The sequence below is a fragment of the Cornus florida genome, unplaced genomic scaffold (assembly GCF_030987335.1).
Source record: "Cornus florida cultivar Cherokee Brave unplaced genomic scaffold, ASM3098733v1 CherokeeBrave_3.0.0_Hap2_Chr11, whole genome shotgun sequence".
Taxonomy (NCBI): domain Eukaryota; kingdom Viridiplantae; phylum Streptophyta; class Magnoliopsida; order Cornales; family Cornaceae; genus Cornus; species Cornus florida.
Window position 1 is genome coordinate 132616762 of NW_026775581.1, and position 70941 is coordinate 132687702.

The 70941-nt window shown below is 34.7% G+C and overlaps 6 protein-coding genes across 8 annotated transcripts; 4 read left to right on the forward strand and 2 right to left on the reverse strand.

The window, feature by feature from the left end:
• The first annotated feature begins 6847 nt into the window (after positions 1-6847).
• LOC132284667 (T-complex protein 1 subunit zeta 1) lies at positions 6848-14456 on the forward strand. Of its 2 annotated transcripts, none has more exons than XM_059786790.1 (16): positions 6848-7007; positions 7102-7243; positions 7335-7398; positions 8057-8192; positions 8620-8771; positions 8859-8906; positions 9107-9199; positions 9825-9931; positions 10503-10617; positions 10719-10805; positions 11690-11894; positions 12095-12189; positions 13213-13281; positions 13381-13488; positions 13586-13704; positions 14077-14456. In XM_059786790.1, the coding sequence occupies exons 2-16, from the start codon at positions 7110-7112 to the stop codon at positions 14150-14152; spliced, it is 1608 nt and encodes a 535-aa protein (XP_059642773.1). In that variant the 5' UTR covers positions 6848-7007; positions 7102-7109; the 3' UTR covers positions 14153-14456. The 2 variants fall into 2 exon arrangements, with proteins under 2 accessions (XP_059642773.1, XP_059642774.1); XM_059786791.1 differs by having other exon boundaries at positions 6865-7007; positions 7105-7243.
• Positions 14457-16154: 1698 nt separating this feature from the next.
• LOC132283217 (14-3-3-like protein A) lies at positions 16155-22307 on the forward strand. Its single transcript, XM_059785144.1, has 5 exons — positions 16155-16356; positions 17071-17590; positions 17688-17810; positions 21157-21273; positions 21973-22307. The coding sequence occupies exons 2-5, from the start codon at positions 17099-17101 to the stop codon at positions 22033-22035; spliced, it is 795 nt and encodes a 264-aa protein (XP_059641127.1). The 5' UTR covers positions 16155-16356; positions 17071-17098; the 3' UTR covers positions 22036-22307.
• Positions 22308-23288: 981 nt separating this feature from the next.
• Positions 23289-34571, forward strand: LOC132283216 (ultraviolet-B receptor UVR8-like). The gene is made up of 11 exons (XM_059785143.1): positions 23289-23444; positions 23531-23675; positions 23838-23948; positions 24035-24095; positions 24949-25067; positions 25415-25500; positions 25623-25824; positions 27008-27061; positions 32019-32129; positions 33700-33756; positions 34134-34571. The coding sequence occupies exons 1-11, from the start codon at positions 23416-23418 to the stop codon at positions 34341-34343; spliced, it is 1185 nt and encodes a 394-aa protein (XP_059641126.1). The 5' UTR covers positions 23289-23415; the 3' UTR covers positions 34344-34571.
• Positions 34572-35354: 783 nt separating this feature from the next.
• Positions 35355-40936, reverse strand: LOC132287130 (RHOMBOID-like protein 9, chloroplastic). Of its 2 annotated transcripts, XM_059789640.1 has the most exons (9): positions 40792-40936; positions 39030-39594; positions 38840-38954; positions 38340-38362; positions 37876-38047; positions 37592-37751; positions 36955-37125; positions 35883-36037; positions 35355-35711 (listed from the first exon to the last, which is right to left on the reverse strand). In XM_059789640.1, exons 2-9 carry the CDS (start codon positions 39586-39588, stop codon positions 35477-35479), a joined length of 1590 nt encoding a protein of 529 aa, XP_059645623.1. In that variant the 5' UTR covers positions 39589-39594; positions 40792-40936; the 3' UTR covers positions 35355-35476. The 2 variants fall into 2 exon arrangements, with proteins under 2 accessions (XP_059645623.1, XP_059645624.1); XM_059789641.1 differs by lacking the exons at positions 38340-38362; positions 38840-38954 and having other exon boundaries at positions 40792-40935.
• Positions 40937-43143: 2207 nt separating this feature from the next.
• On the forward strand, positions 43144-53056 carry LOC132284649 (uncharacterized). The gene is made up of 13 exons (XM_059786775.1): positions 43144-43934; positions 45012-45109; positions 45217-45303; positions 45394-45562; positions 45678-46544; positions 47084-47226; positions 47317-47514; positions 47600-47690; positions 47780-47948; positions 49760-49870; positions 49957-50053; positions 51189-51301; positions 52660-53056. Exons 1-12 carry the CDS (start codon positions 43728-43730, stop codon positions 51259-51261), a joined length of 2310 nt encoding a protein of 769 aa, XP_059642758.1. The 5' UTR covers positions 43144-43727; the 3' UTR covers positions 51262-51301; positions 52660-53056.
• Positions 53057-59656: 6600 nt separating this feature from the next.
• Positions 59657-60124, reverse strand: LOC132283701 (small polypeptide DEVIL 3-like). The gene has a single exon (XM_059785699.1). It carries the CDS (start codon positions 60023-60025, stop codon positions 59888-59890), a length of 138 nt encoding a protein of 45 aa, XP_059641682.1. The 5' UTR covers positions 60026-60124; the 3' UTR covers positions 59657-59887.
• Between the last annotated feature and the right edge of the window lie 10817 nt (positions 60125-70941).

Below are 70941 nucleotides of genomic sequence, written 5' to 3' on the forward strand. Positions count from 1 at the left end.
TCAGAGTAATAAACCTCAAACACTTCATTCATGTAAGATTTGTCCAAATCTCGAAAGAGAAAAGTGTAATTTACCCAATTTTAATTACTGAAAAAATAAAATTCTGACAAAAACTATATCTAAAGAGAAAAATTGTGACAAAAACTAAATCTAACGGTAAATAACAGCAAAGATACAAATAATATACTTTTTGTGTATATAACAGTAATTATTATCTTTATCAATTTTTTTATATGTGGTTGAAAATATAGTCAATAATCCACAAAATTAGAGAGAACAAATGTCATATTTTCGTAAATGCATTGTAACAAGATATATTACCGTCTCAACTCTCAATATATAATTTTGAACAATACTTAGGTCCTTATTAGTGAGGATCTACACCATCCTCATTAGTGATGTGGATCAATATAAATCATTATTTATGTGACTTGATAAGTGGGTATTTACTCACTATATTAAATTTAGTAATTATAAATAATATGTATATTTATTATTGATTCACTAGTGAGGACCTAAGCATTGCCCTATAATTTTATCAAATTTTAAAGGAAAATGATACATCATCAGGATGGGGTGATGTGTAAGTGGGGGTATGGTCTTATCACAATTCAAAGAATGAATTGTTATTCTTATCGGATTAACCAGGGACTTGGGTTCTTTAATGTATGAGTTATGAGTATGTTTTTTTGTTTTGTTTTAAACAACCAAGTACAATAAATTTATAAATTAAGGAAAATCACTCTGCGATGATAGTCAATTAGTCATGTACTTATACGTCGAGAGTTATGAAGCACAGACACATATACAAGATATGAGTATAATATAAAAAAAGGTATAGAGTCTACAGACATAACAATATAACAAATCTATAAATAAATAAAATTAAAATAAAAAAAAAAGGAAAAAAAAGATACAGGCACAGCAAAGATGCACTAAAAATAATACTAATAATAATATATTATTATAAAATATAACTTTTGTGTAAATTTTTCATAAAAATATACACATTCAGGGGGTGCTTCCACTTTTCTTTTAATTTTTTCCCCTTTATAGTATTCTATTTCTTCTCCTTTTTATTATTCTTCTTACTTTCTCTCTAATTGATCTGGCTTCTATTTGATATGAAAAAATAAAAACAAAGCTCTAGAAACATAAATAGATTTGTGCTAGCCACGCCCTTGCGTGTCGTGTCCTTAACTTATCTGAATCGAATCATATCTTGTCGTATTCATCTCAGAAAAATGATTTATAAATATAACTCACACACACAATCTCCTTCTTCACTCTCTACCACCCCTCAACGCAACCGAATTATCAACTCGCTCTCTCTTCCTTTAACTCTCTTGTTTTTCCACTCAATTATTGAAAATGACCCCTATATGTGCCCTAGTGCGATGTAAAGTCATTTGGGCCTGGCCCACTTCTCTCTAAAGAGATATAGACGGTTCATATACATAGGTGGACCAGGCCACTCTGGGACAGAAAGAGACTTCACGTGAAATGAAGGTGGCGTCACGTGCATTCAAGGTGGGTTTCTTTTGGGCTTTAGGGGAGTGCTCTGGCCCACAGTACTACTTGACGTTACCACACAGAGGGTACACTTTTGGAATTAACTTGCTCTCCGAGGCTGTGCTTACAACTTGTTTATATAATGTAAAATTGTAAAGGATATTTTTTTTCTTTTTTTTGATTATTTAATTTGATATGTAATTTATCTTTCATTTTTTTTTTAATTGATTAAATTTAGACTCCATTTGTTTTGATGAAAAATATTTTTTTTGAAATTTTTTTTATTTTCTTTTAATTTTACATTTTTATGTTTTGCAAAAATTTAGGTTTGATCGAGTCCAGACGAAGTGTATAAAATAACTTATAAAAATTTAAAAATGAATTATTTTAGTCTTTTAATATATTATTCGTTCGCAAATATTTTACAATAACCAAATACTAACATCCAAACAAACTTGTCTCACTTTAATTATTATTTTTTTAATCACTAAATTAATGAACCAAATAAAACCTAAATGAAACGAGGTAGGTCTCAAGGATAAATTTTAAAGCACCGACAACTTTTCGATTGAATTTGAAGTGTCGTGTCACATAGGACCACTCGTATAATTCTTGTGTGGACCGCAAAATCATGAGTTAACCAGACAACTTGTCTCTAATTTCCGAAAAAAAAAAATCCTGTTACAAATTATTAGCCTGATCTATGTGATTTACTCGTTAAAAAAAAAAAAAAAAAATTCTGGTGAATTTAAGTTTAAATTTTTTTCAACCCACCCGTCAAAAAATATATAAAAACAAAATGACCATTAATCAATCTAATCCAACCAAGTGGATCATTTGTAATACAATAAACGTCCGTGACTCTATCTAATTATATTATCTTTGTCCAATCAACTTGTCTTAGTTTTTATAATAACAATTGGTCCACTGTCACCCAAAGTTTTGTTTAGGAACAATACTTAAGTCATCACTGATAAAGATGATTTTAGAAGGTTGCGTTACATATGTGGTGAAGATGGTGTCGTAAGTGATTTATGGACAAATAAGATGTTGGAGTTGAGTCATCCCTGGAGGAGAAAATTTTCATTGTGCCCGCTGCCATCCGAGCCATTCGATCATGTATTATACGTTCATTAATTTATTGGAACGACCAATAGGTCAGGAATTCGAATTTAAGTGGAGACATGTGTGTGTGGTTATTAACTTTAAAAAATAATAATAATAATAAATAAGAAAATAAAAATTATTGGAACATACGGTACTTAAAAGAGAAATTTTGAGGCGGTATTGTATCAATATCCCCCATTCTCATGCGTGCGAGCTGCGTACACGTGTGTTTGTGTTGTGTAAACGTCTATATTTATTAAACCCCAATGGAAGGCCTAGGAAACAAAAGTTCTATCAGCTTCCCAACTCCTAAATATCTTCAAATGAGTAGCTCTGTCAGTACTGTGCTACAAATGACCATTAATGCTTCAAAAATAATGGAGGAAAAGAAGATGGACCAAGAAGAACAAGATGGCTTCAACATTTCAGTGCAGGACTCTGAAAACCAGGTAAACTCATTTACTCCGATAGATTATTCTCTAGAAAAATTATGTAAAAACATAGCCTTAAATGTAGATATCTGGAGTTATATATATATATCCATGGAACTAAAGCATTTTTTCCCATAACTTTCCATTTTTCACTGACAAAAGTAAAGATGTAGGTGAAAGAGTTGAACATGAAATGTATTTTATGAATAATCCACATGATAACTACATGACTATACTGTGTTCTTGCAGGAAAGGGATGTTATGAGCTTTGCTTAAAGCTTCACATGGAGCACTCATTTGAGCAAGATATTATGTGTAGCTTATGTTATACAATGGTGCCAAGGTTGGATGGTCTCCGAGCCTCGACCTCGGACCTTCACCACGGCTGGAAGGTGATCGGTTGCTTTTCATGGCCATGAAACACGAGGTAGAGACCCATTAAAATTGCTTACGCTGAAAGGTGATATGTTATCTATGGTAAAAAAAATCACTATATAAAATGAAAATAGTACTCATATATTAGGTAGTTTGAGACCATGTGGTCCCAACCAATCACAAAATGTCGAAATTTGTAAGATGTAAGCAAAAATAATATGTGTACTTGAAAAATATAAAAAAGCAATTGCTTTGTATATAGTTTTATCAATTGATTCTAAATTTAAGCATCCTCTTTCTGGCATCTCAAAAGTACAGCTTGAACAAAACATTCATGTCCATGGCAAGGCAAAGGTACAGCTTGAACAAAGCATTCATGTCCATGGCAAGAAAGCATATGCGCGCATACTATGACTCGCTTTTTGATGATGACAAATAGATTAATTCGATCTAGACGTGCACTCTTGCTCTTCCAATTAAAGAGTACGTAATTGTTTGGATATTTTAGTCCTTTTAATTATTTTTTGAGCCAAATTTGCTGGAACTCAACTCTTTTGATAACACTAGAAAATCATTCTTCGAATTGATTTTGGTGACATGAAACACGACTTTGCCCTTCATAAGGAAAGAAAAAGTAGAGCCTTTGATGCCCATTTGGTTCAAGAAATGGGGCTTAAATCAGAATATATATACAACATGCACCAAAATTGATATCAGAATATATATACATGTGCCACCAAGGGTTGGAACTGAATCTATGAACAAGGTGTTGGCCGTTTTTTTTTAGGGTACGCTTCACTCTAGCAATTATATGTACATATATGATTAGAGTTTGATGTATTAAATGAGTAAATAAAGCATTATTTAATTTTGTCAAAGTATAATTTTAATCAGTTTTACTAATATTTGCATAGCTTTATTTTGTAACAATAAGCAGTGTGAATTATGAGCTGCAGGTCGTGATTTACCAATCTATATGTACAAATATCTATAAATGTATTTTATAATCTTGATCTTGTGTGAGAAACAACGTCAAAAGAAAAAAGAAATAGGTCAACACAAGAGAATTTTAAGCACGTAAATTTTACTCATGTAGCTATTCAAAAGTTTTACTCATTTAGATATTCATTCAAAGGTTCTACATACATGCAAACTAGTTTAATTTCTTCTTTTTTTTTTTTTTTTTTAGGTAAAAGGGTAAGCTATTCTAACTCTTCATTGGAAAGAAGAATAATGCCTCTCTGACCCTCTCTCTCTCTCTCTCTATATATATATATATATATATATCAAGTTAGTGAGTGCAACATTTAGGATATTTATGTAGAGAGTAATAATTGTACTGGTTATGACGTATAATCCTATGTATTGATCACTTCAATGAATAATAAAATCTTTCTGAAAGTTGGGAATTCTCTATCTAAATAATTAATTTGCAACTTTCGGTGTGGTCAAAATTCAAAGTCAGATATTTTTAAATTTTTTTTTTTTAAATACTTGTTTTTAATTATTTAATTAATATGAGAAAAAGCTACAGAATATTTTGAACAAACTTGTTTAAAGGTAATATGAACAATTGAAAATTTTGAATTTTCAAATGTATATGAATTTGGCTTCCAAAACCCATTATTTGCAAAGTAAAATTTGAAAATTTCAATTATTGGTGTAGAAGAATGTTTTATTTATTTATTTTTTAAAAAAATTTATCATACAATTTGCATGAATTGTATAAATTACATTTAACCCAACTTAGTCCCAATAGTATACTTTAACACGAGTGTAAGGACATTTTTCTCACAAAGAATGACACAACAAAGTTGGGTGCCATTGAAGTAGTTTTTAAACTAACGTTTTATTAGTTCAGAGGGATTTCTTGAGCTAACAGGTTTTATATATGGCGGAAAATGAATAAGAAATTGTATAAATTTTATAAAAGGGGTTTATTGTCAAAGGTTGAGCAATTTTCTACGGCTTACTACGCAGAAATGAAATTTAATGAAGATGAGAATTAAAATGGAATGATCATTATTTTATTTGATTACAAATGAGAAATAATGATAGAATGAAATCACAATTATATGTGGCGGTGGCGGCAATGGAAGGAGGTGGCAATGGCGAAATGTGGTAGCGGTGATTGTGGTGATGGTGGCAAAATTTTTTATTCCATCTCTTTATAAGTGAAATTGATTTTCATTCCTTCAAAATGATCATTCTCATTTTAAATGTTATACCAAGCAAGAGAATATATAGTTAAATGAAATTCAGATTACATTCCTGCATATCAAACTATGCTTAAGAAGTTGCCGAGTAAAAATCTCCACCAATAATAGCTTGTCAACCACAGCATGCCACATGTCAAGGACAACAACTCACACTTGCTATGGGCTAAATTTACTCGAGGCCCAAGACAGATTTGGTCATCTCGAAGGAGAACCAATTCGGCTGATCATCTAGGCAAAGGGGCCCAAGAAATAAGACCAAGCAAGAGGAAAGGCCCACGTCCATGATGGCCCAACTTGTATCATAAATTTTCCTTTTTGGATATTGAGGAGAATTCTTGTACCTAAAAAAAAAAATGTTTGACGATCACGTTTAGAAACGCGTTATTACAGGCAAAAAGAAAATAATAAACTTTTAAGTGTGTTTATTATAAATTGATGAGTGAAATATAAAAAAAAAATTACTATAGCTGAATTTACAAATAATCTTCTAATACTCTTCGACGGTACATAATGCCTTCATGCCTGGGTTATCTTTTAATTAAATAACCATACCCTTTTATTAAATTACACAATCCATTTCTCTTATTAAAATAAATTATAAAAAAACTCATACTAATTTGTTGACATTTTTCATTAAATTTGCATAAATTTACTTTAATTTTTAAAATTAATTATTTAAACAAAAATCTTAAGTAGAAAAATTTATAACAATTTAAGTAATTTCTTAAATTTTTATAAATATATTGAATGAAAAAAAAAAGTATTTTAACCCCCAAAGAGTTGGTTCAAGTAGGTATTTGAGTATAACTAGGAAAAGCAAAAAAAGAAAGTGTTTTTTATTTAAGTAATTTATTAATTTTCATAAATAATTATATGAAAAAAGTATTTTTTTTTACACTAAAAAAGTTTAAACTGAGTATAATAATTTTTATTATAATTAATAATATTTTAATAATAAATTAATCATTTAAAAAAATGGTAGTTAAAACTCTATTTAAATATATATTTTTTAGGATACATTGATACTAATTATAAAATTAAAGTAAATGATAAATTAATATTTAGGTAAAAAAATAAAAAAAAAAGTAAAAGATTTGTCCATAAATTGTAGAAAATTAACTTTACGAATTATAATTTGTAGTGGAGGAAGTTATTTGCAATATTATTACTTTTATTTAATTGTCAACACAACGTCGCCGTTTCGTGTTCAAAGGTCTCTAGACACCATTCGAGAAAGCCCTAAAACCCACCACTTTCCAGTTTCACTCAAGAAAGTGCTCTCTCCGTCTCTCCCGCTCGCTCTTTTTTGGGACGCAGCAACTCTCCTCAACCCTTGATCTGTAGTTCAGTTGATTTCTTGCTGGTAATCTCTCTCTTTATAAATGGGCACATATGTATCTTATGCGTGTATATGCTTCTTATTATTTATTGATTCGCTGGATCTATTTACTCTGCAGCAGCAAAAATGTCTCTTCGAGTTTTGAACCCTAATGCGGAAGTACTCAACAAATCCGCTGCTCTTCATATGAACATCAATGCCGCCAAGGGTTTGCAAGACGTTCTCAAGACCAACCTAGGTCCCAAAGGCACCATTAAGATGTGTGTTTTCGTATTTACCTTTCTCATCAATGATATGTTTTTCTCATCTGCTATATGATTTGATTTTCCTTCGGTCTCTCTCATTTTATAGGCTTGTTGGTGGAGCCGGGGATATTAAGCTTACAAAAGATGGTAACACACTCTTGAAAGAAATGGTCTGTTCTATTTCTAACTCTTTCATTCCAAAAGTCTAAAATTTGTGATATTGTCGATTTAACTGTTAATATCTGCATTTTTTTCTATTGCTATTAAGTGTCTGTGCAATGTGTTTTCCGGATTTCATTTGGCATTTTTATACATGTTACTTCTTATGGGATTAAGGCAAGGATGATGATGGTACATGTTACTTCTCATGTGGCATTTGAATAAATTAACTGCTATATAGGATTCTTGGTTTTCTGGACTAGCTATGAAATACTAATCGAACCTCGCTGTGGGTTTTGGGTCTCGAAGAAATAGTAGATATTTGAAATGTACATCGTTGATAGCAATCCTGCAAAGAGAGAAAGGAATATGATTTTTGGAATATTGCGTGCTAAGAAATCACTTGACTTGCTTATGTAATAATTGTTGCTATAGACTGAATATATAAAAGAGATAAATCAAATTTGAACTTTAGCAAGTTCAGTTAGAGATGAGGAGCATGAGAAACAGTTGCCAGAGGAAATGGAGAAATTACTAATTTTTATTTCTCAAAACCTCAATTTACCTAACACCATACTAATTTTTCTTCCTCATCACGGATCTTCAAATCTACGTCTGCAATCATTTTTTGTTGCAACGTGGATAAGCTTTTCCTGTTTATGCTTGCAGCAAATTCAGAACCCAACTGCAATTATGATTGCAAGGACAGCTGTTGCCCAAGATGATATAAGTGGAGATGGTACTACTTCAACTGTCATATTTATTGGCGAGCTGATGAAACAATCGGAACGCTACATTGACGAAGGTTAATTATGCCTCTGATTTTTTTCTTTAAAATATTATTCCCTTTAAAAGTTTTATCATAATTATATGTATATATATTAGTCAAGTTATTATTAGTTTGTTAATTTTTAGTCACTCATCCTGGTGGTACAATTTTGTGCATTCAAATAAATGATATTTTCTTGTCTTTTAAAATTTGGAATTATCAACAAATTAACCATGGTTTGGCCCATTTTTGGGTGGAATGGGTCGAGTTTACATTTCCTGTTGATATTTATACTAAAATGAATTGCACAATAATGTCTGTATTTTACTATTTTTGGGATTACGGACATATGGGGTTTAACTTTGTGGATTGATGCCAATTGCCGAGTCTGCTATCCCCCCTCCTTTCCCTTTCCTCCTGCTTGCTCTTTACAATATTTATATGGAAAATTTGATTTTTTCAGGTATGCATCCACGTGTTCTAGTTGATGGATTTGAAATCGCTAAAAGAGCAACGCTGCAATTTCTTGAAAAGTTCAAGACTCCTGTAGTGATGGGTGATGAACCTGATAGAGAGATTTTGAAGATGGTAGCAAGAACAACATTAAGAACAAAGGTTTCTTTGTGTTTTATTCTTTTGTTACTTGGATCTTGCAGATTTTGTTTTATGGTATATGATTCCAGTTTCCTTCTGGTTGTGCAGTTATATGAAGCAATGGCGGATCAATTGACTGACATAGTTGTAAATGCGGTGAGCTCTCCTAGTGTTAATTTATTTTGGAATTTTCTTTGTAGATTAAATTCATTTATAGGACCAAAGCTGTTCAATAGAGATTTTGTTATGCAGTTTTTTAGCTTTATGTTGCTATCAAGTTTGCTTTCACATGTGGTTCTCCTTTATCTCATATTGTCGTGCAAGTTGTGCAACTATTAATGGATTATTGATGACAGGTTCTCTGCATTCGCAAGCCTGAGGAAGCTATTGATCTGTTTATGGTTGAGATTATGCACATGCGCCACAAATTTGATGTAGACACCCGTTTGGTAGGTCAACAACATCACTGTCAGTTTATTTTTCACTTTTCTTTTGTATGAATTTCATTTTTGGATATAGAATATTATGTAAATAATGTGCTATTGATTTAAGTCCAGAATATAGTGTAAGTTGTAATAGTAGTGGTTGTTGCATGTTTTTTTATGAATACTCATTATGGCCCTTTCTTAATTTCAATATTTACTATTAAGGTTAGTTCTCTGGATATATAGAATTTACTTCTTGAAAGACTTTTATTAGTTTGTAAAACTTTAGACTTGAAGAGGTTCAAAGCCATTTTGTCCAACACAGATGAAACATCTTTCTTAAAATGACAAGAGCCGTAAGATCCCCATCACAGGTTTTGATGTATAATACCGAGAGGACCTTTTGTTCTGTTGGAGATTTGGTACTGTTTTCAATCTCCTTTTTATTTGTATTGAAATTTTGTTCCATACAAAACATTATTATGCAAAGAAAGGATATATAAGGAATAGGTTAGTTGTCAAATAACAAGATATATAAGGAATAGGTTAGTTGTCAAATAACAAGTGTGTGTGAACACCTGTGTACTTGAAAGAGAGTCCAATTTATGTCCCCCATTTTTTCTCATGCTGCATTTCTACTGTTTTCCAGGTTGAGGGTCTTGTTCTTGATCATGGTTCTAGGCATCCAGACATGAAACGAAGAGCAGAGAATTGTTATATCTTGACTTGCAATGTATCATTAGAGTATGAGAAGAGGTATACATTGATGAATATAATGTGTGTTTTCCTTGTTATCCGTTCTTCTTCCTTAAAAGACTTTGAACCTTGTAAGTTAATGTTATCTTAATATGAGCTACTGATGAAGTGAGCAAGGGCCTAAAATTTTCACGTTGATGTACCATATGTGATACTCTATTAGTTTATGCATATGGTGCAAGTTCTGAAATGACGGAATGATAAGATTTAATAGAAGGTAGTGTTTTTCACATGATATTATATCATTTTAACACCCATAGTTCTAATGGTAAAAACTAATCGTTCTGCTTCTTTGTTTTGCTCTATTTTATTTTGTAGTTGTCTTGACCTCCATTTGTTTTTTTGGTTTATATTTTTAAAAGAAAGAAAGGATCAGTTCTGCTAATAAACAATTAAGATTTTGTCAAATTGTAAGTTCTTGAATGTTTCTAGGATTAATATTCTGCTTGGTTCAAGTCCATGTTGATATGAAAATTACAGACTTTGGCATCAGATGTAGACCCACTTAACTATGGTTTACTTGATGTTACTGGATAATGTGTGGACAAGGAACTGACAATTTCCCTCTCAGTGAAATAAATGCAGGTTTTTTCTACTCAAATGCAGAGCAGAGAGAGGCAATGGTTGCAGCAGAAAGGCGTTCTGTTGATGAGAGAGTGAAAAAAATTATTGAACTAAAGAATAAGGTAGTGAATTAGATGGAGGCATTATCCTGGTATTGGTGCTGAGAGTTGCATTTATGTTCTTACTGTATCTAAAAATGTCTTATAGTTGCGGTCTTCTGCAGGTTTGCTCAGGCAATGATAATAACTTCGTTGTTATTAATCAAAAAGGAATCGATCCTCCATCACTGGACCTTCTTGCTAGGGCAGGGGTAAGTCTTGCATACTCTGCAGAGTATCAGTTTGTCACTCCCATAGTCTTAGACAATAATGTGTTAGGCCCATTGCTGGGTTTCCCGTGTTAGTTGAAACTCACAATGTGATTTACCAAGGGAATAACCAAAGTGGCGTCTTCTCCTTTAAAACGAAAAACAAAAAACCAAAAAGCTGAACGTTGTGATTATTAATTATTGTGGTTGCTTACTGCCTTTGGAACTAGAATTGTATTTTAAATATGATCTTTTAAGAATTCCCAGTATTGATTATATGGTTATATACTAGCGTGTTTATGTGTTCATGGTCTTTGATGGATCTTTATTTGTTTTTCATTATATATCTTATTTAATTTTAGGTTAAGAGATAAAAACTCTTTCAGACATATTTTTTGTTTTTACTTCACTTGGTGCGACTTGGAGGATTTGCATTTCTGAATTGGTTGTTTGTATGATATTGATTACACGCTAATTACCTTTGTATATTAATTTGAAAGCAACATATATCAAGAAGAGGGAAAATGGCACGAGTTAGGGTAGGAAGAAAATGTTAAAACTGCAAAATAGATACTTCAGAAGGTCGCATGTAGAGAACCAAATGGGGTTCTACTGAAACTTCAATTTATTTTCACTTCAAAATCTGTCAGATTATGGACATGTCCATTTTTCATTGATTTAGTTTTAATTTAATACTTTTGATGCTTTATCATCTTTTATTGAAACAACTGCTTACTGGTACAAGGAGCAATGCATCTGGTGCTCACAGAGACTGCTACAGATGTAACTCTATTGAATATTACCAAATTGTCAGATTAGTTTTTTTTTTTTTTTGTACTTCTTGTGCCTTCTCCTGTTTTCCTACTTGCTAAATCAGTTATTTGTAGATAATTGCCCTTCGAAGGGCAAAGAGGAGAAATATGGAAAGATTGGTTTTGGCTTGTGGAGGGGAGGCTGTTAATTCTGTTGATGACTTGACCCCTGATTGCCTTGGTTGGGCTGGAGTTGTATACGAGCATGTTCTTGGAGAAGAGAAGTATACTTTCGTGGAAAATGTCAAGAATCCTTACTCTTGCACAATCTTAATAAAAGGTACATCAAATTTTTTTTTTTTTTTTTTTTGACCCTTTTAAGAGTTGCTTTTGTTATTTAATAATATGGCCATATGGTATTTGACTACCTTGCTGAAGCAGTTATTCTATTGATATTGTTTATATGATGTACACCATCTTGTTGCAAGTAGTACATTCAGTGGAGCAACCCAATACTCATTGTGATATTGAATGGTGCAGGACCTAATGACCATACAATTGCCCAAATTAAAGATGCTGTTCGTGATGGCCTGAGAGCAGTCAAAAATACTATCGAAGATGAATCAGTTGTATTAGTAAGTTGTTTTTTAACATCTCATTGCAATCATGGTTAATCATGCTGATATTTCTTCATACTGTGTGTGAGTATCTAATATTTCTTCTGCAGCATTTGACTATTCTGTGATTTGTTTAGAAAATACCATCTGGTGCTTAGATGGTAGCCGCATGGATTTATTGTATAGGAGATGTGTATAATTCAATATTCCATTGAAAAGAATCACGATTTTACTTTGTCATTTTTTTAATCTCTCTGTGGAATGGAATGAGTACAGTGGCTTGTTTAGTGCATGGTAGACCTACCTAAAAGTTTGATGTGATGTAGTCCTCGGCTCTGCTACAAATAAGAGTTGTGCAGTTTGAATGTCAATTGATACATTACTTATAAAAAAAAAAAAAGAAAAAAGAATGTCAATTGATACGTTAAACTAAGAACAGTGGTTCAATGTATCGAAATTCATTAATTCCACTTTTGGAAGATTACATTAAGCTTATGGTAAACTAGGCTGACTCAGCTAGTGAAATTTGCAGTTTGGTTTTTGCAAAGACACCTTCCTCCCCCATTTTTTTAAGTAAAGATGGATTTGTTAGAAGTGTGTATGGTTACTATGGTAGAGGTATCAAGATAAATGAATTGTCACTGGATTCTGTTTGTTGTGTAGGTATGTTTGGGAGAAAAATTGGACAAATTATAAACAGAGACCACAAGAAGTGGAAAGGAAAAATTGCAAGGGACTATCTGTCAGCTGAATTAACTGGTTTTATTTTAAATACCAGAACTTAATAAATATCTGCATTTATACACGGTTCATAAATAATTATTTTGGTCCAAGATATAAGCTCCTAATCTGTGTATATACAATTTTTGGCTTTTCTTGATTGGTTTATATGGACTGTTATTTTGGTTGATTAAACCAGAAACCTTACATTCTGCATTCCCAAAGTGTACATGCTCTGTATATTCTTCATGGCCTGTCCATTAAATGGTTTTGTAGTATCAGATTTCTGTTAGTAAAGCATGTTTCTACCTTGGGGTGCAGGGGGCAGGGGCTTTCGAAGTTGCAGCCCGACAACACTTGATCAATGAAGTAAAGAAAACTGTTCAAGGGGTAATGGTTCTCGCAGATCATGTATTTGCTGCCATATAAACATCCTTAAGCCCTTAGATATACTTATAAATTTTTTGGTTGTCTACAAACTTGGAACAGCGTGCCCAACTTGGTGTTGAAGCTTTTGCTGATGCCCTTCTTGTGGTGCCTAAGACACTTGCTGAAAATTCTGGTCTTGACACTCAAGATGTGATCATTGCTCTTACGGTAAATCTTTTATGGCAGTTAAGATATTTTTTCTGTATTTTTTGATAATTGATGAGTAAATTAATTGTAGCTTCGCCTCTATTTGATGTTTGTCTAGGGGGAGCATGACAGAGGGAATATTGTGGGTTTAGATCAGCACACAGGTCATCCTATTGACCCCCAAATGGAGGGTATTTTTGACAACTACTCTGTGAAGCGCCAAATCCTAAACTCTGGGTATGTAAAATTCATTTTCTTCAAAGAACCTTCCATGTTTCTTGAAATATCTGCTACTTCGGAAAACAGCCATAGGCAAATCAAGGAGATGGCTCCGATATCTCCCTTTAACTTCACAATTAAATTATATATATGTTTTAAATATATTATTATGCTCTTATATATGTATGCTTTTCTATATGTATATATCTTTTTTCTCAACAAATTACTACCATTGGAATGCTTGTACCGTTATTCGTCTCCCCAAGAATAACCGGGAATCACGTTGTCCTGGCTTTCCATCTGAGCAACGAGCCCTTACATTATTATTTTCTTTTTATGTTGGCCTCTCTTTTGTGGATGTGTCTAAGCTACATTTATTATGTTTTGCAGACCTGTCATTACATCCCAGTTGCTTCTTGTTGATGAAGTAATTCGCGCAGGTCGGAACATGCGGAAGCCAACTTGATAACTGTACCTTCATGTGCACTTTTGTGAGATGGAGGGTTTTCTTGTGTCTCCGATTCTCTGGGTGTTTTGAATTGTTTATGCGTGCTTCCAACTTCTTCAGTGTAAACTAGTTTGTGGTTGTAATTTAAGGTTTTTGGGGGAGGTTTTGTGCAATCACAGCAAAATTTTTGTTAGTGGAAGGTCTTCCATCAGATACATGCTATAATCAAAGACATATCAGCAGCTTCTTCAAACTATTTACCTTTTAGTAATGTTTCTTGTTCAAACGTAAGCAGTAAAATCTTTGATTTGTGGCGTACAAACATCTGTTTATAACAGCTTCCATCTGTTTATGCAGGTTCTTGCTCAAACGTGTGAATGATGGTAATTAGGCTTAATTTTCTGTGTTTTCTGAATGTTATGTTCTGAAAGTCTCCTTGTATCTCACTATCACTATCACCATGATATAGTAAGCTAAACACTAGCAAATGGTTTATGCTTTGTGTTCCATGTCTGCATAATATAATCATGATCCAATTTTTTATGGTCTGACTAATATTGGTGGATGTGCTAGAATGAAGCCATGAACTAACTATGCTTTTCAGATTCTTAGCCAAAATTTATTCATATAGTTAAATATCAAATAATTTCTGTAATATGTTATGGTTGAAATTTTCCAAGGAAATTGTTGTCTATTCACATTCATGTTTTTCTATAAGGAATTGAATATGAATTTTAAAGTCATGCTCATTTGGATTGAGTTTAATACGGAATCAGAAATATTTCGCATCAAAGTTAAAAGAGAGCATACTTTTGTAGAAAAATTTAACTATAGACAAGTACTTTATGACAATTTATTTTATTATTATTTTTTTTAACATTTAAAATTATTTTAAAAAATAGAGAGAATAAAATTATGAGTAATAAAAGAATATTTATTTACTACTGCATATTTATTATTAATTCGGACGGGTCTGGCAGATTGAATAATGACTAATGAGTTAAAACGTAAAAATGATTAGTGAGAAAAATTGGGAAAACTATTAGCAGATTAGGAAGTGTAATTATGAATTTGTTTGTGGGAAGGAGAGGCAAATTTGAAGAGTACTATTTCAAAAGAAAACTGAGACGGGAAAAGTGAGAATTGCCCAAAGACCGATAAGTATTGAGTGCATCCGGTGCATTGTGGGTCAGTTTTATTTGAGTCTTATGTACATAACATGCATTCGTATGTATACAATATTAACCTTTGAAACTTATGTGCACAATATGCATTCGTGCATAAACATTAGGAAAATGATAGTCATCACGAAGTAATTTTCATGATTTTATCACTAATGAAACGTGACATAGTTAGTTTTTCTTTTCGGAGCAAGAGAGAGTTCATATTTTCTTTTGAGAGTTAATTTCCTTTTCTTGAATCATTCTTAAATTTCCTATTGGAAGTTGTCGACGGCAACCACACGGCTTAGTTCTAGATTTTTACTTGAACGCAATATGTGTATGTATATATATATTTATATATTGAAGGTGTGTATAATTAACCAAATAATATATAAATAATTTTTATGTGTTGATCTGAAACTATAACTCTAAAATTTGGAATTATGTTTGTATATCTTCTGCATAAACCAAATTAGTTGTGACAATTATTGAATGCATTGTAAAAGATGACTACTTTAATAGACTTCAACGTTGACGTATATGATAATTATGATAGAGAAAGAATATAAATCTTTATCATTTCTAAAAGATAATATTAAGATAATAACTAGTCTTAAAAAAAAAAAAAAAACGTCATTGTTAGAGCAATTCACATGTATTTACAATTTATGATACAATCTTGAAATTTGTATTTTTTTTTTTTTTTTTTTCCGTGAAGCCAAACATTAACCCAATGTCATCTATTCCGGTTGTAAATGTTTCGTGACGGGGTACGCACTCCTTGGGGCTTGGCGCCAGTCACCTTCCTAATTATTAAACCGTGACACGAGCCATAGTCAGTGCCCCACTTCCCTCACGGTTCACGAGAACGAAAGTGAAAATAAAGGGCTTTGGCGGTCAACGTCAAGGTGGCGATCTCCGTTGACTACCACGTGTCGAGTTCTCATTGGACCACTATTTTCTCCACGGAAGTCGCCCATTTTAATCCCAGCCTCCGTCTTCTCGCTCCCTACAATCGCTGAGTTTGCTCGCTACAGGCTCGCTGTTTCGAGGAGGAAGGTATGTCGGAACCATTTTCTTTTGCTATTGCAGTTAGGGTTAGGGTTAGATATTTGATATTCAAGCAATTGTTTGTATTACTGTAGACACTTCTTATGTAGATCTAAAATCTTTGATTTTCGATTTATTGATTCCTCAAATTGATATATCAGGTTATTGATTGTTTTACTATCAATTGATTTATTCCCAGTATTTATGGTTCGATCTGCTAAGTTATATGCCCTAGTTTTCTGTTTGGTTGCTGTGTGTGGGAAGATAAGTAAAACCGAATATTGATCACTTAGTTTAGGTAATACGTGTGTTTTAACTTGCACACACACATATATAATAATTAACAATAAGGAGTAAAACCACGTAAAATATAAGATCCAACTTTCAAGATTATGAAAGTATATATGTATACTTTGGCAAGCAAAACCAGAGCGTTGTGATTCTAAGGCTGGTTACTGTCTTGATGTAGAAAATATAAATAAATTAGATTTTGGTTTTTAGATTTTTGGACTAAATATTGCAGAGTACAACTATTTGGACCAGCTAAGGCTTAATAATGTGTTCTATTCTTCCTTTTGCAAGCTATCTCTGAAACCATTCGAAGGGTTGTTTTCTTACTGAATACCAGTTTATCGATTGGTTATAAAGAATGCTTTGCATGTTATGCCATATTATGATGTTTAGATCATCTTTATGATGGATATATTTGGAATTGCGACGCAGGAGTTGGTCTTAGTATACTGTAACAAAGATGTTGCTGTTGCCAACGGAATCATCACGAGAGGAAAACGTTTACATGGCCAAATTGGCTGAACAGGCTGAGCGGTATGAAGAAATGGTCGAGTTCATGGAGAAAGTTGCTAAGACAGTGGATGTCGAGGAGCTGACCGTGGAGGAGAGGAACCTACTCTCAGTTGCTTATAAGAATGTGATTGGGGCCAGGAGGGCTTCTTGGAGGATTATCTCTTCCATTGAGCAGAAGGAAGAGGGCCGTGGAAATGAAGATCATGTTTCCATAATCAAGGAGTATAGGGGAAAGATTGAGGCAGAACTCAGCAAGATCTGTGATGGAATTTTGAGCCTTCTCGAGTCGCATCTTGTTCCCTCAGCCTCATCTGCTGAGTCCAAGGTGTTTTATCTTAAGATGAAGGGTGATTACCACAGGTATTTGGCTGAGTTTAAGACGGGGGCTGAGCGGAAGGAGGCTGCCGAGAACACCTTGGTAGCTTACAAGTCTGCTCAGGTGGGCGATCATTTTGCCGTGCCATTATATTTTGCTCTTGTTAACATGCCGTGTTCTTATAACATTTTCTGAGTTATTTATGTTTTCTTCTATGAAGGATATTGCTTTGGCTGATTTGGCTCCTACTCACCCAATAAGGCTGGGACTTGCACTTAACTTCTCTGTTTTCTATTATGAAATCCTTAACTCGCCTGATCGTGCTTGCAATCTTGCAAAGCAGGTATAGCTTACTTAACTAAAAAAAAAAATTATTTGATATTTCAAAATCTCTACTTATTAACTAAATATATGCTTGAGGTTTGATTTACTGGCAAATCGTAGGAATCGGAAAAGAAAGGGATAACCATTGAATATGGACTCCAACATCAACTATGAGTCTTTGAATTTAGAATAGGTGACTGGACAGTTTCAACTGAAGTTATTGGTTGCAATGTTGGAGGTATGGGTTCTAATAGTAGGTTTTGAAAAAAGGAAAGCTCTGACGAATGAATGTTGGTTAAAAGAATCTAGCCTTTGGAATAGATTGGTGATTATTTCCTGCAAAGACTAAAATGGTAGGCATTAAAGCAATTTTTGCTTTTCAAGATTCTTCTATTCTAGAGCATCATTTTTACTGCCTGGGCTTCTTTATTATTTTGGCCTTGAGGTCCTGAATCTGTAGGTCAAAGTGGATCGACTTTGTGGAAGCTTCAATTTAATTAGCTTCTGTAGTGAGAAGAAGGGGGACAACAAAATGACTTATTATTTGGGAGCCTTAGTTATTGCCCCCTTTTTTCTTTTCTTTTTTTAGATTCTTCTTACATGCATTAGGTTTGATTACTAATAAATCCTCAGTCTGCTGCACCTGAGACTGTTTCTGGTTCTTGTTCAAATTGGAGATGATGTTTTCTATGCCATCCAACATTTCAATAATAGATCTAATTCTTACCCTCTACTTTATCATTTCCACACTGGATGCTGCTTTTGCCTTTTTTATCTGGTAATATGCAACTTGCTTTTCATGATGGTATCCCATTTTGTGGAGCTTCTTGATGTTCTTGGAAAGGATTAAGATCCATGAAGAAATGCATCCCAATGGGATTGTTACGAAATGGGCAAAGTTCTAGTTTGTCTCTGCTGTCTCAATTATGGAGTAGAGGGGGGATTGATGGATTTTTAGGGTCATTAAATCCAGTTATATTTTGGACCTAAATCCAGTTCTATTGTTGAGGTTAAGATATTGTTACTGTGGTTTGTGGGAGCCTACACTTAACAAGTGCTTGGGGAGGTTTGTTTTGTGTCCAAATGTGCCTGTAGTCTTAATGGTTGGAATTCTAATTTGAATTGAGGGGAGACTTGTGAATTTTCTTGAAAATATCTTGGGTCGAGGCATCATTTTCTTCTTTTTATTTGTGATATATGATTTTCTCTTGTATTCTAAAGTTCAGTTTGTGATATATGCTTCTCTCTTATGTTCTGAAATTCAAGCATAGGGTGGTTTTTGATGGGGGAGCTTTGAAGAAGCCTTTCTTATTTGACTCCGCTATTTGTTTGGAGAATCAATGATTTTTACTCGACCAAGTTAAAGCTAGAAACATGTTGATCACACACCGGAGATTGGTAAGATCTAATGGACAATGCCTCACTGACCTAAGTGGGCCTACTAGCAAAGCAACTGGTACTTGATTGGGCGCGGGGTGGTTTGGTTTCATGTAACACCCCCGCAGCAGGAAGAGGCAGTTGTCAATTGAAAGTAAAGGTCCTTTGGACGTTGAAAAGTACATACCCAGTCCCACTGGTGTGACTTGTTTGAAGGTTTGGGTAAGGCCACTTTTTTCATTAAGCTGGAGTGCTGGACTTATGCTCCGGGTACTATAAAGTAAGAATAGAAGCTGGAGATGAGCGAAAGACTACCATTTTACCGAATACGGTGCGTTAAAGTATAGCGTTATATGCCATTTGGCCTGACCAATGCTCCTGCCTTTATCTATAATTTGATATATGTGTGTGTGTATATATATATATATATATTATTTTTGGCTCTACATTAGTTCCTAATGTCTTGTATCATCGCAAGAGTTCATTCTCTTGGACCTGATTGTCAATTTTCCATGTGATTCCTTCTTTTCCTTCAATAATCAGCTGATGAATGGTGTCATTGTCATTCATTATAATTTTTTACTAGATGATTTGGTCTTCAAAAGTCTAACCGCCCAGATTGAAGCCCTAGCTTGATTACTTTCCAACTAAGTGTTGTAGTGTGAGAGTCATTTTTTTTTTAATTTTCATTTTTGAAGGAAGTTGGGTTATCTTGTCTCATTCCGTTACCTTTATTTACTAGGTTTGTAATTAAGTTGTTCTTTTCCACTTGGGGACTATCATGAATTTGTTTCTATGGTTTGCAAGTATTAGGTTGGATATTGAAGAGTTGCTTTGGCTTTCTTATCTGTCTTGTTTTCTCTGATTAATGATTTGTGAGAGGGTTTGTCTGAATGTTAGTGACATCAATTATGTTTTATGGGGATTGAAGTAAAATAATATTTATGTTTGGGTTTTTATTTAGGAAGTGCCAATATTAGGAAAGGTGAATGTCTTGGCAAATAATCTCAATATCAGGACAAGGATTATAAGCTTTCTATTTTTATTTTCAAATTTTTTATTTTTATTTTTTATATATATTTTTTGTAAGCAAAATCACCCTGTAGTCATTGATTGCTTGAAGGCTTTAGAGAGAATGTGTTTGGTTGACATTCCAAGAATGCTACTGTGGCAACATAAAACACATCTTTGATATGTGGATATTAGTATATTATGTGTATATTATTATTATTATTATTTTATTTTCTTTTTAGTTAATATAGTAGTTTTCTATAAAGATCATTTGTTACCCTTGAGTTCTTTGTAATAAAAGGGTGATTACTGATTGCAAATTCATATAATGTTTAGTACTTATTTCATGCTTTCGCTTATAGATATGTTTTTATCTACTTGTATTTGAAAAAAAAAATACATTTATCAAATTGGCTGCAATTTAGTTGCCATATGCTTGTTGATATAAATTATGTTAATTGTCATGGGCTTGTGGCTTAATATGTTTAAGCTTACTACAAGAGGGAAAATCCACCTTACCATGTTCTTTTATTGAATGGTTCCTTTAACATGAGTAAAGTGCCACTCTGAACTTCTTATGTTGCATGAACCACTTCACCTATGAAATAAAAAGAAGAATGTTATTGCCAGGTCATGTCTTTGGACTTGGGGATATGATAAATCTGACACTTGAACCTGTACCTATATTGGGGACACACCCAATGTTCATGTATAATTGATACGAGCTTTTAAAATTTCCCAGGTTTCTAGGCCTTTTTTCAATATGCATATCCCTGTGGCTGTTAAAGTTGTGAATCTTTACCTTCAAAGCTAATGATGTCCTTTTGCTTTTGGTGAGAATACTGTAAACATGAGCCTGTGGTGATCCTTATAACTTTGGAATGGAGACAGCATCCACTGGGGCGGTGGCTTTCAGTTGCATCTGAACTACTTGATTTTGTTCTATTTATATAACTCATTTTTCCTTTCTTTGGCAGGCTTTTGATGAGGCTATCTCTGAGTTAGATACGTTGGGCGAGGAATCATACAAGGATAGCACCTTGATCATGCAACTTCTTCGAGACAATCTGACATTGTGGACTTCTGATATCACGGTATCTTTCTTTCTCCGTGTGTGTGTGTGTGTGTGTGTGTGCGCCTGTGTGCGCGCCAGTGCACACCCGCGTGTTTAGTTGTGCATGTTTGATATATGTTTCTTGCTAAAATTGAACTCGACTTGCATACACTTCAATTTTTCATGGCTTTATTCATCATCACGGATCAAGTACATGTTTTTGTGCCATTGTGCATTGTCCCTGCCACCCATTACTTCAACTTGGGGAGGGCTCTGTTTTTTAAATGTTAAACCTGAATTTGGCAATGAGAGGTTAATCTGATGTGTGATAAGAGCAGTAACCTGATGAGTGATACAAACTGAACCTGGAAAGTTCCAATATAGATTTGAGTAGGCTGTAAAGTAAATTACCATGACATGGGCCTAGCAACCAAAAACAGGTTTCTAAATTTAGCATGAGTTGGGTCAGAGAACCAGAGTATTTTTCCTCACTTGTTACGCCTTCGAATGGGTCCATGAAGTGTACTGGACTTGGGGTCGGGGCATTGGGCTATATAGCAAGGTTCCAAATACTATGGATCCAAGTAGAAGTCAGTGCCCCTGTAACTTCCATATATATATACTTATCTTTGCAAGTGCACTTCTGTCTCTCTAAATTTTCTTCTTATTGTTAATATTTTCCCGGGAAAGTTTCTTATCATGATTTTGCTGCTTTGTGATATAAAATTTCTGATTTCAGGATGAAGGTGGGGATGAGATCAAGGAAACTTCAAAACGGGAGTCTGGTGAGGGGCAGCAGTGACGAGTTTGTAGGAGGAGATGTACTCTGTACTTGTCAATTGTGACCTTATTGTAGGTTCCATTTACGTGGTTGTAGCAAAAACTTAATGAATTTGAAGATCTTCAGTGCTAGTTGTGTGCTTGGGGTTCAAATTTATTACAGATTATAAGCTTGTATTGTGCTTTAATCAGTAGTTTCTTGTTTCGTGTGGAAATTTGTCGTGGATGTGGCAATTCTATGATGCTTTAATCAGCATTTCGTTGTTCAGTATGAAAATCTGGTTGTGGTTGTAATTGCTTTTGTGCGTTTTATTGTTAAATTCCTTTGTGGTCACACTGAATCAGGAAGATCGTCATCATCCTCCTTGCTGTTATCCCGTACAAAGGGATCCGGAAGGTGATGGAGGTAATAATCTGTCCTTGAGGTTGGGGAGGTTGTTATCACTGTCCATGAGGTGTGCGCTCTATCATTTAATTGACTGATTTAATTTAGCGCCTGTGAAGCTGTTTTGTAATTACAGCGCTGATTGAAACACATGGCTTGAAGTTACTGGTATGATGCGATATTACTTTATACTCGGCAATGTATAATTTTAGACTTGATCTAAGCAAGTAATTCTAACGTTTATGTTTCTGTGGCCAACTGAAGTACTGGCGAATTGCTGGCTTAGGGAATAAATGATACTCAATTTGACATGGGCGAAGCCTGGGGAATTATTGTTTTTCCAGTATAGAATTGGTCTTTTTTTTTTTTTTTTTGAGATTTGTGGACTCAATGTGAAGGAAAAAAATAAACCAAAATGGAAATGGTAACTTGGTTCCAGTAAGTACCAAGTAACTAGGTTTGATTTTGTTTTGGTGTTTTATTTGATTTGTGGATTGTGGATTTTGAGAGGAAAAATAAATGAGTGAAAAATAAAATTTACAAATATAACTGGAAATAATAAAAACGACATCATAAGGTTTATGTAATTAAATATTCTCTTTTAATTTTCTCCCATTAATTTCATCTGTTTTCATCGTGGAATTATCCACCAAATAAATGTGCCATTAAAATATCAAATTGTGGAAGGATTTTTTTTTGTATTATCATAGTAATTATTTCAATCTTGTATGATTGAATCCACACCACCGCTGCAGAAAAAATCTTTTTTTATGAATTGGATCATGATTTTTAAAAGAAGCATGATAAGGGTGACTTGTAAGATTTAATATACTATATAAAATATTTATTTTATTATTATTATCATCTGTTTTTGTAAAATACTATATACGAGTAATCGAATAAGTGAATTGGATTCGCACTCAAGTTGCCGCACTAAAATGATGGTATAAATCACTCTATTCTTCCTCCTTCCGCGGCTTCTCCCCTGTTCCAAGGACTCTTTCTCTACCGTCTTCGATGGCTTCCAATACCGCCGTTATCGCATGGTCTGCTTCTCTCTCACACACTTTCTCTTTCTACACATTTTCTCTCCAAACAGAATAACACCCTTTCTTTCCTGTGTTACTCTCAGGGGCTCCGGAGAAGACGGGCAGTTGGGAATCGGCAACGACGAAGAGAAAGACCTGGTTTGCACAATCAAATCTCTTGACTCCCAAAATGTCCGCTATGTAGTCGCCGGAAGTCGCAACTCACTCGCCATTTGTGAAGATGGCAAGGTTCTATTTCTTCTCTTCATATTCATCCCTAATTGTTAGGTTGATTTCGGGTTTTTTTTTTTTTTTTTTAATCGGTTGAAATTTGATAGATTACTTCGATAGAATTGTTTGTTAACAAGTTAGACGATTTTTATTGTTCTTTTTCAATTGGGTGTTTATCAGTTGTTTACTTGGGGTTGGAACCAAAGAGGAACTTTAGGACACCCACCTGAGACTAAAACAGAGAACATTCCTAGTCAGGTTAAAGATCTTGCCCATGTAAAAATTGTCCAGGTAATTCCAATATATCAGTTTGAATTGAAAAGTGGAGTAAATGTTACTGTTGTAAGTGGAATTTACTGGTGGGTTCTTGATTGCAGGCAGCTATTGGTGGGTGGCATTGTTTGGCTGTTGATGATCAAGGCCGAGCTTATGCTTGGGGTATTTGTTATTAATTTTCTTTTACCTTCCTCCACTTTGGTTGCCAATATTAGAAGTACAAATTTGAGTCCTATCTTCTACACTGTTTTTTTCTTTATGGAAAATGAAAAAGTTAATTAAGTTTGGGAAACTATTTGTGCTTTGCACGTTTCAGTAGACAATTAAGTTTTATTCCTTTCTAGATACAAGAATGTTGAAGTTACATATTTTTCCTCAAAACCAAGGACTATTCTGGAAGACATGTCTTTGTTGGATGTCGGATGTGGACACTTCTCATACACTCCGGAGAGTGTTGATTGCATTTAGGATGTATCTAATTTTTGACAATTGGCAAACATTTTTTTATGCTCTTTCTATCACGTGTTTCTCACACCTGGGACTCTTGGCATGGTTTCTTGTAGCATAAAGACTACAATTATGTAAGCATCTTCGTATAATTTGTCCATATTAGGATAGAAGTCAAATACAATCTGTTGGTGAACTAGAAAGATGATACTTTTCCGTAACATACATGGATATACATACATCTATGCAATATCAAATAATTGCCATGCTCATGTTCTTGTTCTTTAGAAATTTTGGTGTTGCTCTTCCATTTTGTAATGTTTGTCTCCGTGCAACACGGTATCTTGCTTTTGGGAGCGAAAATCAAATTAATTATCAATCTTCAAAGGAAAGAATTTCTTTATGCTATCCATGTTGCATTTGAGGTTTTCAATTTGTTTTCTTCTTCTTTTTTTTTTTTTTTTTTTTTTTGTACATTTGTTTTATAACTAAACCAATTTGTAGTTGAATCATCTATTAGAAATTTATTTGGGGCATTTGCTTTAAGATATGAAGTATGTTTGTGTAGGTGGTAATGAATATGGGCAATGTGGTGAAGAACCTGAACGGAAAGATGACAGTGGTAGGCCTTTGAGGAGGGATATTGTGATTCCACAGCGATGCGCAGCAAAGCTTTCTGTTCGCCAGGTAATTATGCAATATATCAATGAATACCCATAAGTAGTTGTTGGATGCTTGGATCATATTGAGTCTTCGTCCAATAACTTTTATTACTCAAAAATGTGGTAAGCAGCATAGCCCCATTTTTCTTGTGTGGTAAGTTGATAGAAATTAAAATATGAGGTTGACTCTGAAAATTCGTATCATGATGAAAGTATGCAAGAAATATGTTAATCAATTTGAAGATTTCCATTTCTGTGGTCGCAGAAACAAATACTTTACACCCTCTCACCTTCTTAATATGAATGCCAGTTTTAAATGACTTGCCTACCCATTGATTGATGATTAACATCCGTTAAGTTCTTACATTTTAGGTGGCTGCTGGAGGCACACACTCAGTTGTGCTTACACGCGAAGGACATGTATGGACATGGGGTCAACCATGGCCTCCGGGAGACATGTATACCACCATTCCCATATGTTCTGTGATTTTTTTCAAACCTTTTAAATAACCTTCTGATGTTCAATATAAGATAGCTTGCTGCATTTGCCTTTTTGATTTTTTTTCTTCCTCCTTCATAGAAAACAGATTTCCACTCCTGTGCGAGTACAAGGCCTTGAAAGGGTGAGGCTAATTGCAGTTGGAGCTTTTCATAATCTGGCTCTCCTTGAGGATGGAGTTTTATGGGCATGGGGTAATAATGAATATGGACAACTTGGAACGGGAGATACCCAGCCAAGATCACATCCTATTCCTGTACAGGGGCTGTCTGGTCTTACTTTGGTTTGTATTACCCTTTATGATTTCTTGCTGCTTTTTTTTTTTTTCCTCGAACTCTCACTATCCACTTTATGAGGTAGAGGAGATACCACTAGGCCACAAGGTCCTTGGTATTTCTTTCTACTTTATCTATATGTATAATTCATTTTAATTATGGATTATTGGGTCAGATATATGGTTTCGTCCGAATTTCTTCTGGATGTATGACTGCTAAATTAATATATTTTGGTAATTTGGTGGGAAACTCTGCTATACCAACTTCAGCAGTCTCTTCCACCTTGGAGTATTTTTATTTTATTTTATTTTATTTTTTTTCAGATTTGTTAAACGGAAATTTGCGATAATACATACGTCCACTTATTGAATTTGTATGTGAACAAGTCTAATAAAAATAATAATATATGTGAAGGCACAAATGATTGTGGAATACAGAGTTGTCAATGTATGTAACTTCCTAAAGAAGTCGTTCAGAGATCTTAAGTAAAAGAAGTGATGTCAGTGATGCAAATGTTGGTAGAAATGGGATAAGTTTGTAAGAACATTATTATAACTTTATTATCGTCTTCTTTTTTCTTTTTTGGAGACATGTTGCTCAACTAAGTTGCTTGAATAATAGTTTCTTTCTTTAAGCTTTCGCCAGCATTCGAAGCACTGATATGAAATCTATTGACAAAACCAAGAGCTATGTTACCTGGACTCCTGTACACGTTAGGTGTGGGTATGTATGTAAACGTTAGACAGATCAAATTCCCAAACGAAAGGATACATAGGCACGGCTAAATATTCATACTATTTAATATTTCTAATTTATTTTATGAAGTAAAATATTTTCTTAATGTTACATAGTGTATAATATAGGCATTTGGCTCATTTTGAAGCCAAAATATGATAAAATTGAATCATTGGATATAGTTTTTAGGAGCATGCTCAACCAAAAGTGTCGGACACATGTCTAAGTATTGTGTGTCCAACATGGGTACTTCACCTATTTTTGAAGAGTCCTTGTGTCATGGACTAAGAGTAAAATGAAACATACTTTCTTTGCAGTTATCGTTTTGTTTCAAAGAGTTTTTTATTCCAACTCTGCCCTAGACATTTTTGTTGTTGGTTATTAATGTGTATCCCGAAGACAGATTAGGCATTGATTATTTCATGCTTATAGTGCGTCTTATCTATCCACATCCAGGTTGACATTGCTGCTGGAGGATGGCATTCTACTGCATTGACAGAAGAAGGAGAGGTATTTGCCATTTTTCATTTGCTTACGACGTTCATTGATGGTACTGTATTTTGTATTGTTATCATCTATTGTTTGGACGCCCATCTAAATTCTTATTTTATAGACAAACACTCCTTTAACTTTATCAGCACCTTAAATATTGTTATTAGTGTTGGAAATCTGAATATTGATTGAATTTTTACGGTGTCACATCTGCAACTACTGGAAAGACTTGTTTGTAGAATATCACGTGTTGTTGATTTAGCTTCTTCTTCACTTGTAAAGTTTTGCTACCACTAGTGCTCATATTTGCCTTATTTGCTACCACCTAGTGCTTGTATATGCCTTGATCCGATTACTGAAATGCCTTTTATGCTTTGCAAATAGACTAGTTTTAGCTTTTTTGGTGATTTATCTTCAATTCAGTAGGTATTAGTTTTTAACTCTTAGAAGTCATAAGTATTTTTATCTTTGACAAACACTTCTTTAACTTTATCAGCAACCATTAAAAATTTAGTAAGGATGGAAATCTGAATATTGATTGAATGTTAACGGCGTCACATCCGCAACTGCTGGAAAGATGAGTTTGTAGAATATCATGTGTTGTTGATTTAGATTGCCTTTTTATTTATTTATTATTATTATTTTAACCTGGCAAGCAGATTTAGCTTCTTCTTCACTTGTAAACTTTTGCTACCACTAGTGCTTATCAGGGGACTGTGCAGTTTCCATTTTTTATTATTCTCAAAGGAGAAGATCATTCTCTATACCAAACATAAATCCCTTAGGGTTATCCGGCACTTGGAAGAAGAAGTAGAAAAAGGAATAAATATAGTGATAATTTGAGTAAAATAATGTCTTTATGTAACATAGTGTTCAATATAGGCATTTCACTCAATTTGAAGTAATAATATAATAAAGTTGAAGTGTTGGATATGTTTTTAAAGTGCATATCCAACCAAAAGTGTCGGATACCTTTCCCATATCCATGTCTGAGTATTGTGTCCCCGATACAGGTTGCCTACTTTAGAATAGTCCATGTAACATAGCTTTGCAAATGACTATTTTTAGCTTTTTTTGTGATTTGTCTTCAATTCAGGAGGCAATTAATTTTTAACTCTTAGAAGTCGCAAGTATCCCTCCTTTATCTTCTCTGTCAAAAGCAGAGTTACAAAATCAGCAGTATGGTTCTCGGCTGACCACTAACTATCTTGCTTGAGCAGTATCCTTTGCCAGATCATTAGTGGAAGGTGCAGGGTTCACTGCCCAAGACATTGGTGTCTGTATTACACTTGTCAAAGAAGAAAAGGAAAGAACATATATATATATATATATTTGGTTTTACTTGGGGGAATGTTATATTAAATTCTCACATGAGAACAAAAAATGGTGAATTGGATACACTTCACAGTCCTAAAGGGTGCCATGACTCTGCTGTTTCTTTCTATCTTTCCTGGATGGATTACTTGCCTAAGTAGGCAATTGATCTGTGTTCATGACATCTTTCACAGGAAGGTATCCACTATCCTTTAAGAGGGGATTGACCAAATGAATAGCAAAATTGGAATCGGAGTCGGTCATATGGGGAAGGGATCTGTCTTCCTGAATTGCTGTTCTTCTGTTTACAATATTGTTTGTACCAGAATATGCACTATGCACTAAGTGCAGTTAATTCATGTTAAAGGTTTCAGAAGTCCATTGTAGAGTTCATGTTTAGTTTTCTCCTCTCTCTTTACCAATCCTTGAACTCCTGACCAAAGGGTTGACGACACAAAGCCAACTCCCATAGCAAAGAAGCCAGAAGAGGACCAGTAATGTTTAATTTTAAAATACTCATCTCTAGTCAACCAAAAAGTCCTTGTCTTGTGAATGTGGCCTCAAAGTTAGATATCAGTTAATTCTTGAATTTTTTTCTATTAATCTGAACTACCCAATTTATGATTTGGATCATGCAGTAAATCGTTGGTGGGGGTAATGGAGGAGAATCTTAAAGATTTACAGATTCTTAATCTCAGGTGGAATATTAGAGGGTTTTGATTTTAAACCTTAGGGTGTAAGAAATTGAAGAAGAGAAGTGAAATGTTAGGATGGAAGGAGAGCAAGAGACTTAAAATCAAACTAGAAATCACAACCCACAAATATTAGCTGGTTCTACTGGAACATGGCCATGTACAACTATCATAAAAATTTAGATTTGTCATTAGAAAACTATAACTGTGTGGCTATGTCCAGAAATTTTAGTTGTTTTGAATATTTTATTGAGAACGCCTTGTGAAGGTGTTCAACCTAAAGCAAAGACCTGAACGTTCTTCTATGTCACAACAATTGCTCTCTCCCCCTCTCAACACCATTTGTTGTGCCATACGTTATAGGGAGCCTAGTTATTCTACTTCTTTTTTTATATATATTTTCAATAGCTCATGTATGATGTTTCTTGTTGATATCTTAAATGATTTCTTAGAGTATTTACAAGAAACATATTGTATAGTTATTGGAGACAAGTACAATAGCATTTGCCCACTCACTTTTTCTCCTGTAAAGTGTCTCATTTGGAACATTTGAACTTTTAATGTAATTCGTAGAAACTTTATAAATCAATGCAATGGTCTGAGCAAAATCATTATTTTGTCCTTAATCCCCAACAAACCAAACCCACCACCAAAAAAAAAAAAAAAAAACACCTTACCAAAAAGTATCTTTATTTTTTACTCACAAAAATAATCCCTTAAAACTAGGGGGAAAAAAAAAAAAAAAAAAAAATCCCTGAACAAAATTCTAATTTTAATATTGGATCTCAAAATAGGGATTTTGAATGCTTACATAGTTACTTTTTATCTTTGTTTCTATTGCGACAAATGCCGTGAACCAAGAACAAATCAAGAATCATGACTGAAAAAGTAAACACACCACAAACAAAGGACACAAAGATTTACGTGGTTTGGCGTAAGCCAACGTCCATGGTGAAGATCGGGTGAAAGATTTCACTATGGGAAAATCAAGAGATTACAAGTTTTAGTCCCCTCTTTCTCACTTTCTTTCGTGTGGTTTTCAGTGTTCTCTCGTATCCTACTCCAAACCCTAAACGCCCTTATATACTGGGCTACAGGAGAGTCCTAAACAGGGTCCAAGATCCGCAAGAGAAAAAACGGGAAAAAACATCACAGTTTCCTAGTGTGAGATATTTTTATTACTTTATTATTATTATTATTATTTTATTTTTGGCATGATACAATGTGATAGAGGATACAGTTCATGTGCAATAGGATGTATGATTTGACCACTAGGTGTTTTCCCCCTGAATAGTGATTTGACTGCCATGTTTGGAGCCCCAGCAAGAACGTGCTATTTATTTATTTATTTCTGGTGGGAACAAGGTTTGATGGGGAGTACTAGAGTCTGAGACTTTCATATGTTTCCCCATTCGAAAGTAGTTTTGAAACCTCACTACAGAACCTAGAAATTAGGGTCTAGAAATTGACTCACTTATTCTAGAAATTGACTGTCATTAGAGTCATGCAATTGTTCTAAATTAACTTGATGTGTGTGTGTATAATTTTTATATATGTGCTTTATTTATTGTCCGTACTATCTTTTAATTTTTAAGGTTAAATAGTTTTGCCGTCAACTCATTGCGTCAATATTCAAACAAATATTCCTCCTTTTTGACTTGAAGAATTAATGACGTCATCTGCATATACCCTGTCCTCACTTGTATATCCATATGGGACATTTGCTCTATCATCTTCCTTTTCTTTCATTAGTATGCTGTTTCCTCATTTAATTTTCCTATGATATTAATTTGCAGGAGTAAGGAATTGCATATTTCTTAAGTGTTTTATCTTTCAACCCCAAGGGGTTGGCTCAAGTGGGTAAGTACTTGGCTCTGGTGCTTCATGAAGCATCAGGTCTAAAGTTCGACTCCTCTTGGGTGCAAAAATTCCTTGGAGGGGTGTGTGAGTTTCAAATGGGAAAAAAAAATGTTTTATCATTCTTAAGATTGTGAATCCGTTGGTGAAAGGTCATTTGTATTCATTATTGATGCAATTGCAAAGTACATAAACTGAACTTAGAATTTTGCAAGGTCACTCTGATCCCAAGCTGTCATATGATTTGACATTTTGTTCATTTGTTTGTTATTCTTGGCAAACAACCCCAGGTATTTTTTCGTTTATTCTTCTTGGCAAAGTTGTTATGCCTATCCTAGAAGAGAGAAGAGGTTTTTGGTGATGATTGGACATCTTCTTTAATTGCAAATCAAAGATAATGTTGAAGATCTTTGAGTGTGGGTCTGAGGCCTTTCAATGTGGAGTTGTTATTGTGTGTGTGATTGAGGGTAATGAATGAACAGGGAAGGACTGGGTTGTGGAAGAGGAGATCGTTGATCGTATGTGGTGGGGGCGGTCAGCTGAGGGTTTGAGAGGATCAGAGAGGTGTTTATTGGAAACCCTAGGGAAATGAGATATATATAAGGGTTTCAAGGAACATAAAATTAATACAAGGGCGGAATGGGACGGAACAATTATATACCCGGTCCCACCCTGAACCTGGATCAGGTTTAATTCATTTAACCCAAACTTGCCCTTCCCTGTTAAATTGTTTACCATATCCATCCCATTAGGGGTGGGTCAGGCTTAAACCTGCCGGAATGGGGTCAAATTGCCCATCCCTAATCACATGATAAGCTTTTGAAGTGTGTTGGAAAATTAATTATTTGTTTGATATGCATATTAAAATGGAGTCAGTAACCATTAAATTGAGTGTTTTAGTGGATTAAAAAATGCAAATAACCACCAATTCCTGTATATTTATGTTTCCCTTTTGCAATTGCTGTGATATTTGTTGATTGCATATGCTCCCCAAAACTCTGAATGAGGTGCTCCATGACTCCAGGGATTTGAAAGGCTCAATATAGCAAGCTGTGAAAGTTGTGATATTATTATCAGACTTTTTATTAATTTTAAGCTTTTTTACATTACAGGTCTATGGTTGGGGTAGAGGGGAACATGGAAGGCTTGGATTTGGAGACGACAAGAGCAGTAAAATGGTGCCCCAAAGAGTTCAACTTCTAGTTGGGCAGGACATTGTTCAGGTGCTGTGTACATTTCTATCCCATCGATAGCTTATTGATTGGTTCGCCTTTGTGATGCCACATCAAATTACATCATCTTGATGTTTTTTCTTTCAGTTGAAGGCACACAGCTATCCTTTAGAATTGCATCACTAATAACGATAATAACAATTAAAAATGATCACCTTTCAAAATCCTACAAGTATTCTACATGTAATATGTAGTATACTTGTTCCATTTTTCTTTTTTTTTTTAAAAAAGGAGTTGAACTGCTAAAGTGACAAAAAAACACTAAATGATTGGTTAAAGTTTGCAAATGCTTTGTTAACGGTCGGTCTTGCATGCACTATGTATCCTGAATGGAGCTTTACTATCGGTTTATATTAATGCTCTTTCATTTGCTGGACAGTAGTAGGAATTTTTTTTTCCATTTTTTGGGATCTGAGGAAGTGAAAACCACATTTCCAATAAGCCCATTACTTCTATGTTGCTTAATTATGATGGGTTTCTCTATATTCAGAGTTCAGACGTGACCAAGTTTGATGAACGGTCCAGGTTCATCAAACCGGAAAAGAGACTGGGTTGAGGGTCAGCAGTTCAACTGTGATGTAGACCAGAATTGAACTGTGATGTAATTTTATGTTATAATTACATTGCCTTTAGAAAATAATAAAAATCAATAAAATAACAACTTTCAAAAGAATTTTAATGCCATCTTAGAAGATCTGGACATCTCTTGATATATTTGAGAATTAAAAATAATTCTTAAATATTTATAAAAAATTTAAGAAGACAACAGATCAGCTATTAAATCATCCAATTAACTATTCTCAAAGTTTGATAATGATAACCAAAACCCCTTTCAGATTATGATAATCTTTGGAGTGAGTTTGAGTGAGGACTGAAAAATTGCAGAAAGGAGTTTTGCAGGGCATTAAAGAAGTTGAGAAAAGATAATGGATTGAGAAAGACCTGGTCTAGTTGGAGAGGATAGAAAATTTTGGTGTTTCAATGATCAGATTTGAGCCATAGGCTTGGTAGTTGTTGCTGTCTTAGAGAGAGGAGTGGTAACCATCCCTTGGGCTTTCAAAGGTTTTCAGATTATCTCAGCCCAAATTGTTTATTTAATATAAACAAGAAAACTCACCCAGTTCATGAAGCCCCATGCCGGGTCAAACGCGTTGACGATTAACCTGCAAGCCAAGCAAATCTTTAGAACATGGGTTTCCAAGAGAAATGGTTTTTGGGGGATATATGGATTCTTTTTCTTTTCAAACAACATTATAAACCCCAAAAATTCAATTTTCTTTTTCTTTTCTCTTGTATTCAAGTTTCCTCACAAACAAATGAAGGGTTGAATAATGCCCTCTGGAAATGAAAAGCTTTTGTTGTGATTTACATAGTTGAAAATGACTCCATTCAGTTATTAAAAAGCACTGATACTGATTCTAATCCTGTATGGTGTATAGGATTTCCATAGCATTTGTGTAAACAACTGTTATGTACTCATTGTCATTTTTCGTTATTTATTAAGGTTTTACTCTTAATCCATTAAACAGTTTGAAGTTATATATGTTCATTCGTGATTCAGGTATCTTGTGGGGGCACACATTCTGTTGCACTTACTCGTGATGGCCGCATGTTTTCAGTAAGTACTCATTCTTTCATCATTCAATAACTTTTTTATGAGTAGAAACTCAACACAAAAGCTCATCATATGACCACCAACGTACATAACCAACATGTAATGACTATGGGTTCAGTGCCTCTAATTACAGTTGCAGTTCATCCGAAGACCAGTAATCCTACTTTGTTCAACCTTACTGGGTTGTGTTGCATGTATTTGTTCTTTTTTCCTTTTTCCTTTTTTCCTTATGAATTCCTGAATATTCCTAATACATTTAGGCTTTGTCAGGATTTCTTTAATTTGATATCCCGTGTATTTTCTTTAATTGACAAGTAAAATGTGATGTTTAAAAGCAGTTAGAAATATTATGATATGTTGACCGGCTTTGCTGTTGGCAGTTTGGGCGAGGTGACCATGGGCGTCTAGGATATGGGAGAAAGTTGACTACTGGTCATCCTGATGATGTGCCCATAAACCTCCCACCTCCAAGGAATCTCAGTGGCATTGAAGCCGAAGGACATTGGAGCGCTAAACTTGTTGCTTGTGGTGGCCGGCATACACTGGCAGTAGTAGAATGGCATGCTGACGAATCTGAACAGTTACTATGAAGTGAGAATATCAAAAGGTCTGATCTAAAGCCTAATTGATTAGAGTTCTGTAAACCCAGGAATTCATGATAAACTTTTGGTTTACCTTACCATTCCTGATAAACTTGTATTAACGCTAAATTGCTAATTGAGCATTGGCAATCTGATATTTATATGGGTCTCTATTTGAATGCTATTACAGATTTGGTGCAATTAACATGTTGGGATGAATGAGATATCTATTCTTTACATTTCATGTTTGTGTGTATCTGTGTTCTCCCGAAAGGTCAGGGTAATTATCAGTAAGATTATGTTTTTGTGCAGCAATGTTTCTTGCGTTGATAAAGCAATTGTTTTACAGATAGAACTGCACAGATGTAAATTGTGTCTAAAGTTTAGTAAATTGCATGAACTTCCAACAACAAAAGTTTTAGGAAATTGCATGACACGCACGCACGCACACTATACTCTGTTTGAAAGTATAGAAAATGTGATAACAGTTGAAGAGATTTGAGTTCAACTCCTCCAAAAATACAGTATAAAGCTTACTGCTAATTGTACCAGGTGCATAGGGAGTAATATTTTAGAATTTAGATGGGACTGAGTATCCATTGCCATATTGTTAAAAAGTGAGAAATCAAATGAACCACCTCATTCTATTAAATTTTTTTTTTTTGTACAAACGAATATACAAGATATGAGTATTTTCTAGGTTCTAGCAGAACTTGTGCATTTAACTAGATTGAACTCTTGCTGAATTGCAAGTGTGACATTTGGAAATCAAATAGGCCCTATTTGAAAAAGCATAGATATTGAGACTTCTACACCTTGCAATGAACAATAAAATAATTTTAAAAACAGAAACACTATGAATTGGTTTTTATATTTCAGTGGTTTTAATTATCTTTTCTAACAGCATAAAGACGGTCCTTGTTTTTGGTTACAGTTATTGCAACAAATAGAGCCTTCAATTCTACTTAACCACATCACATCAAGCAACTGAAATTGTAGGTTAATGAAATTTACTAAAACTGGTGAAAATGAAGGCTATAAACAATGACATTATTCCAAATTTACAAATAATCATACTTGTTTCCCAACACGAGAGTTCTATGCTACATAAAAGATTGCTATATGTTACCATATTTCGATGTCTATATAGAGATGTCATCTGCCAGTGAGTTGAGAGGAGGGTCGATAATAAAAACCAAGGAGCTTAAAAGCAGAACAAAGAGGGAGAATACTATAAGTGATTTACAAGGATCGGCATATCGCCTAACAAGGGTGATTCCTTCTTCTTGACCAGTTTTTGATGAATCCTCCACTTGCAGCGTTGGGCACGTGAGAAAGCCGTATACTACGCCTGTAAAAGCTGCTCCAAAATGGGTCCTGCAACAATTAACACCAACAAGAATGTTTCAGATGTAATGGGTTTGCTCATAATCGTTGCACCAAAAACCGCATACCCACTGCATTTTTATTTACATAGGGAGCTTTGCCTCTACGTTTTCAGTTTTAGGAATTCAAACATAAATCATTTCAAAGTAGTAGAAAACTGACCAGTCATCAATTGGACCGAAATTGCTCAAGACGAAGCTGAGAGCAGTAGCAATTATTGCCTTCTGAAACATGCTTTCAGAAACATCCTTTGTGGGTACATCTCTGTTTTGAATTTGATAAACAAGCCAAGCTCCGATTATGGCAAAGACTGGCCCCTGAGCATGCAAATGTCTTCGTTAAACCAAAAATGTTCAGAAAAAGAATTAAGAAAGACATGCAGTATAAGTAACTGATGATCATTTTTAACATGGATGATGGAACACCTCTGGTTGGGGAATGGGTATAGATCTTGTTGAACCTCAACCAAATTTATTGGTGGCTTTAACAATTGAATAAATTCTCAAGAAGCAAATTGTTAACCTTAAATTCAATCCAGTGTACTGTAAACTATTTCCTGAAATCAAATTCATGTTTCAGTTAGCCGGTTCCTTAAACAAGCTGACTTTAGGATCCTTAAACAAGCCGACTTTAGCACTATATCTGAACTTATGGAAAAATTTCATTTGCAAATTATTTCCAGTTTCTGACACTTTTCTTTTGTATGAAGTGTACCATTCAAAGCAATATGATCTCCAAAAGTTTTGCAGGTTTACCGTTGGAGGCAAAGGATGTATTCAGTATATTCTATAGAAGGCCATTTTCACAGAATCAGACAAAGAGCCCAAGACAACTAAGCTATGATTATTCTAAATCTAAATTAAGTGTGATTATGTATTCATTACCATTTGCACAATGATTTTATATAGAGTTAATCAGATATAGACTTTAAAATATATTATGAAGCCAAGTTTTTCCAGGATAGTAATAATGCAATAATGAGGCATTCGAGTTTGAAGTCTATGGAAAGGAATGAGGTAAAACTACTGGTTCATGGTGTTAATTAAACATGATTAGCATAAGGTTATCAACTTAATAGTAGTGTCACGTGATCAGTCATCCAATCTAATTTGGAAAACGAGGAAAAAATAAATAGACAAAAATAAATAAATAAAAATATGGGGAATACTATTATACATACATATATTATATATATATATATATATAACATAAGAAAAGGTTTGATGTTGCTTACAGTCCCACCAACAGTTGGCTCCGGTGTGTGCAGAAAGCTGGTCAAGTTGCCAGAAATTCCCCCGAGGATATATATTAAGAAAAATGTGAATGAACCATATACTCTTGAAACTTGAGGCCCAAAAGTAAGAAGAACCCAACAACCGAGGGCTACATGAAGAATTCCTGAGTGCTGCAAATATAAAATTTTCAGGATATGAACATAAGAAAATTTAAGATCTAAATTGGACGTCAAACTGTATAAAAACCATCCATTATGAGTTTTTATGAATCCATTGCACATTATTAACATATCAAATGATGACTTCAATATATATATATATATATATATATATATATATATATTTATTTATTTATTTTATTTGTCACGATACCATTTTTTATTTGTAGTAGCTTATACAAAGAAGGGCTTTACACCTTCAACATAAATGAAAGCAACTTGAGCTTGCTTTTTAGTTTTAAGGGTCATTCAAATGCCCCATAACCAATATTAATTGCATTAAGTTTCAGTGGATCATTTGACCAAAGAAGAAAAACTCGTCCACACAAAAATTCTCACAACTGGTCATTTTAGGATCAGATGAATAAATGTGAACGGTAATAGAATGGAAACACGAACCCAATCCTCAATCTTGTACCAGAAACATTGGTGTCAATAGCCTCCACCATTCTCCAATTATGATCAAGTCATTTACTTTTGCTCCATACATCAGTGGGAGTGAAAAGAGATCTGAGTTTCTAATTGGACTTGCTATTTCAAACAGAAAAACTGCAATGTCTATTGAAACCAATATGCTTCTGCATCCAAAAGAAATGTGAAAGCATCAGATGGTAAGAGTCAAGTATTAACTGATAGGTAAGTGCAAGGTAGCTGCAAATGAAATTATGCCACATCAATGTTCATAGAGATGGATAATTTTACATTAAGTAGAGATCGGAGGTTTCATCGTATGAACCCTCAGCATCCTTATTGTCCACATAGTTTTTCAGTTTCTGCCTTCCATCTCTTCCAGAATCTCTTTTGGCATAACGAGATGCTACTTCAGAAGTTTCACCATCAGAAGCAGATGACAAGTAGTTTTTTGGCTTTCTATCTGAATGAAAAATAGAAGGCATTAGATAATTCACTTTCCTGAACAGGACTAAATTCTACGAAAGGACATTAGAAACGTACTTTGTCATCAAAGAAGGTTTTGACTTTTGATCATCCTTCATTATGAGGATAATTTTATAACTAGAATTATAATTAACAGAATAGAAAGTGTATATAAGAATTATTTGCCTAATTATGTGTAGAGAAGAGTAACATAAAAATGGCATCATGGGGAACACATGGAACCTATATATAAAAGTAAAGGCAACGACGCAACAGTTCTTATATCTCACCAGGGCATAGATTGGTAAGCATCCTGCATATCAAAGCAATGGTGAGAAACAGTCTTTAATTCGGATGGGCTGGATTTCAAGCAAAAATAATATAAGAGATGACAGGAAAAGTTAAAGCAAAAAGAAAATTCATATGGAAGAAGTAAAAACAGTGATAAATTGATGGACGTGATGTTGGCCAGTGAAAAGATCACGTGACATTTATAGTAAGAGGAGTTATGGTGATGGGGTGAATGAGAAAGAATAAGCGAGTTGACAAGAAATGAGCTCAGTAGGGAAATTTTGAGTAGTCCAATAAATAATAAGGGAGAACGAGCTTAAATTTTGGGGCATGTATGATGAAAACTAATCACGGCACTAGTAAGAATGCAATACTGAAACTGAAGACCGCAAAATGGAACGAGATAAAACAGTCTTGATAATTTATTAATAAGAGCATGTAAATTTATCTGAAGAACTTGTTTTTTGACGTTCTGCAATCTACAATTAGTAAAACTCACATCAGGTATCGTGATATGGTGGTGATGATTTTAAACGGGAAACATTTTCTTCTATGATGAATCATGAACTTGAAGGATATGTGAAGTAACCCCAATAAAAGCACAAATTTATCTTCTGCAACGAAATACTCATACCCATCAAAAAATATAAAACAAAAGAAAAAGAAAAATAACACATTGAATTGTTTACCTTTCTTTTCTTTGGCAAGATAATTATCAAGAGATCCTAGCCACTTTTTTGCTTTGAATTGACCCCTTGAATCAAAATGCTCGAATCTCTTGTCCAAAGAATCTGACGAAGGCTGACTGGCATCATTTTGGAGTTTCCCGAAATAGGAATCCAGTGCTTTCAATTGTTTCTCGTTAGAATTAGGTTCTGATGAAAGTTGGGCAGTGCACAGTCCTCTTTGTGAAAGATTACCGCAACTGAATCTTAAATGGCAACCTGCCGTCTGCACCCTGGGCAAGACAGATACTTCAGTCATCATATGGGAAGTCGTGGATCTTCTGTTACAAATTATTCCTTGAGAAACATCTGCATCTTTTCTCGTATTTGCTCTTAATAATATATCAGTATAACTTAACCATTTCCTGCCTGAATCAGTGGGAATTGCCGAAAAGCATCTAAAACCCTCTTGGATGGCAGGGTAGCAACATGTATAGCCTCTCGCAGTCTGCTTTATTTCTTTTGCAGTTAAAGTAAATTGATCTTTGTAGGACATTTTATGGCATATGGGAGCCACAGCCATGTATAACTGAAACAACAACAGAAATAATGGTATAAAAACTCTTCTATAATCAAAGACATATGCAGCTAATAATGGTATAAGTATCAAGACAATTTTGAGTATTAAAAAGAGGGTGAGAGAACATCGAGCAGCTAATTCTCGGTATAATACAGTAGTCTGAAGTTCAAAAGGAAACACTTCAGGTTACTAAAAGGTGTTAGATGCAAAAAAGCCATCTAGCTAGTTGATGCAGCAAGGACTGGTAGGCTTATGCCATCAATTTTCTAGTAGTTTCAACCTAGCATTGAATCAACAATTACAAACTAATAGTAATAATCACTTCGTTTATTTGCTTAAGAGACACAATATCATGATCATAATGGTGATCATTTACCAGCTTGTTGCAATATACAAATTGAATCTGTTGCCTATGTATTTACTTTAGGGCATGTAATAATTTTCATGCTCTAATCATGTCACTAGCCCTCCTTCTACCAAAAAAAAAAAAGCAGGATACTAAACAGTTTCTTGACATGAGAGGAAACACAACAGAGATCAACGAGAAAGCAAAGCTAGTAAGTGCGGCATCAAAGTTGACTACGTTGTACATGTAAAAGCATTCAATTTCAAATGAATATCATAAAGGGACAATAAGTGGTTATAAGAAGGAACCCAATCATGCACATCACCCATTTGGCAAATCCTTTAATGATAATTTGAAGTCAGTTAACCCAAATTTGATTAATCAAGAATTCCAACTTGAGCATCCATGTACCGAAAACACTTGGAAATCAAAAGAAGTGCATCTGGGCAATTACCAACCATACACAATTGCTAGTAAAGTACCAACACCATATGGTTCTAAGACCTCATTTACTACATTAGTGACTCAATATCCATTCAAGCATATTTGCGAACACTGGAAATCAAAAGAAGTGCATCTGGGAAGTTACCAAAGTTTATACACAATTGATAGTAAACAAAGATCAACAAAATATAGTTCTAAGACCTCATTTACTACATTAGTAGCTCAATATTCATTCAAGCATATTTGCAAACACTTCATGACCACCAGCATACAAAAACCTTGCATATATACAAATTAGAAAAACTCTTGATAAACCCATAACAACTATGCATATACTCGTACATGACACACACAAAGACACATAGACAAGCTATTTCATAGGCTGTCGGAGCAATGTAAGATGGGGAATTATGTACCGTTGAAGAAGACAAGTGAAACTGATGCCCAGATAGATAAACTGCAGCGCCACGGAGGTATTGGGTCTATTAAGAGTGGGTACTTATCTCCAAAATGCTTCCATTAATGGAATCATTTTGCAGATACTGACATTATTCCATATTTCAGACATTTTGATTTCCACTTGTAAACCAGCAGAAGTTGTGCCTTATCCTCGTTGTCCCATTGGGCTACTGCCACGTTTGAGCCACGCAAAATCACTGCCATTACTTTCTGATTTTTAGATTTCATGGGGACCCACCTCGTTTAGGTACACATGTAGAACTCCACCCATGTTTTAACAGCGACGTGTCAGGAATGGACTTAGAATTGTCGCCAAGCTTCCCTGTGATGCTCTATTATCTCAGTAAAAGATATGACAACCCGTGAGCTGAATGCAAGAAACCCCAACACTAAAAAATACCCCTGAACTGTGTTGCCACGTAACCCCACAAGGTCAACCATTAACAAAAAAGGAAATTACCATTTTGACCATTAATTAAACTACGTCGTTTCATGTGATATCTACCTTTAGTTGCTGACATGGCCATTGTAATTTCCTTATCCAATGAAATTTTGACAAGTTGTAGCAATTTATCAATGATTTTGCTGACTTGAAAAAAATAAATTCCCCCGACAAGAAAATGACATATCAATGAGTAATTTCAATATATTTTATTGTTAGTATTGTTTTGCTCCTTCGAGATGTGTGGGGAGATGGGATTTGGTGGTGGATAGATTTGAGAAGAGGCTGGTGGGTTGGAAGAAGTAGTACCTATCCAAAGGGGGGCGGGTCACTCTGATCAAGAGCACTCTCTCTTGCCTTCCCACTTATTTTATCTCCATTTTTCAGATTCCTTCTTCGGTGGCTGAGATAATTGAGAGTTTGCAGCGGATTTTTCTTTGGGGAGGGAGAGGAGAGGAGTTCAAATATCATCTGGTTCGATGGGAGCAAGTGAGGATTAGGGATTCGAAGGTTGTTGCCTTTCAATAGGGCTCTTATTGGGAAATAGCTTTGGAGATTTGGGGTTGAGAGACTTTGGCTTTGGAGGAAAGTTATTGCCAGTAAGTTTGGGGAAATCAGTGGTGGGTGGTGTTCTCTCGAGGGGCGTGGTCCTAGGGGTGTGGGGGTTTGGACTTGTATTCGAAAGGGATGGGACGTTTTTCGTAATCATGTTCGCTTTAGGATCAGGGATGGTAGAAGGATCAGATTTTGGGAGGACCTTTGGTGCGGGGATCTTCCCCTTGCTCTTTTCTTCCCTCGGCTTTACAGGATTGTTTCTGACAGGCAGGCCTTGGTGGTTGACTGTTATCACCTTGATAACGGAAGACTAACTTGGGACGTTCAGTTTATGAGGCATTTTTAGGATTGAGAAATTGAGGAGGTCACTCGTTTTTTGGAGTTACTGTATCATCAGGTGATCTCTCATGAGGAGGCTAATTGTTGGCTTTAGAGTCCACACTCTCAGGGTCGTGTCGAGGTGAGATCCTTTTTCAGGTGCCTTTCTGATGGGGAGGGTGGCACTTTCCCTTTGAAGGCTATTTAGCGTTCCAAGGCTCCCTTTAAGGTGGCCTTTTTTGCTTGGACGTCTGTCTTGGGTAGGATTTTAACACAGGATAATTTGAGAAGGAGAATGCAGGTGGTTATCAATCGCTGTTACTTGTGTCGTTGCGATGAGGAGACAGTGGATCACCTTCTGTTGCATTGCAGTATGGCCAGAGATTGTTTGGATTTGATGATTGGGTTATTTGGGGTTCCTTAGGTTATGCCCTGTTCCTCTAGAGAGTTGATTGAGGCTTAGAGAGGTGTCTCTGTTGGGGTGCTCATCCGGGATGCTTGGAGGGCTACCCCTCTCTGTGTTTGGTGGTGCATTTGGCTCGAGAGGAATCGAAGATACTTCGATGGCAAGGAGAAACCCATTTCTATGCTTGAGTTCTCTATTATTTCTACTTTATTTTGTTGGGTCTCAGGGAGAGATTATCGTTCTGTTGATGAAATTGTTATTTTTTTGGCCTATTTGAAGGCTTGAGGCTCTTTATGGTTTTTTTTCTTCTTATTTCCTTGGGTTTCGCTCCCTTTTGAGCGCCTTTTTATAAAATTCTTACTTATCAAAAAAATAAATAAAAAATACGTATGTAATATTCATAATTTTTTTTTTACAGTCAATCGCTCTGAAACATTGCGTTCCACGGTCACCGATGGACCCGTTACAAATTTAGTATCAAAAGCCCCAAAATCTATTGTCGCAAACCAATCCCATCACAGCTGCCCAAAATTATGTGCTATGCTTCCCATCCGATAAATTCTAACAAAAATAATTTGTTCATTAATTTTTGATATATTATTTTACAAGTCCTATCCTATAAATTCTTCTTCAATTTTGACCTACATCTTTGCTATACACTAAGAAATAAAAAATAAAAAATAAACATTTTATCTAAAAAAAGAAAATATTTTATCATAATTAAATGAAGAAAGTATTTTACTAACCGAAATTCGGTTTGTATCGATTTAAAGACTCAAAGGGTATGTGAGTGGGCCCCACCCATGTGCTCTCTATTGGTCCGAAGTCGGTTTCAAAAAAAGGCTATAAAATAAAAATTGGGTGAGTTCCATTAAATAATGTAACGAGGTACACCCGAAAAATTTCCTAATTTCATTTGGCGCCAACCCACCTCAAAAAGCACTAGCAGAAACCTCCAAAGTCCAAATTGCAATTCCCTCGTTAAAATTCATTTTCTCTCCAACAATTTTCAAATTCATGATTTGCCGCCACAACCCATCTGAGAACTAACATTCCGACGGATAAAAAAGGAACACATTTGCCCCCAAAGCTCACCTTCAGTTTGAGAGTTTGTGCGAGTTCGGTCTCCGCGTTTCCAACTAAAGGAATTACAGCAGACACAATTCACAGTAATGGCGGTCGCTTCAAGCTCTGCTTCCAAACAAATCGCATCTGAAAGGAAGGAAAGGATAAAGAAGAAGAAGGGTGAGAAGGGAAAGAAGTCCAATCAACAATCTGGTAGTGTTCGTTCTTCTCCTGCTAAGCGCACCAAGAGTCCGGGGGTTCGTGTCATCGGGGGCCGAATTTATGATTCTCAGAATGGAACGACTTGTCATCAGGTAATTTCATGAAACCCTAACAAAACGCTTTTTTGGTTTCTCCGATTGTAATGAGGAAACACTGAAATAAGAATGATTTTAGAATTACTGTCAATTAAGCCTTGTAGGGTTGTGCTTAGGGCAAGATTGTGATTTGAGATCTGATGTTTCTTTTGTCCTTGTACATATAATTGGCAACCTTTCTATGTATAAGGGAAAATACGAATTCTATGTATGTATCACGAGAATATATGTAAAACCCAATTATTATTTTCTATTTGTCTTGTGAGAAAACAAAGAGAAATGGGAGAAGAATTACAATTTGTGAATGTTATGTACTGGGATAGTCCTGAGAGATGATTGTTTCGGGGGAGTTGATATAGGGGGAGTTGATATAAGGTTTTAGATCTATTGTGTCTTTATTCTTAAATAACGGAAATTATGTGATATAAGAGTTACTATGCCTTTTTAAAATTTTATATGCAATAAAAAAGGTTTATGGATGCTGATCCGTAGGAGCTGAAATTGGTGCTACAAAATTATTTAATTTCTTTCTTTTTTAGTGGCTGATAAAGCAGGGAATATGAGGGAATTAAGTTTTTTAAATGCGTGGTTCTTTCTGTATAAGCTTTAGGGACGGGGAATCAAGGTCCTTGCTTCATAGTCATACTGTTTTACTGGCCTTTTAGAGATAATTGAGCAGGTTAAATTATTGGCTATTGAGTAATGGAAGCCTGTGATTTTTAAAATTTTGTTTGTTTGTTTTTTCATTTTTATTTTAATTATTTTCTTGAGAACTTAAACTCTGTTTGATGATGAGAAAAGCAAGGGGAAAAAACACTACTTAATGTTGGTTTGCCTTTCTAGAAAATGGGTAACTTAAACTGACTAACTCATAAAGTTGTAAACACGGATTACTGGTGACCTTTTCTTGGGCCCTAACTATTAAAGATTATGGGGTTCACGGTGTTTTTAGTCTTACTTTATTACCTCAACGGTCAGATGTAGTACAAATGATTACAAATTTTTTCTCTCATTTTTTATTTTAATCTTTGTGATATTGTATTGGTACTCATGATTGAATTAAATGTCTTGAAGTGTCGCCAAAAAACCATGGATTTCTCAGCTGGCTGCAGGAATCAAAAAAAGAAGAAGTCATGCCCTATTAAATTTTGTCACAAGTGCCTCTTGAACAGGTTAATTAGGGTGATGTGTTTCTTTAAAAAATTTCCAGTTTCCGTTCGCTAAACTCTTTTGGAGGTCTTGTGCATGTTAATTCAAAATATGGTTTATGTTGAACCAGATACGGAGAGAAGGCAGAAGAAATGTCCTTGTTGGAGGACTGGAAATGCCCCAAGTGCAGAGGCATCTGCAATTGCAGTTTATGCATGTGAGTTTTTGTTGATGAGAACTGTTCTGGTTTTAATATTTGTGATTCCAGTATTTTGGTGGTGGGTCTGAAAAAATATGCAACTTTCAGGAAGAAACGGGGTCATCAACCCACTGGTATACTTGTGCACACAGCCAAGGCAACTGGGTTTTCCTCTGTTTCAGATATGCTGGATACTAAGGGTCCTGAAAATTTTGGTCTCAACAAAATGGCCAAAGACATAGGTACTTCACCGAAAAAGCTGGCTGCTTCAAAGAAGGTGTGATAATGCTTTTCTATCATGGGCTGGAAATTTTAAGTTTTTATCACGTTTGGTTGATGGGATTGCGTCATTTCATGCTTATACACCATTTTTTTTTTCCCCTTTTGAACAGGAGGCTGAAGTTGCTTCGCCTAGAAAGAGGGGGAAGGAAAACATTTTTGATGGAAGTGGTGATTTGAACTTCCATCCCATGCCTTCGGCGCTGAACCCTGATGAAAAGAAACCCAAGAAAATGAAGCTGGAAAGGTTGAAAAAGTTGCAAGATGACAATAGGGATGATGGGATTTTGTTGAAGGATACTAGTCCTAAGAAGCCTCAAATTTCTGCTAGAGCTTCCAAGAAAGAGGTGAAAACTAATGGAAAGGTTGATGGTGTTACACGAGATAAAAATAGTTCCGATGACAATAGGGATGATAGGATTTTGTTGAAGGAGACTAGTCCTAAGAAGCCTCAATTTTCTACTAGGATTTCCAAGAAAGGGGTGAAAACGAATGGAAAGGTTGATGGTGTTGTACGAGATAAAAATAATTCTGATGACAATAGGGATGGTGGGATTTTGTTGAAGGAGACTAGTCCTAAGAAGCCTCAAATTTCTACTAGAATTTCCAAGAAAGAGGTGAAAATGAATGGAAAGGTTGATGGTGTTCTACGGGATAAAAGTAATTCTAAGAAGTTATTAAAAGAAGTTCCTTCTGAACATGGTACAAATCAGAAGAGAAAAGAAAGGGATAGTTCAACACATAAAGATGTGGAAGTGTTAGATAGCAGGAAAATTGGTAATGATGAAGGCAAGCCCAAGACAGTTGTAAAGTCTTGCAAAGTTGAGAGGAATGCTATGAAGTACCAGAGTACTGACCTTGATTCTGAAATCTCATTGCCCCAGGGCATTGAGTTGACAACTGTAGCTGGCATTGACTTACAGCCAGAAGACATTGGTCATGCTTTGCAATTCTTAGAGTTCTGTGCTGCTTTTGCTGAGGCAAGTGAACTCAAATTCTTTATGTAATGAGAGGAAAATATGATCGTAATCATTTTCTTCAAATTATTACATTTCTCCTTTGAATTTTGGATTACTTCAGATACATTGTTGAATTGCGGTGTCTTCCATTACTTGTGGCCTCGGCTGTTGCATAATATGTTTTGGATTTTACTTGGATGAAGCACAGTTGATATTGATATAGGGTTTGATGTTTGATTTCCATTTCTTCTCATGTTTCCACTTTCCTGCTGCTATTGTTGCTGCTGTTGTTGTTTTGGGGTCTGTGAATGCTTGCAAATGAGTGTGTGCTTGCATGTGTGTGGTCTCATACATGGGGATGTGGTGAATGTAAATAAAATAGTTTGAACATTGACTGTAAGAACCATCTTTGACTACTACTTGGTTGATTAATTAATTTCTTGATGTATCTTTTCGTTATTAAATGATAATGATTCAAGTAACAAAACTAGGATTATTTCATTTTGTACATCAAGTGTCGTTTCCTCTGACTTTTTTCTTTCTCTGATCTCTGTTTATAGATTCTTGATCTGAAGAAAGGGCTGCCTGAATCTGTTCTTAAAGAACTAAGACGTGGACGAAGTGGACAACGAGGAAAATATTCAGTAGTATTTCAGTTTCATATCCAGTTGCTTTCTTTTATACAAAAGGACTTAGGAGAAAAGTACAAGCCTTTGCCTTAATAAATTTATATTAAACCATATGTCATTACATAGGGAAAAATGAACTAATTTGTGCTGGTTTTTCTGTTTAGGTCACCGACTTTATGTCCAACAAATGACAAAAATTCATGGGTCCATGCTCTGAAGAACTGCGTCTCTAAATCTGAGTTTGTACTAAAAGAACTGCCCCTGAAATGCTTAGATAAGGGAACTGATGGATATGATAGTTTAGACTTCTCAAAAAAGCTTATATTATTAAATTGTATATGTGATGAAGTTCTTAGCACAGCGTAAGGATTATTGCTTTTTTTTTTTTATAATTTGTATTCCTTTTTCTACGAAAATGATGTCCATATGCATTGATATTTCTTATAGGCAAGTTAGAAGCTGGATTGATGATCAAAATTTGAAATTTGCTGAAAAGGTGAAGGAAGCAAAAGAGAGAGTGCTTGCCGCTAAAGATAAGGTTACAAATTATTAAAGAAAGGCCCTTGGAATCATGTCACTAGTCTTCTTTTTAAAGAGCTTTCCGTTTAAGAATGATATTATGTACAGGAGAAACACTTGAAGCAGAAGCTGTTAGATGAAGTAGCAAAAACTATTACTGCAAAAAATGGTGCTCCTCTTACAATTTCTGAGCATGAAGCTATTTCTTCACAAATTAAAACAGAAGCTGCTAAAGCTCATGCTGAGATGCTGGAGTCAAAAGGCATGGTGCCTGAGAGTATGTTCTGAATCTCTTCAGTCTATTTTTTTAGAAAAAAGATTGCCAAGATCTTAGCATGCATATAATGATCTTGAGTCATTTGTTGGCTATTTAATTATGATGTTGTAGAGTTTGAATCAAACTCAAGCTTGACCTGTTTTTGACTAGGACATTTAAAACTCGGTTTGCACATTTGGCTGAGCTTGAGCCTGTTCACAAGCCTATTGAGTTTGTTAATAGCCTAATTGAACACTCATTTTAATGTTATAATTTGGTAATATTATCTTGACTGTTCAACAGACTCCCAAATCCACATAATTTTTCAGCACAATCCACTGAGTTTTATACCATTTTGTAACATTTGCTCAACAGTCTTTCTCAGGTAGGGGCCTGAAGGGCTAATGTAAGTAGAACCTTGATAGAGCTCATCTAATGAGCCAATTTGGTGTTGTTGAAGCTGGGCTTCCCAAGAAATTATACATAAAACTTCAGGTTGAGCTTGGCTTGCTCAACATTTGAGCAAGCTCACTTTACAAGCTCAGTTGGAGTTTTTTAATTCATCATCATCATCCTTGCTTTATTCCCGTATGAATTTGGTTGGCCACATGAATTCTCTTTCTCGAATATTTTCTATTACATGCCATTTCACCTAAATATGTTTATCTTTTTAAAGTTGTTTTTAGTAACTTCATCTCACGTTCTTTTTGGTTGCCCTCACCATTGAAGCTTTTATTGGCAGCTTGATTCCTTTCCATCTCTATTTGTACAATCTGTTTTATTTTTATTTTTATGTTCATGTAAAGAGTGCTGTGCAATATTCATACGTGCTACTTTATCTTGTACAAATCAATATATTTCATTTACGGGTTTACAAGTATAGCCACCTCCATTCATATTGGATAAAGGCACAAAAATGATGATGATGATGGTGGTCTGCAATTATGGGCTTTCACATTTAGCTTATGTGCAATGGAATGGACTGGCTTGTAAGGCAATGATGAATAATTTATTGGTGTTTGACATCCTTGAATTGGAAGGCAGTAATTTGTGGTATCATCATATGCTACTTTTGGATGGCATAAGACAAATTGTATAATGTCTACCTTTGGTGGCAAGCTGGTATTAATTTGGCATAAACCCAGAATGCATTTAGGAGGTGTTTACATTAAGTCATTAACTATTAATTGAACTTAACTTTGTCATTATTGGCTATCCGGACTATTAATTTAAAAAATAGTTTGACATAAAAAAAAAAAAAAAATTCTATTTTGGATTTATGTGGTTGTTTAAAATGATTTTTACAACTAAAAGATGTGTACTAATTTTGGCCAATATGAGGAATATTTTTTTTTTTTTTGGGGGGGGGGGGGGGTCAATATGGTTTTGTCTTCATAGTTTTAGGGAATTGAATTATTTGTTCAATCCTCTCCTTTTTACTAGGTCACTGGGCCAATAATTTAGGGCAATCACCATCTTCCCTGTCATAATTTGTTTTCTGATGGTCCGACTTGAACTGCTAGCTTTTAATTGTCTCTTCTACTTGCTTCAGGCTTGATTTGTTCAAGTTTTTTGAGTAGCAGGCATCTCATTTGTTGGTTTTCCTCTCAAAGAGTTAAATACTAATGCATATAATTTACTAGTTTCTGAAGTGTGAATCCGACATATTTATATACCAACTAATGTATTCTGGGTTGAGTTTGTCTTGATCCAAACTATTTGCTGTATGTTCTATTTACCATTCAATCAAATTTTGTATCTTCATTTATCTCTTACTAAATAGATATCTTTTGTCATATGTTTTGACCTTGCTCTACGAATAACTTTTCTAGAGAAATCAAGATCTGATGCTGTTAGAACAGAACCTATTCTTTTGGGCATTAATGGTTGTACATACTGGAGATTAAAGGGCTATTCTGATAATTCTGATATTTTGCTTCAAGGTGAGTTTACATGCATTAGAACAATTGTTTTTCAGGGTTCAATTTATGAATGTAGTTATTGATACTCTTTCTTCTCAAATGGACAGATATGGGACATTGGGATGAAGTTCCATTGGTTGATAAATGGTTTGCCTTTGATGTTGAACAGAAAAAAACGATTGAAAAGGACATTTTTTCATTAAGGTAAGTAGACTTATCTATTGTATTTACAAGGTGCAATTGTTCCATTTTTTTTTTTTTATTAGTTTATTGAAGCTTGGGTAATAGCTTTGTTTTTCTATTTTTTGTATATTTATCTTAGGGATTTAAGCCAGGCAGCTCTATTAAGGATGTGTTGAACCTTAGTTACACAGGAACACTAAATTGTGTTTCTTTGCACACCCAAGATTGTTGGGATTATTATTATCATTTTTCTATTTTTTCCAAAACTGTCTTGAAAGGAAAAAAAATAATGTAGAGAAATGTAAAGTATGAAAGTGTTGGAAATCTTGATAACCATTTTGGGGACATGTCAAAGAAATGAGTTCAAATTTTGATAATCCTGTCCAGGAAGCATATTGTTTTAATTGCTTTTCTTAAAGGCTTAAAGCCTGCCATCATTATGGGATCAAGTGCCTCTATGAATGTTAAGAACCAATTGGTCCACTGTTTTACATTGTTTTGGCAATGGCCAATACAGTTTTTTGCAATACAATTTATTTATTTTAATAGCAAAACTGTGATGTTTTTGTATATTCTTTGAAATTACATTTGTTAGGTTTGGCAGTCACTTACAAATTATTTTCTAGATTTATTTCTCTATTTTTGTATTCTTTATTTATTAAATTATTTTCCCTTTTTTTGGGTGGGGAGGGGTGATGAGGGATCCTCGTTTTCAAGTTTGCATGTTCTGCTGAAAAGAACCAATATAGGTGTTTGGGTTGATGGGAGGTGTGAACAAATGATTAATGAGAGGCTCACTGCAATTACAATGATCAGGCCATGCCATTCAAGGCCTGTCTCTAATTCAATCTTGCTCTTTGGTACCATTACTTTGAGATAAATAAAAGACAACCATTATTTTTAAGCAGGGAAAGGATGCAGGGCTGCCATGCTATTTTAGAGATCTCTGGGTTCTTCAAGGAAGTTTTCAATCTAGAATCATCGTATAAGCCACTAACTGATAACTTAGAGTTGGCACCTGCATGGACCTACATGCATTTTACTATCGTAAATTGCTTTTTTGGTTTTGTTCATCACCAATAAAATGGTATTTATTTATAATTTGTTTTGGTTCTTGAAATGCGTAACTTCTTCAGTATGTTTTTTGCTATTTTAGGGAAAGAAGGCTAAGGTATCAAAAAGTTGCTGACAGATTTCCATCCAAGTATAGTGAAACAAACGCAACATGATCATATAATTGATTAACCACCTCTGGCCCGTATAATTCAGGTAATAAAGGATCATCTATTTATTGCTGCTGATTATGTTGTGGCTTAGGTATTTGACCGGGTACTGAAATTTATCTTGATTTATCAAGAAATGATTGAACTTTCAATCTATGGAAGTTTTTTTTTGAAGATGAGCTTAAAAGTTTTTTGGTTAAGATGGATTTGGGGTTTAATACATTTGGATTCGGCCAAAATAATCGGGGTTGGGTCAGAATTTGCTTGATTGGGATTAATCATTCATAAAAGTGATGGACAATTTAAACTTTTGCCTACAAAATATACAAAAAAATGCTTTGGACAGTCCCTACCATCTGAGACACTGCTCTATTTTATATGGAAAAAAAACATCTAAAACTCAGTTTTCCCATTTATACAAATTACTACCATTGTTTTTTTTTTTTTTGGGCTAACATAGAACCGTTCCAACCAGGCCACTCCTTGGACTTGTGGCTCCAAATTTAACTCAGGATATTGGCAATTACCTGCAAATCACAAATATTGCTTAAACGAGGATTAGAGTTTAAAGACCTCAAGGTAGTGACGTTGAGATCTTGGTATCCGAGCAACAAAAAATGATGCTTACAGATTAAAATTAGTTAATTGTTTAGGTTATAAATTTGAAGGAATAATTAAAAAGATGCTAATTGGGTTTATGGATTTAAGATTATTACCATTGTTCTTGCCTAGATTTCAATTATGGAGTCAGTGATTTGATTTTTTTTTTTTTTTTTTTTTTGGGTTACATCTCCTATTAATTTTTAATGTATTTTTTAATTATTTTATTCCATATTAGTATTCTTTTACTTCTTATTTTCTATTTGAACATATTTTCTTTTTTTCTTTTCTTTTTCTTTTTAAATTGATGCTTCTGTTGGTCTATATTGTTGATGCCTGTGTCATATAAATCTATTTTTTCTTATATTATCACTAATAAGGTACATGCATGATTTCCTTGTCTCTTTTAGTTACTCAAGATTTATCTTAACATTATTTTAGCAAAATGGATGAATTTTTATTTATTTATTGGATGCTATTCATTTGTTAGATGGTTCTGTAAAAACTTATTCTATATTTTTATTTAATTTACATTTCATCGATTCTGTTTAGCTATTCTAAAGTATTCTCTAAGTTTTTTTTTTTCCATCACGAATGGATTCTCTATTCACGAAATTGTGGCAACCGGATTACCCATCCTGGTCTGACACACAGCGTAGGCTATTTGGTGGTTGATACCCTTCTTCATTGCATCACGAGGCTTTAATCTAATAATCCTATACCATCTTTTCTTTCGACTTACTATCATCATTCTTGCTCTGAAACTGTGAATTGCTTTTAATTTACATTAAATTTTATTTTCAGGTGCTTTTTGTTGGAGGATCAAAGAGGCTAGAAAAATGATGGGACCTTTGGCCTTCCAGAATTTGCTTAGAATGGGCTGTTTGGCTTGTATGTTGTATGTGTATCTACTTGGAGCTTTGTTCATGGTTCCCACGTCTTAAGGGGAACTTTATATTACTGGGTGCCCTACACTAGTATGTAGTATTTTTCCCTCCGAATTGGACTCTTGGAATGTGTATGTTTTCTGCAGATTAAAATCCAATTTAAACGTGAAGTTTTCTTTTCTTTTTGCTATTGTATTGTTTCCCTTAGATCGGAATACTGTGTGTTGAGAAAGACAATAGCACGGTTAAAATTTCATACTTCCCTGTAATTGTTTGTTTGATACAATTTGAACTTAACGTGTGTGTTATGTGTATATACTAGAAAGTAACTGGATTCGTATATTTCATCTTTGATGGCCAAGATGATATCAATTTCACAGCAAATGCCAAATATGATTGTAAAGCAAAAATTATAAAAATAGAGAGAAATTTTGAAGTTACTTTTTCAATATAATTTAAGTGGTGCGACTGTGTTTATTTTTTATATTAATACTATTTTTTTACTCTTTTGTCTATTGGCTTGATTCTTGTTTTAGTATCAATTTAGTGGCAATACGTTCTCTCCATTACCAACTCCTCCCTTTTTTTTTTTTTTTTTTTTTTTTTTAGTAAATAAATAGATTGTGTTAAATTTATTCAATTTTATTTATGTGGTAGAATGTGATTGAATGAGATCATGTAAAAAATTCTTCTCGTAAGAATATATTAATACATATAGGTATCTTTTGCTACAAATTTAGAAAATAAATGTACAAGTGATAGGTTTACATTACCAATTTTTATTATACTTTACACGAATTCGCCAATCTTCTTAATTACATTCCAGATCTTTCTAATTTTATTTATACGAAATATTTGCATGTCGACACTTTTTTACAAATAGACATGACATCGCAATATGTTCTTTAGTGCCTCAATTCAATAATAATAACGGCCAATCTTAAAAAAAAAACCCATGTGAATGTCTTTGGCAAGAAACCTCCCTCAACTATGAGGAGGGGGTGATTTAACTTACCTCCTTTTAACAATATTGTGAAGTAATTTTTTCTGACCAAATTACCCTTATATCTGGGTCGGTAGTTTCAGTTGGGTTTTCACTACGTGGGAAAAAAAATATAAAAAAATAAAAAATTTGAATCTTCTCCCTCACTTTCTAAGAACTGTGTAAGAAAAGAGGGAGCAATATATATATAAAAAAAAAAAATACACTGAGAGGGAGCTCCAAAAATCAACCAAATGGACTCTTTGATGAACTTGTGCTGTAAAATAAACACAGATTTGTTTTTCATTTGCTTTCATTTCTTGCAATAAAATTGAAATTCAAAGCAGTTTGAAGAATTTAATTACCTAGATGATACAGTGGGTGTTGCATAGTGACAGTTTCCTAAGCCTAAAATAATTCCAAAAAAGATTGGAAGTTAAAAACACCTACATTGATATAAATTGTAATAATTACTGGTAAAAGTGAGTTTTGTGGACACATCTTACTCGGGTAAGTGTAGGTAAGCTGTGCCACATCTTACTAGGTAAAAGATCAATTGAAACTAGCAATTCAAACTATCAGTCACTCCGAAACACTCTTTCTCATTAAGGGAATATATTGTTTTTTAAGCTTAGGACATTGAACTACATTCCATTTGTTTGATTTTTGGAGCTCCCTCCTGTGTTGGCGGAGCCAGTGCCTTGGCCGGGCCCGCCCACTCTACATATAGAAATATTTTTTTTATTTTATATGTATATATATAGAATTTTTTATAAAATGCTCCCTAAAAATTATGATTGTTATACAATTTTGTGCTACTCATTGTTATTGTTTTTAAATATTAAAATTACACATTTTTAATAATTTAAACTTATTAGAATATATAGTAAATAACATGATATTAGAGCAGATCAACCAGATCAGGAAGAAAATGATATAGTCAATTATTTTTTCATGGCATTATTGCCGATCTAAAAATTCTACTAATATACCAACTAAGAGGAAAAAAATAAAAAGGGGCACTTTCTTTTTTCCCCTTCATATTTCTGACCAAAAAAATAAGTAAAAATGAAGTAAAAACACTTTTAACAGTAAATTTTCATTTTACCGCTAGCTGTTAGTGTAAGGCTTAAGTCTTAATCAATTTAATTCAGTTATATTTATATTTACCACTCAAGCTGATATTGTTTGTATATCATTTAAAAAATAAAATTTGATTTCCAAGATTTATTCTAATACCGCATAGATATATTAAAGTCACTTCTTGCAATTATATTTTCCAAATTTTGTTTCGAGTTTGAAATTATGAAAAACAGAACGTTCACGAGATGTGTTTCATTTTTTTTTAACAAAATTTTATGAAATCTTATATATATATATAATTGAAGTGGTGGTCAGCTAATTAGTTAACAGATTTTTGCTCTTTCTCTCCAATCTGATTCTTGTTTCACTTCTTTCTGCATAACTTTGAAACATCTAATCTCTATCTCTGAAGCACCAAGAATGTTGAATGATACATCAAATCATTTGCATTCTGAAGAGGACATAGCAGAAGGTCTAGAGATGGAAGCTTGCAGTGATGAATAATATCACTGTATCTGTATTGTTATGTAAGCTAATTATTAGTACTACTACTACTGCAACCTACCGTCATTTATGTACCCCTTTTTTTTTTTTCTTCTTCTGAAGTGAAATAACGAACTTTCATTTACACCAATCAATTCACTTCATCTTCAAACCATGCACATGCCTTTCTTTCTCTCTCTACTTTTTCTCTCGCCTCTCAGTAACCTCAGCCGCCTCCCTTTCATCTACTCTCTTCTGCCCATGGGGCCCGGTCGTTGCCTCCAACCGACAAATAAACTCGGCGTGGTGTAAATAGTTTCGTTCGGTTGGTAGTTTCACGTCGTTTTATTATGATTTTGTTTGACATGCTCCTAGTTTGGCTTGCTTATGGCTTGAGAGGGTGAATATGGTGTTTTGTTTCTGGCTAGATTCTTGATCTATGTCGAATTTTGGCGTCTCCCGCCTTTTTGTGCGGGGTTTGGGTGGTTTTTTCTTAGTCGGCGGCGCCTTGTGAATGCAGTTTTGGAACTGTTGTTTTGATAACGGTCTGACCTTTGGATCACTTCAGTTGACTGCTCTATTTCTTGGGTGGTCCGTTGGTGTTTTTTTGACTTGTTTCTCAATAAATTTGAGGCCAAATCTTTAATTTTTATTGTATTGTTTATTGATTTATTTGTCTTTTATGATGTTTATGACTTTGTGTGTAGATGCTGTTTGTTTTTCTTGCCGGGATTAAAAAAAAAAAAAAAAAAAAAAAAAATCTTCAAACCATGCACAGGCTTCAACAGTTCAGCAGAGATGGGATTGTATAGTAAATCCTATTACCAATCACCACGCGTTAGAAATGTGGAAAAAATTTTCAATTTTATGTTAGAAATTTGAAAAGTTTTTTCAATTTTTTCATACATGTCCGATAGTGACTGACTAGAAACATCGGTGACCATTGACCAATCGATCTCGTTTCACTGTTCACAAGCATGCTTATATATATATATGGTAACTTTCACAAACTCATTATTGTTACATTAAAGGCAATGGATGGATATGGGCCTTCTATTTGACATATCATCTTTATGTCCAAATGCTCTGACTACTTTTTGGGTATGTGCACAGTGCTGGAATTAAATGCGAACTTAGTGTGATTATCGATTGAATGTATAAGAATCGAAGTTTCAATCAGATCGAATATATGGATTTAAAGATGTAACACTAATCATTTAGAGAATAGAACCCATATCTTATCCATGCTCGGGTATCACTTATACTTTTTACTCATCTAGATTCGAGTTGAAACAACCAAGAAGCAAGTCATGTTACAAGTTTTTTATTTTATTTTTTATTATATGGTACATTCCAACTAATTATATATTGTTATGCGAACATAAGTGTCAACTTTATACTGTTTGACAAAATGTGATTTACGGTAATAAATATATATATATAATTTCATTTTATATTGTTCCTCCATTCCAAAATAAGTATTCAGCTTTTTATTTTTATCTATCAAAAAATAATTATCTCATTTAAAAAATTAATGTATTATTTTTTTTATTTATAATAAAATAAAGTGCAAAAAAAATCCCTCAACTATGTCTAAATTTGCAAATAATCCCCCTGAACTATGTTTTGTACATAAACCACCCTAAACTATCACATTTAGTTGCAAAATGCCCAATTGTCTTACCTATTTTTCATTAAATGACCATAATACCCCTTTTTATTGAATTACACTTGATATATTTTTCTTGTTAAAATAAATTACGAAAAAAATTCATACTAAGTTGATGAAATATTCTCCATTAAATTTGCATAACTTCGCCTTTAATTTTTTTAATTAATTATTTAAATAAAAATCTTTAATAGAAAAATTTGAAACAATTTAAGTAATTTCTTAATTTTCATGAATATATTGCATTAAAAAGAAGATATTTTTTATTTACATAATTTATTAATTTTTCATGAATATTGTTTGAAAAAGAAGATTTTTTTTTATACTAATTTTTTTTTAAAGTGAGTATAATAAATTTTATTATTATAAGTTAATCATTTTAGAAAATGATAAATACAAATTTATTTATTTTTTTTCATTTTTATAATCAATTGATAATAATTATAAAATCAAGGTAAATGGTATAATTAATATTTAAATAAGAGAAAATATAATAAAAAATAATTTAATGAGAAATGACAAATTAATAAAAATAGTAAAATAGTCTTTTGTGATAAGTTTGTCTTTAATTGCAACAAATCAATTGTTTAGGAAGACAACCTTTAGTTCGGAGGCTTAATTACAAAAAGTCAATAATTTATAAGAATTTTTTACACTTTACCCTTTATAATATTACCAATTTAATATTTTTACATTAAACCTGTGCAAAATAAACTACTGTATCACATTACCAAATAAAATTGAAATTGAGGGGAGTAGTATTTTATCTGGAGGCAGGAGACGGTGGGCCCTAGCGGCGGACACTTAGGATTTGGGATTGTGGGTGAGGTTAAAAGCGGGCCTGGCCCATGCGGGTGCTAGAAGGCTGTCGTCATGTTGAACCATCAATATGGTCTATCATTCTACGTGTCATCTCATAACTGGTAGCAGTAGGATTTAAAAGATGAGAAGTTCTTTTTTACCTTTGCATTTTTCAAATCTGAGTCTGCAAAAGAAAAATCCAATCTCTTTTACTGAATCGGATGGTCTGCAATCATCGCACGTTTTATAAAACACACGCACAGTGTTTGTGGACTGTCCGATACCATGAGCTCCGCGGATCCCACTTGTTCATTAAATTTTCCACAAGATTCAATTTTCTGTTTCTGGTCAAAGCAAACAGTACGTAATAATTATTTGGGCTCTGATCATACGCTTGCACGTGCAGAAATGTCAGATTGTATAAATTTAGAAGGAGGACCAGGTTGTGAGATTTTTTCACTTTCTTATTTTTGAAAATTAATTTTCAAATTGAATAATGAAGACAATTCACCAAATAATTTTGTTTGTGATAAATCCATTTCTTTTCCCTTTTTAATGTATATGACAAAAATGCCCCCTAACACTTTATTTTATTTTGTATAATTTGAGAACAATTATGTCATTTCACTATAAAATTGGAGTGGATTTATTTATAAAAAAAGTGGAGGGAACGAATATAATTAATACTATTTGATAAGTACACTTTTTTTAGCATTACCTTCTAAGATAAGCCTCATGTATTTATCAGAAGTAAGAGAAAAAAATCCCACAATTGGGAAGAAAAAAGAAAAAAAAAAAAAAAAAAAACTACACATCGGGTGATAAGGAAGGACAAAAATTACAAGTAATGAGATAATTAAACTGTCCTTTCATGGGGGGTATAAATCCACATGTAGCAAACAACACTTTCGGAAATCCCTTTTTCAGAGAGGAAAAAAAAAACTTAGACCAAAGCGTGTGTGTGTGTGTATATATATATATAAAAAGAGAGGCTCCGGGAAAATACTCATCCTAGATGTAAGAAGCACATATTTCCTTCCTACTCGCGGAATATATTCATCTTTAATTAGTTCTTTTTATGGGAATATATACAAAATATTCTTCTGATTAGTGGAATATATACCCTTCATTACTTACTTTAAAAAAAATTTCCTTATTATTTTTTATTTAAGTCAATGATAAGAGAATCAAACCTTTAATCGCATCATTTTTATTAATGTTTGGTTTGGTATGAGCTAGGAAGGATAGGATGGATGGAACAAGGCTCCGTGGTTTGGTAGAAAAGGGTGAGTAGGAGGGAAGGTTGAGAGAGAATTTCAGCAGTACGTTTACAAGTGATTTTGTAAATAGTTAAAGGTTAATATTGGAATTAGAATTTCTTCTTCTTTTTTTGCCGCCTCTCTTTGGCCCAATTTTGAATGAAAAATCATGGATTAGGAGGATGCTTCATCTCCTATTGCTTCGTCCCTTCCTTCTAATCAAATAAGAGAATTTTTTCTATCCCTCCTTTCTTCCAACCAAAAACATAAGAGAAGAAGAGGGGGGGAAAAAAATTTGTTAGATAAATTTTAAAAATAATGTCCATTTTTGTATTTAACGCCTTGCCAAAGTCTTTTTTTTTATTTTTTTAGATGTTACGGCTCTAACCTCTATTTTCCTTTTTGGGTTGAAAAAGTTATATCATTGAACTAGAGGCTCTTTGGTTGCCAAAGTTATAACTATAATTCTATGCTTACTTTCGCAATGTAAATTTGGAGCCAAAATATCCAATGAATTGTTTTAAATGAAAGTGAAATGAAACAAATTGAAACACCAAAGAGCTAGCTCATAAGATGGTTCTTTAATCACATGCATGAGATAATTTGTAAGAGAAAAACAATACAGTGATGCAGATGCTAGCTTTTCTGATATACAAATGAATATCAGAAAATAAATTGTAGTTGATACAATTTCATTGACAAAATAAGCTCATGGGGCACTATAATAAATTAATATCCCTAATACGTACTTCTCTAGCTTTGGCATTTACAATTGGAGAGAGAGAGAGAGAGAGAGCTGGCTATGCTAATAATTTAGGATGAATAATGTAAGAAAGATATATGGATCAATGAATAATGTGGATGCATTTTAGTCATGCGAGCGGAGAAGCAGGACTACGCATCTTCTCAAAATGTAGAGTCTTCCTCTCTGCTCCCTCAGAAACCTCCCTAGTCTCTTGCCAGCTGGTAACCTTTTCTTTGTGCGTTCCATGCTTTCACTCATCATATCAATATATCTATCTATATATATCACCCTCTTTTCTTTGCTAGAGAAAGAGTGTGTGTGTGTGTGTGTGTGTGAGAGAGAGAGAGAGAGAGAGAATGCTGTTGCACTGGTACAGTTTGAAGTGGGAGCAATGGTCCTTTTTATAGAGGAGGAGATGCGTGGTCTGGTCACTAATAAGTTACAAGGACAAAACAAAACCATAGGGCCTCCAACCCACTTGGAATCTATGCCCCCAATTTTTTCTTCTTCTCTCTCTCTCTCTATATATATATGTATATGCATGTTTGTGCCGCGTCACCACCTCCACCTGCACTAATATTTATGTGCGCGTCATTCACCAATATTAGTTGGTCGGCCAAAAATGACAAGTTTGCCAGTTTCCGCGAAATTATGTTTCTATATGATAGATGATAATTAAAATTTTACCATGAAGAATTATAATCTTGACAATATATATATATATACATACATACATATTAGCTATATATATATATTAGCTGAGACCTACTTTTCCTTATCACGTTGTTTGACTTCATGGCACGTGCATATAAAATAACTTAAAATTTGGATAGGTCCTCCTCTATATATATTAGCATATACTCTGTATGGAACCTCATATATATATATATATATATATATATTCTTTTCAGAAGACAAATTACATATGCAACTTTGTATAGTTGGAAAAAGTAGGAAATATCAGGCAAGTGCGTATGGTTAAGGCACTTTTCCTTCTCTTCGATCAAGAGAACAGATTACCAGTGCCGGACACGGGGGCTTGACCCCCACCACAAAAAATAAAAAATAAAAAAAAATTATTATTGTATGTTCAACCCAATTTTGTTTTTAAAAAAATTTTAATAGTAGTATTAGTCCTCCTCTTTTAGCCCATTCAAAAAAAATTTACTTATGAAATTGTGTAATTAAATTTATGTTCAATACTAATCCTCCAATTGACAATTCAAGATTCGCCCTGCCTGATGAAATCCAAGTTACATATTTTAAATGTTGCAACTCTCCCAACCTCTCTCTTTATTGTTTTCTCTTATGGCAATTTCTGCTTATTGTCAAACTTTCACAACTTCATGTGATATTACTTGAAGTGCATATATATGTATATGTATATATATATATACATACAATATATGTACTTAATAATGTACATCCCAAAAAGAAAGTCATGGAATATATATGAACAAGGTAGGTAGCAGCTGGCTTAGAGACATAAATATAGTATTTAAAATACGAAAGTATCAAAATAAAAAAAAAACATGATAGGATCCGAATGACAACTTAATTCCAGGCAAACTTGATTTAATTACCAAAATTTTCAACCAAAATCGCATAATAATCGTTATCCTATATGTTTTGTAATTTACTTCTCCCATAATTCAGGGCTGCAGCTTCCGTTCAGGTCACATATATACAGAGACAGAGAGAGAGAGACAATCAATCCATCAATTTTCTTTAATTTGATCACGCTCATATCTTTCTATTTAGTTTATTTACCTTCTTTAAGAACTATTCAAATGCTCTGTCTCAAACAATATTTGAAGGTAATCACTACATATTCAAGTGAAAAACTAATACTAATATTTTAATTTTTTTGAGTAATTTTTTTATCTAGAGTTTGTCAATTTCTCACAAACTTCTTATCTCTCCTGAGGTTGTGATTTATTTAACAAATTATTCTTACCGTTATCAAATATCTTACGAATGAAAACATAATCAACTAATGTTAATAGCAGATCAAAAATTAAGTAGAAAATCAATTTTATCATTTTATTGCTTGAAATGACAACAAAACGACTAAATGATATACTACCGTTAATCAAATTACACATTTGACAAATAAAGAGGAATAAGTAAAATTTATCATATTTTGTTTAACATTTCGCTAAGAGGTTGAAATTCCGGACTAATGGCCCAGTACATCGGGTACAAGTAATTTTTTTAATATAAAAATCTTACATTATGGTCGGTTGGTCCGTTTATGTTAGCATGATATTTTGGCCATGGTTTTATCAATCAACTTTTGTGGGGTCCACCTTCCATTGCATTGCCTTCACATACAATATGAGAGAGATTGGGCGGAGATTAAATTAATCATAAACGACATAAATGTCAAAAACTGGACCAGTTTTGGTCCAGTGTTTCCGGGTGGGTTCATTCTGTACATGATACAAAAAGACAGAGTTTGGCACTGTACAAGGAGGACATGGCAGCACGTGTTAATCTCGTGACAGACATGGTCACTGCCTGCAAAATAGTAAACAACCCAGATTTTTCTTGGTGTTGTTCATTCGGAGGTCATGATTTCTACTTTGATCCATGCTTTTATTTATTATATATATATATATATATATATATATATATATCCCTCTATTACAAAACATTAGATCTTCTTAGTTTTAAGCAAAATTAATAACCAAATCTTCTTCTTGATTCATTCTAAATATTCCACAATAATTTGACAGCTTAGAGCCGTAATGTTCATTGAATGAACTTACATATGTTCACTGAATTTAAATAGATCTTTTGTTAGATCACAAATAAAGACTAATCTTTTCAAATCTAAATTTTTTTATATAGTCTAGAATTACATGATCCCAATCTGGGAATGGATCTCTCCAAGAAATTTTTTTTATTTAATCAGACAGCTGTTACTGAAAACATTATTACTTAGGTTTCCCTCTTTCGATTTCCCCCCTTATCATCAATCTTTATCCGCTACCATTGAAGATTTGAAAGATTTCACAAATTTTTTTTAGTTAAGAAAGTATTTTAAGATCTCACTACATCAAATAACTCAAAGGTCTGGATCTCCTCTATCTTCCAGAGTTTTATTCCAATGCAACATCTAGGCTAATAGAATCATATATAATATTATCAAGTATTCATTGAAATCTATATTCTTATTCATAAATTCTTTTTAAAAAAAAAATTATACCAAAATTTACAGATTTTTACACAAACCCCTTAATTTCCAAATATCCATTTTATGCAAAACTAATTTTAAGAGGGATACATTATACTTTTCCAACCAGGCCAACAACAATTTTGGTAGGAACTACGGATCTTGTTTTTGTAAACTTGATTGAAATTGAAAATAATAAATTTATGAAATTGCAAGTATGGTAGGCATATGTCTGAAATTGCTCCTTCAATTTGTCACTGGTTGTAGGTGCAAAATTTCGCTCAACCAATAATGATTAAGAACAGTGTATAGAGAAGCGTATAATTGCTTGATCCTTTTATTGGAGGTTTGTGCCTCTATTTATATACAAAAGATTGGTTGAATTATGGTAGGACTTGCATTGTTTGTCCTCCAATTCTTTCCCTACAGAAATTCTTTACAAATAGAGCTCATTTCTTTGTATAATTTTCCTTGTGTAGTAGTTTCTTCCTTTACTGTATCCTTCTTTTAATAGGACTACTTTCCTTTCAATGGATTTGGGCCATAAGTAACCTGATCCATGTGACATTGCTAACGGGCTGGATCTTTTGTTTCGAGCTTGAGCAATGCTACAGAGATCAATTAGCTGTGACCTTGGGCTAGTGTCTTATGATTTTGGGTTGTCAACAAGCTTGGACTGGGCTTTGAGCAGGATTGGCCTCTGACATTTGTGATGGGTATTTATATTGCGATGACATGTACAGTTCTCATTGGAGGGAGATTTTCCCCTCCACACTTTGCCCCCAATTCCTTTTTAATTGGATTACGGCTCGTAATTAAAAGGGAATTGAAGTTGTGCAGTTGCCATTTTCGCACGAGGCATTTCCATTTGTGACTATTGTTATTCTGACTCGAGGACTTCTTCAAGACTCGCTTTTGTTTTCACTGCACTCGTTTCGTCCCTTGCACTCTTCACATTCTCATATCACCAAGTTAGTTCTTCATTTTCTTCTTCCAATCTTGCATTATGAGTACTTCGATTGCTCCTGAACATATAGAAATCACGGATTCTGAGTCCACGCCCTCGTCTTCCCCTAATCTCATTAGGGTTCCTCCTCCTAGGGTTTCGAACTTCTTTAAGTCTGCAAATGACTCGGCTAATCAGCCGGATGTTTCCCCAATCCAGGCTGAGACATCCACCTCTGGGTCGAACAGTATCTTTACTAAGGAAGAAAGAGATGCAATTTTATCTGTTTGTCGTATTAAGTTTTCCATTGAATTCGTAATGGAAGATTTTGAGATTTCTGAGGGGGTAGAAATTGTAGAATACCCCAAGGGTGCCGATTTTTGTGTCGACGAGAGTGTCGGGGAAGACGAGTTGCTCCTCTCTGTTGGGTATCTCAACGCTCTTCGATTCCCCCTTCACTCTTTTTACCATTTAGTTTTTAACAAATTAGGAATTGCACCCCTACAAGTAAACCCTAACTTCCTTTGAATAATCTCGGCACTCTTAATTCGCCGATGGCTGGAGAGTCTTGACCTGACTCTGGCTGACTTGCTGATCACTTACACTATTTCTAAGTATGGAATCGAACCCTCGCTTCTATTTTACCTCTCCCTTGCACTAGAGGATATGTACAGACCTCCCTACTTCTGAAAAGAAGTGGAAAGAGATGATGGTAATTGTTAAATGGAGATGGGCTGTACTTCAATCGAGCAAACTCCCAATCCCATACAAGTTTGGGAAATTAGGTATAGAACGTCCCCCTTCTCTTCATAAAGATTGTTCTGGCTGTTTCCCATGTCGAGTCTTATTCTTTCGGTATATTTATGAGTTTCTTAATGTTTTTTCAGTGACATTCCCCTCCTCTGCTGCCAAGAAGAGGCTTTTCTTTCTTGAAGAGCAGGTTTGGAAAGAGCCTCCTTCTATTGAGGACTTGCTTACCTGCGCCAACCTTAAAACAATTGCTTCCAGAGCCGTAACTGTAGACCTCATGGACCTCTCACTTCCATCTTTCGATAGCTTCCCAATGACTGAGGAAGAAAAACAAAGGGCTGAAGCCTTAAAGAGAAAGGCTGCAGAGAGTGCCCCTTTGACTATATTGCGCTCAAATGAACAAGAGAAGGAGATTGTTGAAATTCCTCTGCACAAGAAGGCGAGATTGACTTCTTCTTCAACCACAAAATCCAAGAGTGCTTCCAATCCAAAAAGTAAAGGAAAGAAGGCTGAAGAGACTGATCCTGAAGAGGAGGTCAGAGCTTACGTCTTGGCTGAGGCTGGGGCACCTTGGACTCCTTCTTTCTCAAGGGCTGACGAATCAGTCCTCCATACCGGTGATTTTATGATCACCGACCCATCTGCGGCGCTGGCAGTTACTCAAGGAATGTGGCTCCCCAAAGATGAAAAGATTATTGGTATAATGGGATTGGAACAACTACTCCATTCTGCCCCTGTTCGAGCCATAGAGGTTTGTTCCTCCCTTCTTCTTCCATTTTCGTAATCATCTCGCCACTTTACTTACATCGTTATTGTTAATATCTGATGATGCAAGGCCTGTATCATACCATGGCTCTTTATGCCACTGCTGAGGCTCAGTCTTTCTCCCTTCAAAGGCTGGAGAATGACCTCAGCAATTATGAGAATAAGGCATCTCATGCCATTGCGAATGCACAAATTGCATACGAAGCTAGGGATGTTTATAAGAAGCGTCTGATTGCTTCTGACGCGAAAGTGGAGTTACTGGAGGCTGAGGTTCAGCGTTTGAACGATGCCTTTAGCACCTGCATCATTGCAGGGAGGCAAATACAGGGGCATTACTTTAGTTTAGTGCGCTTGTCTAACGCCAATGCCTACAGGTCCGGCTTTAATCAAGGTTCAGGCAAGAAAATAATAGATCCCGAGGCCTTTGATGCTCATATGGGGGTGTCTTTGCCCTATGATGAGGGTCCGAAGGCTCAAGAAGCTGAAGTGCTTTTTGCCGAGATGGTGAAAGCTCATCTTGAAGTCCCTCCGGCTCCTAGTGCACCAACTCCTGCAGTTGCTCCTGGCCCCTCAATTCCTCAAACTTCAAGTCCAGCTGTGGTGGACACTTTTGAATCTGCTTCGTTTGATTCGAAGAAGAAGTGAGATAATATAATCCCGTTTTTTGTAATGAAACAATTTTTGGAATGATATAACTATGTTTCTCAGGCTGTGACGCCTCAATTTTGCTTCGATTGAGTATTCTCGAATGCCTTTAATATTGCACACACTTTGCTGAATGAGAATGTTTTAAGGAAAGTACCCTGTCTGAGGGTTTCATATTTGCTATAGTCCGAAGCAAAAATAAATAAGATGTGAAGAAGAGATCTCCTTTGACAGTTTACTTGATATTGGAGGATTGTTTTTCCCTCTGGTAATTTAACCGTCAAGGGAACCCTTCTTGAAATGGATTTGTGTGGAGTAGATATATATATACTCGTTTTTTCTTGTATTTTTTCAATGTGGGACAACTTGGTGGTTCATAATATTGAGCTTAGAGCCAGTTAATATGACCTCCACAAGACATTTATCTCAGGCAATTTAAAGCCTGAGGTAATTACTTCCTCGGCATTGAGCCTGAGGAGAAATGTTTTGAATCAGACATTTAGGGTCTGAAGCGAGTTACTCTCCGGCGCTAAGCCTGAAGGGAAGTTTGCTGAACTGGATACTTAAGGTCTGTAACGAATGACTCATCAGCGCTGAGCTTGAAGGGAAGTTTGCTGAACCGGACACTTAAGGCCCGTAGCGAATGACTCCTCGGCGGTGAGCCTGAGGGGAAGTTTGCTGAACCGGATACTTAAGGTCCGTAGCGAATAACTCCTCGGCGCTGAGCCTGAGGAGAAGTTTACTGAACCGGGCCCTTAAGGTCCGTAGCGAATGACTCTTCGGCGCTGAGCCTGAGGGGAAGTTTGCTGAACCGGACACTGAAGGCCCGTAGCAAATGACTCATCGGCGCTGAGTTTGAGGGGAAGTTTGCTGAACCAGACACTTAGGGTCCGTAGCGAATGAATTACTCCCCGGCGCTAAGCCTGAGGGGAAGTTTGCTGAACCGGACACTTAGGGTCCGAAGCTAATGGATTACTCCCCGGCGCTGAGCCTGAAGGGAAATTTGCTGAACCGGACACTTAGGGTCCGAAGCGAATGGATTACTCCCCGGCGCTGAGCCTGATGGGAAGTTTGCTGAACCGGACACTTAGGGTCCGTAGCGAATGAATTACTCCCCGGTGCTCAGCCTGAGGGGAAGTTTGTTGAACCATTCATTTATGTATATATATTTTTTATTTTCATAGAATAACCTGTCATGAGGCCGAGGATTCAAAAATGATAGGAGGCCAAGAAAGCTAGTAATAGTGACTGGGAAGTTTTCTATTCATTTATTTTGGAGACTTTCTTCCACTGAGACTCTCTTCTTGGCGACCAGATGTAGTGGATTATGTATACATCAACTGCATCCCTTTTCTACTTCTATTCGATGTGGGACATAGATTAGATTTCGTCAAATATAGGTAAAGAATTCAAGCTTTACAAAAAGGTCAGTGTAAGGAATGCCTCTGGTATTACGCTTGGCCGCTTTCAATACCAGTGGGCCCTCCTTACACTGCACTCAACTATTTTAATATTTCCATATATAACAGAATGCAAAACGTACTTTTTTATCAATGTGGGATAGAGAGCTTTAAATATGGGCCAGAACTTGGGTTTAAAAAGAATCATTGTGAAGAATTGCTTCTTGGCATAAAAATTGCATAATGCGTCTTGGCATATAAAAATTACATAATGTGTACGCATAAAAATTGCATAATTGTAGGGTAGTATGACCCCCATGTTTATGGAAAGAAAGAAATGAAGCAAATTGTATCCCCCACCGAATATGATAAAAGAAATAAATTGACTGACTATGGGCATAAGCAGCCTTATTTCTGAAGAAATTCTTGCAAAATTGACAAACTTATCTAATGGTAGTACATTTTAAGGTGTATCGCATTCCAAGGACGCGCAATGGGGTGCCCGTCAGCTTCAGCTAAACGGTATGCTCCTTTCCCCACTACTTCGGTAACCCTATAGGGTCCGATCTAATTAGGTTCCAGTTTTTTTACATGAGCTGTCTCTTACTTTAAAACCCAATCGCATACCACAAAGCTCCTGAACCTGACGCGTTTGTTATAGCTGCTGCGCAACTGTTGCTGATATGAAGCAAGCCTAATTGCTGCAGCATCCCTCTTCTCGTTTAGGAGATCGAGGCTGTGTTCAAGCTGTTGCCCATTGTTTCCTTCAAGTAACAAGAATATCCGAAGGGTTGGAACTGTCGCCTTGGTTGGGATCACAGCTTCGGAACCATAGGCCATGACAAATGGACTTTCCCCCGTGGGTCGCTGTGGAGTGGTTCGGTACGCCCAAAGCACCTGAGGAAGATTCTCGTACCATTTCGTTTTGAGTTTCTCCAATTTCTTCTTTAAACAACTGAAAATGGTTCGGTTAGTTATTTCAGCCTACCCATTCCCTTGTGGATGACTGACTGTAGCCAGCTTTTGTACAATTCTATGTTCGGCGAAGAATTTTCTTGTACTCTTATTGTCGAGATTCTTACCATTATCCATCATAATGACTTTTGGTACCCCAAACCGGCAAATGATGTTATTCCAAAGGAAAAATTTTACCTGCTCATGGATCACACTTGAATAAGCCTCGGCTTCCACCCATTTTGTGAAGTAGTCTATAGCTAGCAGCACGTATTCCTTTTGTTCCACGGTCTTAGGTAAAGGGCCCAGCATGTCGATCCCCAACTGTGCGAATGGCTATGGATTTGCTATTGCGTGCAAATCTTCGGCAGGTTGATGCTTCATTGGATCGTGGCATTGGCATTTATCACATCTCCGTGTGTATTCTTCAGCATTCTGAGCCAAGTATGGCCAGAAGTAGCCTTGAATTAGAACCTTATGTGCGAGGGATCTGCCCCCAGAGTAGTTGCCGCAATCTCTGTTATGGATCTGCTTTAATACCACAAAAGCCTCAGTGGGGCTTAAACATTTCAGGTAAGGACCTGAAAAGGACTTCCGATACAACTGGTTATTAATGATGGCATATTTAGCTGCGGCGAGTCTGAGCTTCCGCTCCTCAGTTTTCTGGTGTGGAAGAGTCCCATGCTTGAGGTAGGCTTCCAATGGATCAATCCAGCATGGCTCTCGCGGAATGACTGGAATCACCCTTACCTCTTGCTGAGGGTTGATGCTAGGTTTGTCCAGGATGTCAATTGGCACAATCCGAGTCAGATCTTCGTTTGAGGATGACGCTGGTATGGCCAATTGATCTGCTTCAGCATTCTCAACACGAGGTACCTGGTAGAATTCGACTTGATCGAATCCTCGTGTAACATTCTCCACAACTTCTTTGTATGCTTTCATCCTTTCGTCTTTGGGATGATACTGACCTGTCACTTGATTTATAGCAAGTTGTGAGTCACTAAAAACTTTTAAACACCGTACCTGAAGGTTGTTGGCCAATCGAAGACCAGCAAGTAACGCCTCATATTCGGCCTCATTGTTAGTAGCAAGGAAATTCAAGCAAATTAACTGCTGCAATTTGGTGCCTTCGGGTGTTGATACAACAACCCCAACTCCTGCACTTATTTGGTTCGAAGAGCCATCGACCTGAAGCTCCCACTGTGGTTCAGGGAGTTATGGTTCTTCTGGAGTGTCCTCGTATTCGAGGAGAAAATCTGCTAAGGCTTGTCCCTTGTGTGACACCTTTGGCTCATAAGTTATGTCGAAGGAACTGAGCTCGATGGCCCATTTGGTGATTCATCCAGATAAATCCGGCTTAGAGAGTATACCTCATATAGGGTAATTGGTGAGCACCACAATGCTATGAGATTCGAAATAATGCTGAAGCTTCCTCTTGGCATAAACCAAGGCTAGGATGATTTTTTCCGCTTTGCTATACTGTAATACCCCTAAATTTAAAAGGATAGGTTTGGTATTTAATTAACTGTTTATTTTGCATTTTTAAATTGATTAAATGTGTATTTGCATTAATTGTTAAATTATTTGATTTAAATGTGTTAGTTGGGTGTTTAAATTTGGTTTGGTATTTAATTAACTGTTTATTTTGCATTTTAAAATTGATTAAGTGTGTATTTGCATTAATTGTTAAATTATTTGATTTAAATGTGTTAGTTGGGTGTTTAAATTTCATTTATTTGCTTATTTGATTTATTTTATTTTAATTCAATTAATTGTGTATTTGTTTTTCTTTAATTGATTGTCTAAAATTATTTTCTTACATTAACTATTAAATTGTATTTCTCTTGTACATGCACGTTGTAATACCACTAATTTTAAAAAGGATATTCCTGGTATTTAATGGTATTTAATTTATTATTTAAGTGCATTTTATTTGATTATGTGTCATTATTTTTTTATTAGGTGCTTAATTATTTCTTTTGTGGTGATTTAATTTATTTAACTGATATTTATTTTTAGTTATTTGATTGGAATTACTTGTTAGTGTTTTAATTATTTAATTGGCATTAATGGTTTAAGTGTAATTGGTTTAATTATTCTATGTGTGTCTTATTTTATGTGTGTCTTATTTGGTTTACTAATTATTATTTTGTTAAATTAGATTATTTGTTAAGTATTTAATGGTGAATAGGGTAATTAGGTAAATACATCTAATTAGGGTTTTAATTACAGTATAAATTAGGGTTTTATATTATAGTCGTCGTAGGTTTCTACGTTAATTGGATGGGCCGGTTAGGATTGTGAGTTGGACTTAAATGAACCTAGGGCTTAGGAAAACTCTATAAGTATAAGGTAGACGTCTGTGTAGGGTTTTTTTAAACAAAGCACATGTTTTATGGAAGTGGAGAAGGAAAAATGCAGTTTTTCACATTCTGCCCAGATTTTATCAAACATCCGATCCGCTTCGTCCGTGGTCCGATCGAGCTGAATTTTGGAGAAGAGGTTCACGACTCAGTGATGCACAATCTGAACGGTGGAG

Excerpts from the sequence above, each read along its gene's own strand:
- LOC132284667 (XM_059786790.1), top strand. The coding sequence starts at position 7,110 with ATGTCTCTTCGAGTTTTGAACCCTAATGCGGAAGTACTCAACAAATCC. Across the intron at positions 8,193-8,619 it reads GGAACGCTACATTGACGAAG|GTATGCATCCACGTGTTCTA; the intron begins GTTAATTATGCC and ends TGATTTTTTCAG. Across the intron at positions 8,907-9,106 it reads CTGACATAGTTGTAAATGCG|GTTCTCTGCATTCGCAAGCC; the intron begins GTGAGCTCTCCT and ends TATTGATGACAG.
- LOC132283217 (XM_059785144.1), top strand. The coding sequence starts at position 17,099 with ATGTTGCTGTTGCCAACGGAATCATCACGAGAGGAAAACGTTTACATG. Across the intron at positions 17,591-17,687 it reads TAGCTTACAAGTCTGCTCAG|GATATTGCTTTGGCTGATTT; the intron begins GTGGGCGATCAT and ends TCTTCTATGAAG. Across the intron at positions 21,274-21,972 it reads TGTGGACTTCTGATATCACG|GATGAAGGTGGGGATGAGAT; the intron begins GTATCTTTCTTT and ends TTCTGATTTCAG.
- LOC132283216 (XM_059785143.1), top strand. The coding sequence starts at position 23,416 with ATGGCTTCCAATACCGCCGTTATCGCATG. Across the intron at positions 25,501-25,622 it reads CCATGGCCTCCGGGAGACAT|AAAACAGATTTCCACTCCTG; the intron begins GTATACCACCAT and ends CCTCCTTCATAG. Across the intron at positions 32,130-33,699 it reads TTGGGCAGGACATTGTTCAG|GTATCTTGTGGGGGCACACA; the intron begins GTGCTGTGTACA and ends TTCGTGATTCAG.
- LOC132287130 (XM_059789640.1), bottom strand. The coding sequence starts at position 39,588 with ATGGCTGTGGCTCCCATATGCCATAAAATGTCCTACAAAGATCAATTT. Across the intron at positions 37,752-37,875 it reads ACCTCCGATCTCTACTTAAT|AAGCATATTGGTTTCAATAG; the intron begins GTAAAATTATCC and ends TTTTGGATGCAG. Across the intron at positions 37,126-37,591 it reads TATTGACACCAATGTTTCTG|CACTCAGGAATTCTTCATGT; the intron begins GTACAAGATTGA and ends TTATATTTGCAG.
- LOC132284649 (XM_059786775.1), top strand. The coding sequence starts at position 43,728 with ATGGCGGTCGCTTCAAGCTCTGCTTCCAAACAAATCGCATCTGAAAGG. Across the intron at positions 47,227-47,316 it reads CAAAAGGACTTAGGAGAAAA|GTCACCGACTTTATGTCCAA; the intron begins GTACAAGCCTTT and ends TTTTCTGTTTAG. Across the intron at positions 47,949-49,759 it reads AAAAGGCATGGTGCCTGAGA|AGAAATCAAGATCTGATGCT; the intron begins GTATGTTCTGAA and ends TAACTTTTCTAG.
- LOC132283701 (XM_059785699.1), bottom strand. The coding sequence starts at position 60,025 with ATGATGAGTGAAAGCATGGAACGCACAAAGAAAAGGTTACCAGCTGGC.